The sequence below is a fragment of the Gymnoscopelus braueri genome (genome assembly GCF_963280865.1).
Source record: "Gymnoscopelus braueri genome assembly, chromosome: 3".
In the NCBI taxonomy this organism is placed as follows: Eukaryota; Metazoa; Chordata; class Actinopteri; order Myctophiformes; family Myctophidae; genus Gymnoscopelus; species Gymnoscopelus braueri.
This window is the reverse complement of record NC_137612.1, coordinates 33,707,674-33,779,762: the sequence shown is the minus strand read 5'-3', so window position 1 is coordinate 33,779,762 and position 72,089 is coordinate 33,707,674. Positions and strand designations below refer to the sequence as shown.

At 40.8% G+C, this 72,089-nt stretch overlaps 2 protein-coding genes across 3 annotated transcripts; one reads left to right on the top strand and one right to left on the bottom strand.

Moving 5' to 3' along the window:
- Positions 1-21,802: 21,802 nt before the first annotated feature.
- LOC308081898 (GTPase IMAP family member 4-like) lies at positions 21,803-23,235 on the bottom strand (the record flags this gene model as incomplete). The annotated part of the gene is made up of 2 exons (XM_080423514.1): positions 21,803-21,873; positions 22,500-23,235. The coding sequence occupies 2 exons, from the start codon at positions 23,233-23,235 to the stop codon at positions 21,803-21,805; spliced, it is 807 nt and encodes a 268-aa protein (XP_080279640.1).
- Positions 23,236-34,003: 10,768 nt separating this feature from the next.
- Positions 34,004-67,557, top strand: LOC308081707 (CTTNBP2 N-terminal-like protein). 2 transcript variants are annotated; one of them, XM_080423312.1, is made up of 7 exons: positions 34,004-34,114; positions 40,181-40,285; positions 57,792-58,037; positions 60,444-60,551; positions 62,518-62,706; positions 63,384-63,554; positions 64,621-67,557. In XM_080423312.1, the coding sequence occupies exons 1-7, from the start codon at positions 34,076-34,078 to the stop codon at positions 65,890-65,892; spliced, it is 2,130 nt and encodes a 709-aa protein (XP_080279438.1). In that variant the 5' UTR covers positions 34,004-34,075; the 3' UTR covers positions 65,893-67,557. The 2 variants fall into 2 exon arrangements, with proteins under 2 accessions (XP_080279438.1, XP_080279437.1); XM_080423311.1 differs by having other exon boundaries at positions 34,015-34,114; positions 40,178-40,285.
- Positions 67,558-72,089: the final 4,532 nt, after the last annotated feature.

The following is a 72,089-nucleotide window of genomic DNA, read 5'->3' as shown; positions in this document are numbered from 1 at the left end:
GTGTGTGTGTGCGTGTGCGTGTGCGTGTGCGTGTGTGCGTGTGTGTGTGTCACGCACATACTTTTTTTTGTCCCCTCCTTTACCCCTCTTGTTACAGCTTCCAATAGGTGCAATCAAACACAAACAATTGGCTCAAAATGGAAGACCATAACACAGGGATGGACAACCCATTTTCTCAATCACATACCAACTCGGGAATCGATGAAACTCAACCAAATGAGCCTGGAGATGCAAGCCAAACTGAAAATAAAGGAGGGGGTGGGGAAACTAGCAACCCTCCCTAACTAAAACCTCTAAACTAAAATCTAACGAAAAAAAGGACTACCGGTCATCTCCAGGCCAAACTAAAAAACCAATTAAAATAAAACTGAGAAAGAAAACGGCTATAAGCATAAACAGACTGTGGGCTGTATAGCACTGGCTGGGGTTGTATCCTCTATAATAAAACAGGCAGGCTTTTAAAGCAGTTGTTAGGTGGGGCGGTAGAAATCGGAGATGTGCTGCAGGTGTGCCAGCCTGGTGAGAGAGGAGAGGTAATGGCCTCACGCAACACCTCTACACAATCTCTTCCCCGAAAATAGCCAATCTAAGCTTGGCTATTGTCATTGAATGTTCAGAATTTTGGGGGGAAATGTAAATACATTTTTCATTAATATTAAAAAAATGCTGATGCAGGAAGGCAAATACAATTAAAAAAATTAATACAAAAATGCTTTTTAATTTGTACTTTTTAATTCTTAAGTATTTTTAAAAGCAAGTACAGTTCTTTAACAAATTTGACAGAGCAGCTTTCACTTGTATTGGAGTAATACTGTATTTGACCAGGAGTATCTATACTTTGACTCAAGTACTGCATGGGGTTGAGTACTTTCTCCACCACTGCATTTCAGCTCTTCTACCACGTTTCCTATGGTGACAGGATCAATCCTGTGGGCTGGTGGTTGAACTCTGAAGAACGCACTTCTGTGTAATTTCTATATTCTTTGCATAAGGCAGTGACAGGAGACAGCTTTCAGATATTCATGGCGGGAGGATAGCTTACAGGAATAAGGAATTGAATGAGGGGAGGGAAAAAAAGCCAGGATAAAATGCCCTCGAACGAGGGAAGCTGTGGTATGTTTTGGAAGCAAGTAACTATAGCAACCATCATTCAAATGCAGTACATTTCAATGTAATGTGATTATGTTTATTGCAAACAGTCCATTTCCCTAAATCCTCAATGGTAATCCATCAGGGATTTTGACAGGACCGTGGCATTCGGTGGCAACTTTATCTCCACCGGTATTTGCTTTGGCATTAAAAGAATACCAAACATTTGGTAGTGTTCATCCATTCAAAATGCTCCAAATATTTTAGCGTGCTTTTTATTGAAAGTGCTTCATCTGCTGGTTTGGCAATGCTACTGAGGCACAGAAAAAAACTGTAAAAACTAGGATAAAATGCTAAGGTTTACATTATCAAGTACAGAATATGGAATGCATCTACAGAGACAGAACGATGAAGGCGAACAACATTGTGGGTGAGTGAATAGAGAGAGAGCACTCCATTGCCTCCTTGTTTGATTTGTTGCCGTCTGGGCGACGATACATCACCTCCTCTATTCACTAAAAATACATCCAAGTTTTCATTTGTTCTACAAGACATTAAGCACTTTTAGCGAGAATAGCAGATCTTGAAGATCGGATATTTGTCGTACGACTAAGTATGCACTAGCATACTTGTTGCTTAGATCATCTATTTTCACTATTTGTTTTATGACAAAATATATACCGTAAGTGTTTAAGTGGGCATAAGTTAAGAAATTGTCCCCTATGCATGTTGACCACTCCTTCCTGGGCACAAAGGAAGGAGTATGGGTATGTGTACAAATACAGTATGTCTACAAATACAGTATGTCTAGTGGTGACCTTTGTGATGTTGTGATGAAATGCCTTGTGATTGTGCTGCAAAGCAATTTCCCCACAGAGACAAATAAAGTGTCCATCTATCTCTGTGTGGGTAACTGCACTTACATTCGAATTTCACAGCTGTCTGATACTTATCATGTCACTCTCCTCTGATAAAGGAGCAAATAAAGAAGTTTGCTGTCACAAACCAGACTCTGTAAACACTTCAAGAAGCCATGTTGCCGTCTCAAACTAAAGCCGGGTATCGACTGTATAAGTGCACACCGTTTTCGTGAAGTATTTGAAAGTATGTGCAATCAAAGTCAGAAATCATTATATTCGGCCCCCCAAATTCCACCCACTCCTTCCATTCAGAACTTGACACCCGCAACCTGGGTGTAATTATTTACCCAGACATCTCATTCAACATCCAAGTTACAATAGTAGTCCAGTCTTGCTTTATTACCAGATTAGGAACATCGCCAAAATAAAATCATTTCCATCCACTGCAGACCTTGAAACTGTCATACATTTCATTTCATCTCGCTTGGACTACTGTAACTCCCTCTGCTCGGGCATTAACAAAAAAGACATATCCCGTCTCCAGATGGTGCAAAATTCTGCGGCAAGATTACTCATATTACATCATGGCTGCTCTACACTGGCTGCCTGTGAGCTACAGAATAGATTTTAAGATTTTATTGATCACTTTTAAAACCCTACATGGACTGGCTCCCAGTTACATTGTGGACTTGCTGAAACCCCATGAGCCAGTGCGCCAGCTTAGATCCTCGGATAGGGCCCTCCTGGATCCTCCCAAAACTCACTTTGTCACCCAGGGTGACCGGGCTTTTGCGGCCCGGGCACCGTTGCTCTGGAATGCCCTACCCATGGATCTTAGGCTAGCAGAGCCAGTGTACTCTTTTAAATTGCTTTTGAAAACACATGCTGTTTTAATTTTTTCTATTTTTCTCTTGCTGATGTTTGCTGTTTTTAACATGTATGTAAAGCACTTTGTAACTATGTTACAAAGGGCTATAAAATGGAAAAGCGCTATACAAATACAATTCATTCATTCATCAGCCATAGATTTTCAGATCAAGACAGGGTCTTATGACGGCATGGCGCCCATGTGATGTAGGCTGTCTTTGGCGTATCTATGACGTACAGTAAGACTACAAATTTGAGCAAGGTTATGTATCACCAACCATCATTCACTTCCACTATACAATTAAAACATATTATTTCAAAAAGATCTACACAATATGGGAAATGTGGCCTCCTTGGCCTACTGGAAGTGTGCACAGAAAATCTGGTGCTGATCAGTCTAACGGTTTATGAGATTAGCCCTGGACAACAGCACACACAGACACACACAGATCCATTTTAGTAATAATTAATTTCTTTCAAAGTTCATGTTTCAATCATTTGCCACACATTCAATTGTGCATTTGTACAGATATGTGCCAAGCAACAGGCAGGGATGTCGCGCAGTATTCATCACATTCAAAGCCTCTAGCTGGCCCGGACCTGTGGCTACTGTTGGACAGAAGAAAGACAACACTGCTGCCGGTATAATTAATTATTGACTCGTGGCCCAAGGACATTGAGTAAACATAAAAGAGAGCAATACCCACACTGCCTTCATAAACTTCAAATTATTTATAAGTGTTTGAAATATAATTTTCAATGCAACTTTTTCTATTACACAATTCATTCCTGTTAGTCATTATTTAAACATTATTCAAGGTAATCTTTTCAGAACCCTTTTCATCATTCACATCATGGTTCTTCTAATACACCAAAACCAAGAGAAAAATACACTCGGTCAACAGCCTGAAATGCTTTGTAGACTCAGAGTTGTAAAAAGCTGTGTGATTGATTAATTAATTCACAGTGAACTTTGCACTACCACTGTCAAAATGTTTGCAAACCCTTCCTGAAATATGCACACTGTAGCACAGCTTTCACTCCTGTCTCTATGCAGTCTAATAAAAAATATTTGTCCTTGACGACAGAAATTCCAGTAATTGTAACTGCAATCCCAATGAAGAATTAGTCAGATCAGATGTGCAAATGATAATATCATAATCTAACTCACATTTACTAGCATTCAAACCGTTTCATTGAATACTGCAAGCAGAACGGCATATTTGGTATTCAAATGCACCCCTGATACATTTGAATACCAATTTCAATAAGAAGAGGATTTAGAGAGGAATGCTTCAAATACAGTATCTCATTAGCAACCACTGCCTTATTCTCAGTCCTCGCTCAAAATGTAGAGACTCATCTTCTATCCAGGCCAAGGATTAGAATGTTTTTAATTCCAAAAGCTCACTAAATGTAATCAGTTGAAATCTAGGGACCGTCATTCACAAACACAGTTGTGAGGCCACTATGAGCAGTTAAAAAATGTGAAGCCAGGCGCTCGGGTGACGCAGTGGTAAAGTCACTGCCCACCACCACAGAGGTTGTGGGTTCGAATCCACCGTGGTGCGTCCGGCTTTGTCGAGCGTCTACACGAACACAATTGGCCCGTGTTCGGGGTAGGGGTTGGTCATTGCGCGTACTTCTACAGGCTGGGGCAGCACCTGTCAGCGGGGGAGTGTTGGGCGGGAGGAGTAGGACGAAGGCTCTATACGTCCTCCTGGTGGGGGCTCCTAGCTCACTGGCAGGTGAGTCAGTAGGAAACGCCAGTAAAAGATAATTGTCGACTCTTAATTAAAATAGTAATGATAATTAAAGCCACATTCATTTTCATAATACCATTGCGTTGGTGATGATTGCAAAATGTGAAGTGCCCTAGTTGTTTTGCTGCCAAGTTCCATTTGTCCATCAGCCATGTGCATGGACAGAGACAGGAGTAGTGTGGTTCTAATGCCCATCTCCGTATGGTAATAATCAACCTACACCCGTCAATCATCCCTCATGTATTTGTAAAACATGTGGTTATAATGTATGCCAACATACTGTATAGATTAACAATTGAAGTGGGCATGAAGGGAATGGCATGTTTTAACTAGTAGGAGATAATATTCATGGTTGTGATAAATGCAGCTTTTCCCATTATCAAATCTGCACAGACAGAGAGACAAACAGATAGGCAGACAGACAGACAGACAGACAGACAGACAGACAGACAGACAGACAGACAGACAGACAGACAGACAGACAGACAGACAGACAGACAGACAGACAGACAGACAGTGGAGTGGAGGAGCAGCAATGCTATTCAAGGAAAATAAGAATAGACAGTGGACCTTCAGACGGAATCTTTGAGATGCCAGAAAGGAAGGAGACAAAGGGGGCAGAATGCTGACAGACAGACAGACTGACAAACCAGAGGCTGGCTCGCGAGGCTAACAGACAGACAGTGACAGTGATAGCCCGATAAACTGACAAAACAAGGGCAACCTAGAGGTGTGCATAGTTGAACCAGGCTCATCGACAGATGACGTCAGTGTCCTTGACCTTTGACCATAATTCAATCAGAAACACTCACGTCAAAGTAGATTTAACCATTTATTGCAACAAATGGAATACAGTTAAGCTTGGCGTTAAAGCCTGCTAAGCATATATTCAGGGAATGCTAAGCAAATCCCCCCGTATTTAAAGGAACCCCTTGCTAATGCGTGAGCTGTGATTGGAGTATGAATGTGTGATGTAATGACCAGCAGCACTGTGAATGGGGAATAGAAAGCTGATGTTCAACATCAGCTGACTGACAGCTGATTACAGCTTTGGCGTGAAAGACTTCTGTGTCCTGCATGAACTAACGCTATGCTTCATTTGTACCATATGTCAGTTTTGAATTAGGGATGTAGTATATGACGTTTCTTATAGCTTTGTGTTGTGATGTGATGATGCAGTGTATTGTGTCTTTTGCATACGACAGACAGTCTCAGTAGTTTTATAATCGCTCTGAGACTAGTTCAACTCATTAAAGGACGACTTCACCGCTTTTCAACCTATCTTCATATAATTGGTCCTCACTAATACTCATGATAAAATGGTAAAAAAAAAATCTACTCGGCCTGTGTCTCAGAGGAGGGCTGTGGACAGTTCAGAGTCCCGTCTACCAGTGACATCATCAATGGGGAATCCAAGCTAATAGAAACTGCAGGCTTTCTATTCCTGGAAAGTTGCAATGCAATAAAATAAGCCATTGTTCTCGCGTTAATAAAAATCTAAATAAAAAATGTGAAATCTTGTTGGAAAGAAAAATCATGCCTAACGATGATGTCACTTGGTAGACGGGTTTCTGGACTGTCCACAGCCCTCCTATGAGACACAGACCAAGTAGAAAAAAATTGTACCATTTTATCATGAGTATTAGTGAGGACCAATTATATGAAGATAGGTTGAAAAGCGGTGAAGTCGTCCTTTAATGACAAGTAAACTCTTCACTTATTGTCCATTGTAACTCAGCGTAAATGTAATTCCACTGCTGTGTGGCGGTTTTGATTGCATATCACTCTTTGGTCACTCCTTGCTGTCCTTTGCGTTGCTCTTTCGGTTAAATACTGTATCAGCTACTGGTTGGCTGTCACTCAAATGAAAATTGCTTTGACTCTTGGCACCTCTTTAGCTTCAAGCTGTGAGGAGCAGAGCAAATACACACCAAACAACTCCTGTCCAACCACTTTCAAACTGGTGTCCCTATTGTGGGCACATTGTTATAGGCAAGATTCTTCTAAATGCTTAAATACTTTTAAAAAATATTTAAAAAAATATTAAATATTCATATTTAAAATAAATATACAACGTTTTCACAATAAATTAAGAAAGCAAATATAGCATATTTATTTATAATAGTGCTCATTGGGTTTAATGAATCTAGTGATGCCAGAAGGCCTATACATGGGCTCTGCCTATTTGTTCTTACTAGATTTCCAGGCCGCAACACAGCCTTCAAATCAATCCCTCAATCCCTATATTGCGCTGATCAGAGCAGTGGTCACCGAGTTATGGCCATTTGAAGTGTTAAACACTGTTGTAGTGGCCCATATGGTCGCAATTTAGTTTTTTGGGTGTGACTATTTTCATGGTACACCCCTGAACAGTGTTTGTGCTAAGTTTGGTGTGGTTTGGAGCAACATGGGGACCTGTGGCCCCCGGGGCCCCCAACATGGCCCCTGATATGACTATTCTAATAGCAGTCCCCTGAACAGTGTTTGTGCCAAGTTTGGTGCGGATAAGAAGTGCGCCTGTGGCACCCAGGGGCTCCTGGAGGCCACATGGGGCCCCTGGTGTGGCTTTTGTGATGGCAGGCCCCTGAACAGTGTTTGTGGCAAGTCTGGTGCGGATCGGAGCGACGGTGCGTATGTGGCCCCCAGGGGGCCCCTGGGGGCCACATGGGGCCCCTGGTGTGGCTATTCTGATGGCAGACCCCTGGCCAGTGTTTGCGCCAAGTTTGGTGCGGATCGGAGCAACAGTGTGCCTCGCAGGTCCGCATGTTACGTCTCCCCCCCACCGTCCGCCCGCCGTCGGTTGACCCTCTAAGGCAATTTTTGAGTGGTGCTAGCCACTCCAAGGAGTGACTTTGTCTGTGTGTCTGTCTGTGTGTCTGTGTGTCTGTGTGTCTGTGTGTCTGTGTGTATGAGCACGGCCTCTCTGTATGTTTGAGCACAGCCTCAACAGCTGCAACACAAAGATGCAACCAGTTACACTAATTATACACACACACACACACACACACACACACACACACACACTCACACACACACACTTTTGAGTAAAAATACTTAACATGAGTAAAAATACTTAAAATGAGTAAAAATACTTAAATATTAGTAAAGATACTTTAAAGTTCCTAAACTGAGTAAAAATACTTAAAATGAGTAAAAATACTTACAATGAGTAAAAATACTTAAAAAATGTTAAAATGAGTAAAAACACGTAAAAATCAGTAAAAACATTTTAAAGTACTTAAAATGAGTAAAAATACTTTGAAGTCATCAAAGTCTGTAAAAAGTAACAAACGAAATGAACTCATGAAAAGCACCACTCTCTTCACATTGGGTGTGATTTTTATATAAGATGGTGCTTGCGCACTGCAGAATTTTGGCTTTTTTAGAATCATTACATGTCACACATGTAATGCATGTGCGACATGGTAGGTAGAATCGTGGTAAAATCATGATTAGCCTAGCAGCTTATTATCCATTTTGCCAGACCGTGTGTTTAGAACATTTGGACACACCGACACAGTCTCTGCATGGCATGTTTTGGCAATTTTCCAAAGAGTGCTAATATCTACCGCCATTTTTCATGAAACTGTCCACACTGGCAGATAGCGATTGATTCCCTGTGATTTAACACATGAACCCCGTAAAATTACCACATAGATTTTTCCTGTAAAGGTAGCAGTTTTTGCTAACACAAACCATGACTATCCCTTTATTGTTGTTACCTGTTTGTAGCTGTTATATAACGGCCCACGTTGACAATCATTGTAGTGCACGTACATGTATTTTGGTGGGTAAAGGGTAGGCTATTTGAGATTTAATTTGCAGCCGTGTGTGTGACTTTTGCAACGCTTCAAGTTCAAAGACTCCATGTAGCATACATACTGTACTTGTCAAGCTAAAGTTTAGTTTGTCCGTGAAAATACCATCTAAATGTCAGCGCAATGTCACACCTGTGTGTTTCTTTGATTTTGCATGTCCATTGACCCACAGCAGATTGGAAGCCCTCTCTACAAAGAACTTGGCATGCTCTCCTCAAGCACGCACGCACGCACGCACGCACGCACGCACGCACGCACGCACGCACACACACACACACACACACACACACACACACACACACACACACTGTCGACAGGTGGGACACCTAAAGGTTGACAATATCTCTCCTGGCCAAGCAGATGAGAGCAGTAGACATTGTGGGAGACCTGGGTTCAAATAGCGGGACATTAAAATAAGGTCTGAATTGAAGCTTTAACAAAACTATTATAGTGGGTCTTTTTTTCATTTTTTTTATCACTGAGAGATTGTGGTCTTAAAATGTGTCCAACAAGTGTTTACAGTGTGGGTGTTGGGCAGACACTCTTATATCCTGAATGAATGCATTAATGGACTTGGCATAAATATTAAATGATAATCAATCAATTGATAGTGCAGGAATGCGTACGCCTCTGACTAGGGCAATGCAGATGAAATGTTTTTTTGTATCGTCGTTTTATTTTGAAACTTTTACAGGCATAAAATACGATGATTGTACTGTACTTTATTTAATTTTTTTTAATTTTTATCATTAAATGAGTAATCTACCCACCCTCCCACCCATCATAATATGGAGTGCACATACCTAGAGGAGTATATATGTCACAGGTAAATTGGCATTCCAGGTAAATTGGAAGTGGAGCGCTTGTTTTTAGGCGCGGGGCTGCGAGGCAGCAACAAGAAGATAGCAACCAGGAAATACAAGCACTGGCCTCAGTGGCGCACTTCGATAATCATTGGACCCTCCAACCACTATCATTGGGAGTCTGGGTTTGACTCCCGCTTGGGACATTACTTTTTCAAACAACCGCGGACTACTTTTCGCCGATAAAGTATAGTTTTGGACCATGACGGAGGCGTGCCGACTCAGTAGACCTTGAGGCCGCGACGACCGGCCGATGGTCTGCTAGTCGACGTAAGCGCCGTCCGAGTTATGTACCGATAGGCACAGAATCGTAAATGATGTTGTGGGGACTGCGTTTGCCCCAACTGCCACTCAGTGCACTAACATAGCCCGCCAGCACCGCCCCCTCGCTCCCTTGTGCTTCAACTGCAAGGAATAAGTGTGTGTGTGTGTGTGTGTGTGTGTGTGTGTGTGTGTGTGTGTGTGTGTGTGTGTGTGTGTGTGTGTGTGTGTGTGTGTGTGTGTGTGCGCGCGCGTGCACGCGTGTGCGTGTGTGCGTGCTCGTTTGTGCGCGTGTGCATGCGTGCGTGTGTGGTGTGGGGCTCATGTCTGGCTTGCATTGCCCTCTAGCGTTGATTCTACAGAATTGCCTGGGGACTGAAAACAAGCGCCACTTTTCCAATTTACCTGGAATGCCAATTTACCTGTAACATATATATTAAAATAAAATCACACCCAGTGTGAAGTGGGCGGTGTGGTCACAGTGGTCATCACAGTGATGGAAGTTCATCTTACTAACTTAAAGAAAACCATAAATGTGTTTTTTTTTAAAGTGCATAGTCCTATTTATAGGGCTATGCACAATTGTCATGTTTCCCTAGCCAATCACAGTCCTGAATAGACTGTGATTGGCCAATCACGGTGCAGGGTTAGGGGGGTACATTGGTGGCCAATCACAGCGCAGGATTTGGTGTGCAAATATCCAAACCTCACATATAGGGGTGGTTTCACCGCCCAAAAATGATAATGAGGTCACAGTTAGCCATGACATTATTGCATATAAGCTTCAGGACTGATGTTCAGCGTACTTCAGCCAGGTACCAAAGGTAAAGGTCCATGGCACTCGGCAGCAGCTGAGTGCCATGAGAGCTCTCCATCCGGGCGCCCCCAAGCAGACCGATCGAAGCAGGATGCCACAGCACCCGCATAGCTCGCACAGTCGCACACCACTCGCCTCGTAGAAGTAATGTCTGAAACCAAAGTGTCAGTCGGGATGCTGACACACAGGGATAGAAGGAAACATTATTATTTGCAGGGGAAACAACAATGCAACACCGCACTCACTGAATTGTAACTTTATCCTGGAGGTTCATGGCACTGGTACCGTTTAGTAATGCGTATATCAATACCTTCATGATGAGAAAGACCAGATTTATGATGCCCAATGACAATGCCACGTAGATCCATCCCTTGTATCAAGGTGGTGGCCTTTATGATGATGATGTAGAGTAGCAGATCTATTCCCAGACACAAGGCTAGCAGGGTGGCCACTTTCATCACAGGATAGTGGAGGCCAGGCCACACTGTCGACTAGCAAGGAAAGAAAAAAACATTTAAAAAAACAAAAAAACAATGGCCATGGCCATGATGCTGCTTTCTATGGAAAAGTATGCACTAGCTCCATCAAGAAAGCATGTGTCCTGAAATCAATTGGTGAGGTGTCGTATGACTTTGAGTTTCATGGCGGTGGTGAGGCCCTCGACATTGAGTTGAAGGTCAGGCCTTGGTTTTTGACGGTCGGGATTGCCGCCCATCCTATAGAGGACATTCTATGCCTTCTTGACTTTGGCTGGATTTCTTTTTTGAGAATTCTTCAAAGTCCCCAGCTTGGTGTCAATGTTAGGGACCCAAAATGAATCAACTCCAAATGACCTAAAACATGCTCCTAATTGGTTTTCAGCTCAGCTCAATGATTATGTGGCTATTATGTGGATAGTTTCACAAGATGGTCTTTCACCAGGTCTTGCTACTTGTGGGGAAGGCTCCATAGAGGCTGCTGTCTTCTTCCACAGTGATAGCAGAACCCCCAAACAGACTCCAGTCCCGCCACCCCTACAATAAGGCAGCACAAGAGATGCTTCGTTCTATCCCTGAGGACTTGCCTATATAAGCACACGGCTGGCGGCATCTTGGAAGTAGGAGTGGGCCAGGCCCTCACTTACTGGGGTTGGCCGCTTCAAATAAACTATGAAGAAGTGGGGCTTGGCAGACAACACAGCGCGTAAGTGCGACGAGTCTGAGCAGACTGCTGAACATACAGTATAATTTCCACCTACCCCCTATACAAACCACCTTCAGAAGCCTGACTCTTCGACGTAGGACTAGAGACGAGGACATGGCTACACCACACTGAGCTGGCCATCTAAAGAAACATGAAAGAAGAGGTGTCATGAAATGTGTAGCTGCATACAGACAGGGACAGTAGGTTCAGTGTCGTGTTTGAGAAGCGTCCCTGTCACTCTGGAGATGCAGAAACAGGGATAGAAGGGCTGACCTCAATGGTTCTACCCGTGGGTGGTGAACCCTCGAGAGCGTCCACAGAGTTTTTTCAGACATTGCCCGGCCGGGTTTCCGTGTCTAACTCGGCCACCAGGCGCTTAACTTTCTGGCCGGCCCTCCTTCTGGGCCCATTTTCAGAGGAGCACCCCAGGCTTCCTCTGGCTATGCTCAGGTTGTCCAGAGAGTCTTTTTGATTCTTTCAAGTCTTTTTAGATTGGCCCCTCAGTTTGCCATGGGACACTCTACTAGGAGCACCATGGGCTCCAGAGAGGAAGGGGGTGAGGGTGACCCCTTTCAACAGCCCCACCAGGATGTCAAACTCCTCTCTGTTGACATTCGGGCCGGGTCATGGGTCCTGTGGTAGGTCAGCTAGGTCCAACCTCATGCATCATCACTGCGAGGACAAAGAAAATAAAAACTGTCAAGAGAATGTGGATACAGACAGACAGGGTATGCAGATTGTGACATCAGGGGATCCATCAGCTACACATTTCGGGTAAGAACTGAGGTGCAGTCAATTGTGTTTTATAGTTGTCACAGAGTTATAGTGGTTCTGCAATAAAGCCAAAATATACAGTAAATGAGGAATTTTGAGCAATGAGCAATTGCTCCTACGCTGCATTGGAATAGACATCGCATGAGTCCAATTATTAATAGCTGTGCACTGAATTATAACCCAGCACACACTCACAACAACCAAGATAATGCAATTACAAAATGAACAGCACATTACATGTATTCAATAATAGTGTGAACAAGATGAAAGACACTGAGACTTCAACTATAGCACTTTAAACTGTTATTAAACATGCAGTTGGTTGCAATCTGGACATGGCACTGCCTGTCTTTCTTAATACTGTGTCTTAATGCTTAATGTTGTGTGTCAAGCACTTTGAATTGCCTTACATAGAGTACACATGTTAATTTACAAGCTGCATCAGTGAATGGATTGCTGCTTGTAGAGAAAATAAAAGAGACAAAATCATGACAAATATAACCGTTCTACACCAGTGCTTCAACAAACACTCCTGACAACAATCATCACTAAAGATGATAATCAACAGACACAGCCTAATGCTAAACAAATTAGTATAACGTGCAGTGGCTGACCAGTATCATGTCATTATTCCGACGTCCCGTTGGTCCAACTGGACCACATTATATCTAACCTTATCCCTAACCTCACACTAACCTAACATTTGTCTGACTTTTGGGACGACCCCGAATGACCATCAGTCCTATTGATCTGAATGTGAACTGCACACAACAACAGGAATATTCTGATTGGCTAAGCCTAAATTACAAATAAAAGTCAGGAGTGCTCTGATCCTGCTTTAATTAGTAATAAACTATCAATACAAAGGCCATTTTCACAATTGAATCAGGCTGAAATTGGAATTGAACACCCATTTACATCCACCTTAGTTTCTTTTAAGCCAAATCATTACTTCATCATTCTCTTTAGGCATTGAGAGAACAAAACTAAAACGGCACAGCCCGTTTACTTGCAGTAAAGTCGGCCGGTCATCTCTTATTTCCAAGAAAAATAATGGACGCCAAGAAAAAGAAAGAAGAAAAGAAAAGAAAAGAATCTCACTGTATTATGTACAGTTCTTGTATATCATATTAACCTCTTGAGCCCCAGCATCCAGATTATGGGGGGAACATTAGCCAAAACACAAGCTCACAACACGTCGTGGACACGTTGTGAGCTTGTAGATCGGAGAACAAACACTGGCCAATTATGTTTGTGTAGACGCTCAACAAAACCGAATGCACCACGGTGGATTCAAACCCACAACCTTCATGGTGGTGGGCAGTGACTCTACCACTGCGCCACCAGAGCGCCCTCTCTCCCTGCTTTTCTATTGAGACATTTAGATCCTGTGTCTAGGTTAGACACAACCTTTGACACGATCATGTGTCTGGTTTGACCTGAGGGTCAAATTTGTATTTCTCCCCAGAGCAAGCAGAGAGGCTCTATTAGCTCAGAGGTAAAATAAATCCAGCACTTGCACAGGAGAGCCGGGTTCAAATTATTGGGTAGAAAAGGAAAGTTACATATAGTGCAGCTGCACTTCTTGGACCCACTGATAATTGATTATTCTTCCAACATCCAGAGGCCAAACATTGATAGCTAGAAGTTTTAGAATTCTCTGTGTCAAAGGTGACCCCCTGATAGGGTGTAAATAATACAATTTACAAACTAAGACTCAAACACTGCTCTCTCAACACACACACACACACACACACACACACACACACACACACACACACACACACACACACACACACACACACACACACACACACACACACACACACACACACACACACACAGATAAGACACACAAATATTCAGGGGATAAGCTCTTTTTCTTGTTTGCTTCACATAGGGCTAAAATTATTTAGCATATCAAAATACAAATAATTTAATCGTTTGATGCATCACTTCATGTGGTCTTCTAAATGGTAAATGGTGCATTTATATAGCACCTTTATCCAAAGCGTTTTACAATGTGCTTTACATTCACCCATTCACACTTACATTCACACACCACCAACAGTTCAACATTAACTCAGGGGGAGCCAGGGATCGAACGGGTTTCCATGCGTCCACTCTACCTCCTGGCCACTGCCGCCCTACCCAGGCACGGGCACACATGGACATCAAAGGTGGACCAGAGCCCCTACCCTTTTACCCGTCAAAAAAAACCTGCCCTCTCCAGACCATGAATGAAGCATTTACTATGGTGAAAGAAATGCAAATGACCCCCTTGATCCATGCCATACCCGAAGGCAGCATTCAGGAGAACTGCCTTTTTCCAAACTCTCCTGAACTTGAACGCAACATTTTGGATTGAAAGAATTTGTCCTCTGGGTAGAAATCTATGTCGTACACCGCATCTTCAGTTGCTAAAGAGTGTGGGGTCGTGCCCCGAAAATAGCTGATCTACAAGCTCTCAACGTTGTGATCTTGTAGATCCGCTATTTTTGCCAAAAGTGCACTTTTACGGAATTTCAGCCCCTGCCTCTCTAACATTCTCTGCACGTCCCTGGCCCTACAACACAATACCTCAAACATACACCCGGTACATGCTACATGGGTACATATACATGTGTATCGATGTAATGGGGAGGCTTTGACAACTACACAAACGTGCTTGTGTGTGTGTTTTAATCTAGATCAGGGGTCTTCAACAGGGGGTCCGGGGGTTGGGGTCCTCAAAGTTACTACAAATCTTTGTGTGATAGGTACTTTAAAAAAATATATATTAACCACTTCAACCCTAGCATTCCTATTCTGAGGAGAACAACGCCTCGCAGTGCAAGGCATTGTGAGCTTGTAGATCGCCTATTTTCAGCAAAGAGGTTTGGTGTAGAGGGAAAAAAGAGCAGAACAAGTACAGAGCCAAATGTCAAGTTTACTAAGTATTGAGGGTTTAAGTGGTTAACTCACTCACTCACTCACTCACTCACTCACTCATCTCATGGTATTTTACCTCAGACTTGGTGGCTAATGCTAAAACTGACTGGATGATATCATTATATCCAATTCTCCTTGGCTATTATTATACCTCATTTATAAAAGCTCTGTCTATCTTTTTTTCTGGGGCTTTAATTTCTAACTCAATTAGATTAGAGAGAAGTATGACTGAGTATTTAAACCTTTTGCAGGAGGGGAAAGAGCGAGGTATTTAGACCACTTGTGCCACTCTGCTGTGGTAAACGATAAATACTATGTCCATTTGACATTGATAGTGATTTTTTAAAGATTACCTCTGTGTGGTGAGAGATTTTGTTTTAAATTTAACTAGTGAATCGCCTTTTTCTCACCTTTTTTTCAACAGCTTTTCTGTTCAAGATGTGCAGTAACACACCCGCCGACCGATTTGTGAAATGCTAGATTTGAGCACTTAATTTTTGGGTCTAAGCCATGGTGCGACCTATTTCCAAGACAGTGAATGACCATTTCAAAACTTAAGCCAGAGAAACAAATAAATAAACAAACAGCATGCAATCTATTTCAGCATTGAACCTACAAATCAATCTGTCTTCTGAGAGATAATGAGAAAGCGGAGAGGGAAACACAGCATTATATGGAAAGTCACACTTGGCTCCTCACACTGCAGAGCAGAAATAACTGACCTCTCGCATTATGCATCTACTACTACTATGTTATATGTTGTTTGCACAACCTTTGCTGTCACCCATGTATGTAGAGATCAAACTTAATGCCTGCTGCACACAAATACAACAGCCTGCATAGCCTGCCATTAACTGGATCCAAAATTAACATTAACTTTTGGACATGCTGGCATTCTCTCCCTCTCCCAGCAAGCGCAATGACGTCATGATGACGTTATAATGACGCCCGGTCATCACCCCGGTGACGTTCAGGACTAGGGCAGATCACAGCCCATATGGGGATGATCTTTACGTCATTTACAGGACGTCATCACCGGGACATCATATGGACATTTGGACAGCAATTTTGGGTGATGAGAAATGTGTTTAGATGACGTCCTGGAAGTGACGTTTTTGTGGTCAGGATTAATTTTGGTTGAAATCAGGTGATATTCTGGGCCAGATCTGACTTGTCTTGGTTTGACTTGATCTAGCCCCAATCGAGACGTCACTGATTGGTCCGGGTCCTGACTGTGCTTGCTGGGCTCTCCATAGCTACCCAAGTCCTTGTTAGCCTTCCTTTCTATCTTGTCTTCCAACCTTCTCTTTATCTGTCTCCAAGCCACCACTGAAATAACGTTAGTGTGCACCATACCTCAATTTCTTGGGGAGCCACATTCTGTTTTTGATTTCCTGACAGAAATACGACTTCTGAGAGAAATACATCTTCGAAACCCCTTCAAACAGATCTTTGATATAGAAGCAGGGGATATGCACTTTGAAAACTCTCATCATTTTGGGATCTGAGTCGGCAGTCAGTGCCCATGTGGCTTTCCCAAACATACCAGCTGAAAATAACCCTGCCATGTTCTGTCCTGTGGGATACATCATTGTGGTCAAAGAGGAGATTTACAATATCTTAAGAATATCTTAGCTCCTGGCAGGATTGGTGAGAAAGGCCTTGCAGAGAAAGGCCTTCCACTATAACTAAATGGAACCTGCAAAGAAAGTATGCTGCCGGAACAAAGAAGTTCATAATGGAGCTATACCTTTATTAATAGTGCTGTGTTTAGCTGGGAGTCTGGTTATAATATTGGATTTAATATTATGTTCTATATTTCATAAGTATTGCATCAATAAGACCAATAAGGTCAATGAATCACTAAATTGTGCACGCATAAAAAAAAATCACATGCACACACACATGCACTTTCAGGGTCTCAGGGTAAAGCAGACACACGCACGCACGCACACACACATGCACACACATGCACACGCACGCACGCACGCACGCACGCACGCACGCACGCACGCACGCACGCACACACACACACACACACACACACACACACACACACACACACACACACACACACACACACACACACACACACTTTCAGTGCTATTTTATATTCCTGACTGAATAGTACCATGTTATGAAGGTGTGAAATTGGCATTTCTCTGCAGACAGCTGCTAAATTGCTAAATAGCTCCACAGCACGGACAGCAGCGTTTTTAGTATGCTTTACACTTACAGTATAATATAGGTCTCTTTGCACCCATGAAACAGCAGGAATGACCAAATAGTTTGTGGGTTTATGGCAGTTGTAGTAAAATTATCTTTTTTATCATGCCATAACTCCCAATGGACCAATAATGAAAGTATGATTTACAAAATGACGCAAAAAGTAAAAGCATGACATTGGATGCTCCGTAGTTGTGCAGAGTTTGATGGAACACAGTGTGTCCGGGCGCAGTCGGAAGAGCATTTTCCTTTGGACCACAATATAACAATCAGAACGATACATTTTATGTATCATTTTATGTCTGTCTGATACATATACATATACATATACATATACATATACATATACATATACATTTACATTTACATTTACATATACACATATATATATATATATATATATATATATATATATATATATATATATATATATATATATATATATATATATATATATATATATATATATATATATATATATATATATATATGATCTCCAGGGAAGGTGCTTTCCCGTTTTTTAATGACAGCAGTCCATTACTTTAAGAGGTGAAAACACTAATAAGCTACCAGTCAGCAAGGTCTATCATATAAAAACATAATCCAGGGATGTATAGGAATTAAAAAAATCACAACTAGAAGTTTCCGACCCAAACGGTACCGATTTGTTAAATTTGGGGTCTTGGCCCATGGACTAATTTGGTTCAAAAGTATCATTAATTTAGCTGAGGACCACCTGGAACCCCCTCAAGGGCGCCTGGGGGGTCCCCACTGAGCTAAATAATGTTTTAGACTGCTTTCAGGATCAGATACAGGGTATCGGTGGTGATCCAACTGCAGAGAGGATGTCTTTTATTTTATGGTACTGCTTTGAAGTTCTGCACCATTTCTTAGAGTCACAGAGTTGGGTCAAGTGTTGAACTTAACTTGTGGAGACAAATAACTCGGTTCTGAGCTGTTTTTTAGGTGAAAAGTAATGATCCTTTTCGTCTCGGAGTCCGGCAGTCTCGGAGTCTACTCAATAAATCATATTTCAAGCTCAGCTTCTAAACCTATACTCTCTGGCTGAGAAGTATTTGATTTTAAGCTAGCAAACATTTCCCATTGGTGATGATTTTTCAATCAAATCCCACAGACCCACAGTACCCTCATGTCTCATTCAGAAAACCCACAACGGTGGTGTTTAGTTTACCAAGACAGTTCACCTTTGGAAAATCAGTGAAGCTAAAACCCAATCAGACTCACGGATGCCGTGTTGTGCTCCAGCATACTGAGAACACGGAGATCCTTACTTTTGCTTTGTGGCTTGGTACTCCCTATTATCAGTAACAAAAACAGGATAGCCAAGACAGCAAATATGTCAATATATATAGCAGGGGTGAAAATCATCTGCTGACGGCAACCTTTGAGTCCCGAACAGTGAAGATCTTACCAGTGCCATTATTATTAATAACGTTGTCTGTGACCCCGTGGCAGGCGCCTCAGAGGTACAGGCCCTGTACAGCAGTACTGATTCCACTGTAGCCGCGAGCAGCTGCCTCTTGAGGTCATCTCCCAAGTCAGATTTCCACACTTTCCTCATCCCAAGGAGTGCCCTCCGGACCTTCAGATCCTGCTCCGTCAAAGCAGTCCAGGCACCGAGATATTTGAAGTCCTCGAGCACCGTCTTGTTGACAGTGGCAATGGTTTTGCCCTCCGTTGGCATTTCTACTGCCAATGGTAGTTCTCTTGATTTCTCTGCTGTGTCCAAGACTATCGGACAATATCATCTGCATGGTCGAGGTCGGTAATCGTGATGGGATGTACTGCCTAGTCTTCCTACAGCGTGAACCCCAGCGTCTCCTCCCTACCGGATCGATCACTCAGTTCAAACTGATGGGGTCAGTTTACTTGTCAGGTGAAGGGAAAACATAGTTTTAAAAGTGTTTGGGAGAGCCACACGCCAGTTAAAATGTCACCCATGGAACCAGCAAATCACATCAAAGCACACCAGAGCCCTCATTTGTCTGTCTTCCTTTATTTATGTTTTTTAGTTATTTATGTTAGGTTTGTCTGTAAACCTGATTATTATTATTGTCTCCACCAGGCCGAAAGGCATGGCGAGAGATTACGTTTTTCCCCCTGTCCGTCCGTCCGTCCGTGTGCCCGTGTGTCCGTCCGTCCGTCTGTGACCAGCTAATCTCCGGCACCGTTGGCTTGATCGCAACGAAACTGTGCACACACGCTCCCTGGATGCCAATTCAGAACCTCTGCCCCAAAATGTTCTCATGGGCCTTTTATAGCACCACCAGGAGGCTGATTTGGGCCAAACATATTTTTTGACAGTACTCCTACAGATTTTGTCCAAAAATCACGCAAATTGGTACACAGTATCTCTATAGTCATTAAACGAAACTTGTCTTTCAGATTTTTCATATTCCATCCTGATTGGCTAAACATGTCTTCCAAAGTTTACAGGAGTGCTCTGTTTTGAACAAAATGCCTCAAATCATGAACACAGCATGCAATTTCCGTGACATTTTGCACGCACATTCCCATTAGGCTGAGGAAGAAATACCATTTGAAAATGTTCAAAACCGCCTCATGGTGGTGCTATAACAGGCCGATTCGTGTTTTTACCTATAACTGCACCGATCTGTGTAAAACTTTGTATGCACACTCCCTAGAGGTCAAAGAAAAACCTTTGCCCTGCATTTTTCACATCTGCCTTTTATAGCGCCACCAGGAGGCCGACTTAAGTAAAACTAATTATTTTATACTACTCCTTCCAATTTTATCCAGATTTCACGCAAATCGGTACACATGATCTCTATAGTCATGTGATCAAGACGGATATGTTTGATTTTTCATATTCTAATTTTGCAAAACAAATTTTTAATTAATTTTAACAAAATGCCTCAAATCATGAATGCAGTCAAGGTCCAATTGTCGTGCAAGGCCTAAGAACAAATGGCACCCTTTTCACATTGGCCTATTATAAAAAACATATTTGAGCCTTATAATTAAGGCAATGTGGGCTATTAAGTGTATATTAGCCAATCAGATATCAGATTTAATACAAATACATGCCACACACTTATAACACGACTCCCTTGTTTACAGTATAAAGAGTCTATTGCAGCCCATTTGATTACGTGATGAAAAACTGTTGCTATAGACTATGTTTTGAATATCATCTGTCTTCATATGCAGATCTGTTATAATGATACCAACCCTCTCTCTCTCTCTCCCTCTCTCTTACAGAGTAACAAAACGTAAAGAAAGACAGACATGACTTCAAAAGGTATATTCTTTCTCTCTCTCTCTCTCTCTCTCTCTCTCTCTCTCTCTCTCTCTCTCTCTCTCTCTCTCTCTCTCTCTCTGTGTCTGTGTGTATTTACAGTACAATGAGTCTAATACAGCCCATTTGATTACATGATGTCCAAAAACACACACCCACACACAAACACACACACACGCACGCACGCACACACACACACACACACACACACACACACACACACACACACACACACACACACACACACACACACACACACACACACACACACACACACACACACACACACACACACACACACACACACACAGATAATCAATCAATCAATCAATAAATGTGTGTGTGTGTTACAATGATACTCCCTGTTAGCGTGCTAGCTAGGTAGCCAACTGTTATTTTCTTGCTTGCGATTACATCACAGACTTAACGTTTGATGACGTTTTGATTGTTTCTTTTTTTTCTCTTTCTGGAAACAATCAAAAATGATGGAACTTGCACAAAAACAAATTTCACCCCAATTTTACACCTGTAAACCATGTGACAATAAAGATTCTGATTCTGAACAGTGTTGCAGAGGCCCAGCTACCGTTGGAAATGAATGACTGGCCACTTTGTTGCTTGTTGCCACTGTCAGTGAGGCGACCTGTGTGTTTCCCCTCACGTTTCAGTAGCGCGGGTGGGGGGCGGGGGCACGGAGAGAGCCTGGTGACAAATATAATTTATGAAAAGGCTACTACAGCGAAGTCGGACTGAATGACTGAAAAGTTTTGTTGGTGTTTTGTTGTATGTGGGGATTATCTGAAAGATAATTATTATTATGAAAGAGAAATTGTATCAAGAGTGAAACAGCTACAGTATATCCTAGTCCTTGGGCATCAATACATTTGAGTGGGAAAAACCTTACCTATACTAAATTGTTTAAAGGGTCAATATAAGTATATCATTATACTATAGCCTTTCCATAGGAGTAACGTTTTATATTTTTGGGACATTTTGTTATTTTCCTATATGAGCGTATTTCATTAGGTATTTCCAAAAATAACACAAACAGCATTTTGTTTGACAAGAAGCTCAGACCAGATCCTTGTATCTCTCGCTATGGGTCTGGCTCAGACTATACAAAGGATCCACGCCCCCCGCTACTGAAACGTGAGGGGAAACACACGTTTGCGTCAGGCAGAGAGCAGGGTGAGAGTGGACAAATTCACCCAAATGGACCCATACAGGTACGCTCTCAGAGTTAAATTAAGACTAATTAATCAATATTGATTTGAATATTGATATTATTTATATATTAATGAATATCTTTGTTTGTTTGTTTGTTTATATATTTATTTATTCATTCATTTATTATCCATTATTTTATTTTATTGTCATGCACAAAAAGTGCTCAAACCTTATGTATTTTCATACACGACACCAAGAACAGCTGTAGTGGTCAAACCTTTCTCATTTTATTACAACATTACAGGTTATTTCAAATACAGTCTTCTTCTTTCAAACAAATAAACAAATATACTACATTTGTTTTCTCTTCATGAATCATAACATGCAATTTTCCAAGTATGAACTCTATATAACATGTGGATTTCTTGACTTGGATATACAGTGGTTGGTATATCTCACTGAACCTTTGTCATTCATTGGATACTGCATTTTTTGTTTACAAACTTTTTGCCTGTATCTACAACAACATGCTCTGACATCTTCTTTGCTGATTCCACTACGGCCTCTATCTTGTTTGAAAGGAAGGAGTTATGTGTTTCACCCTCGTGTCTTTCTTTTTCATCTTGTTTTTTATTCAAATTTGTCTCTGCTGCATTCAGAGTCTCCAGTCCATGTCTTTTCTTCAGTTTTTGCATCTCTATTCTATTCTTCTCTTCATTCTCTTTACGAATCCTTTTTTGCTCTTCCTGTATTGCTATCTCTGCTTCTTGGAGCATCTCACTGGTGTAGTAGTTTCCTCCATTATCCTTCACCATCAACTTGATTTTCCTAAGCAGCTCAGTGACCTGAGAGGGATCCTCGGTGTTGTTGTTGCTGAAGACATGATAGCGACCGTCACATTTTTTGATCAGTTCTTGTAGTTTTGGACTCTTTTCCAACCAGTCTTTAACTGGTTCACCTTTAAGCAGGTCACCACCAGTGAAGAGAATCATGGTGTATTCGTTTGACCTTTCACCAAATACCTCCTGAATAATTTTCACCGATTTCTGCTCCTCGACTGTGAATTTTCCCAGTCTGATCACAACCAGGAACACATGGGGACCAGGAGCAGCAAAACATATACACTGTTTGATCTCCTTAATGACGTCGTCTTCATCATAATTGGTGTCAAAAATTCCTGGCGTGTCAATAACAGATACATCTCTACCATCCACTACACCTCTGACCTTCTTACAGTCTATTGTCACAGATACAGGCATGAATGAAGATTCAAATGCATTAAAACCCAGGATGGTGTTTCCAGCGGCGCTCTTTCCAGCTCCAGTCTTTCCAACCATCACCACCCGAATGTCTTCAATGATATGAAAGAAAAAGGATATGATTAATGATGATAAACATTCTTACAGTGTGTGTGTGTGTGTGTGTGTGTGTGTGTGTGTGTGTGTGTGTGTGTGTGTGTGTGTGTGTGTGTGTGTGTGTGTGTGTGTGTGTGTGTGTGTGTGTGTGTGTGTGTGTGTTTGAGGGAGTACGTACCACTTGAACTCATTTTTGTCTTGTGTCTTTATTACTCTGTAAGAGGAGGGGGGGTATCATTATAACAATATTCAGATATTCATATGAGACAGATGATGTTCTAAACTCAATCAGCAACAGTATTTCATCATTTATAGTCATTTATAAGAGTGGTACTTCTTAAAAGTTACAAATATTCCAAATAAAAACAAGATTAACAGATCGGCCTGTAGACCTTTTTCCGTAATAATAAATTGCGTTATTTAGCGAATTGGCAATTTTATTCATGTTAGCCTCGACAGACAATTATTGGAGGACATTTGACATGCATGATGAAGTAGGCAGCGTATACGTAACTTGACTGAGATTCCATCACTCACCTGAAGACTGGAAAATTACTAGACGGCCCTCCTGATCGTTGTGGTGGTTCTTTAACTGTGGGTTGAATGCAGGGAGAACCTATCAGTGGAAATAAGTGTAATAAGTAAGTTATTGAGTAGTAGTAACAACCCTCACATTTAGGCTTCATTAAGACAGCACCACTCGCTTGGTTTGTGTGGAAACAAATAGTATCTTGTGTTTAGAAAAGTTACTCTGTGTCTTAACCCTTGCATTGTGAAACCTGCTGACACTTTTGGTGTTAGCTGGTCAAATGTGACCCGCGATTTAACTCAGCCCAAAATATTATTATATATTTAAAACAAAAACATTTATGTTTTCCCCCACCTTATAGCTGACTTGTTATGCATTCATATCTTTTTTAAATATTATTTTGGGTTAGGGTTAGGGATTCATCACAATTGCACAGTTCCTTTTTTGTCAAAGTAGAGTCCCCCCAGTTTGACATTCTCATCATGAATACATGATACTTGATTAACTAACTGCAAAAAAACAGTGTCGGTCTAATCTTTAGTAGATGGAAAAGAAGGAAAATGTGGGTCAATTGAGTACCATGCATCTAGAATCTGCATCTATATATTTGTGATCTCGTCATGATTTCTATAAGACGGTGGGGTAAGTAAAATTTAACAATTTGTACCACACAGGTGATTCAACTTCAAAGGGGACACACACCCATGTCTGCATTTGTCCCCAGTCTGTAGGATGCTGATTTTTCGTGTCTATAAGTGACCAGTAAATGTGATACTTGAAAAAGTCTATATTCAATTATTTATAATGTGCTATGATTATTCTTATAAAACATTATGCATATTTATGAGTTCTCATACAGTGTTATAAGCAGATTATAATGCATTTTAAAGTATGTTTACTGTATAAGGTATTATAGACAGGATTCATAGGAAGTATCACCGGTTAGGTCAAACTTTCCCATCTACATGTCACTAAAAGAGGTCTCAGTGTCTTACCGGTTTCAATGTTGAAATCCTGATGAAGGTCTGGAGAGACAGAGGAAGTATAAAGACAGGCTATGAAGGTTCATCAACAAGGACCAGCTCACTGACACATCTCTGGTGTCTCCCTGTCATTTTATAAATTTTCAGTGTGCAATTCTTTCAATGGGGGAAGTCAGAGATCTATCTCTATTGTTTATATGAAGAGATTATAAATGCTGTGAAGGGATCATGTGACCTGATTAAGCAAAGTTACATTTGCATCACTGAGAGAAGGAAGACACCACAAAGCAGGAATGACACAATCAAGGATTGATTGATCCAATCAAGGTTCAGGAGTTAACTACTGTACCTTCATAGTTCCATTTATTTGGAATTAATATTTGTTTTATATATATATATAATTTTAAGATTCATGGTGAAATTCACCAGGAGTCAAATTCTGTTCCATTTGAGATCTCAACAAATATCCTATTGGACCTTCCTAAGGTCTCTTTGTCTCTCAGGTTCTTGTAGGATCTAAGAGCAAAATAACATAGATGACAGAATCAATAGGCCAACTTGTAGAATTCAAGCATAATCTGTTGTTGACAACTCAACATGGGTGTTAGGTGGGTCTCTGTCCATTTTGACACGTGCAGGAATTCATTTCTGATAATATTTTAGGTTAGAAAAGGGCCATGCAGTTGCTCTGTATTGAATCATTTCATATTTACAATGGCTACCGTAGTTTAAAAGTTTGTTATCAGAATTCAGGAGCTCCGTTACAGTAAAGTCTTTCGTTGAACACTGATGCTAGTAACCCTCAGGTACTAAACAAGCACTGAACCTTGATTATGTCAATCGTTGATTGTGTTATTAGTGTGGTTGCCCTAACAGGGCAACCAGACTATAGTAATCTTAACACTTTATTATTCTTCTAGATAAACAATACTTTGAACCGCATCTCCTCCCACAGTTTATTTTTCCCAATTTAGTGCCATATGTCAAAATGACCGGCTTCACCGGGAATCGTGCGCTTGTATTTTGCTAAGAGATTGGTTGCATAGTTTTATTGATATTGATTTATTAGTGCATTAAATTTCCCCATCCACTTTAATGGAAAAGTGAAAAAACTCAAATTCAATTATTTTTTTCTCAGAAACCGTAGGAGCTAGAGTTACCAGATTTGGAGGGGAGGTTCATAATTTAGTCCGAAATTATTTTTAAAATAATCACACCATTCAGCCTTATGGTGGCGCTATAACAGCCCACTTTACGTTTTGGCCTATAACTCTTGAACCGTAGGTCGTAGAATAAAAATCTCCCCATATAGGCCACGCCCATTTGCGTCAGGATAGATTTTCCGCCATTTTGAACTTTCTTCAAAACACACTTTTAGCTCCTCCTCCCACATATTTTCTCCAAATTTCAAAAAATCGGTACACATGATCTCTGGACCCATGCGATAATCTGGACCGAAACAGATTTTTGATAGTCCATACCGTTCGTCCGTAAATGGCTTCCAAAGTTAGCGGAAGGGGCCCGTTTTACAAAAAAGGCCACAAATCACGAACGAAACGTCCAGTCAATCCCAAATTTGAATCACATGTCAAGGGTGGTTTACTCAACAAAACCCCAAAAGCATTTCCACTTTGATCCATAGGGGGCACCACAAATGCTCAAAATGTAACCGTTTGATGCAAAAACCTTATGTTGATCAATCCTCTCAAAATGAAACGCAAGTGATCTCAGGAGTTATGTGACAATGTATTGGCGCGGCCTCCGACGGTATTCCTCCCAGCGTATTCCTCGAGTCCCGGCGGCAGCGACCCGCGACTCGTGTCGGCGCAACCACACTCTGCAATTTCCCTGAATTGCGACGCGTCTAGTTCTCTGTGTTATTCTCTGATACACTAAATAACACAATTCATTATTAAGGAAATATGTCTGCAGGCTGATTTTTTTAATTTTTATTTGGAGCATTGACAAGGTGTTGATAATTGTAACTTTTAAGAAGTGCCACTCCACGACTCCCCTGTTTACAGTATAAAGAGTCTAAGGCAGCCCATGTGATTACTTGATGGAAAAACTGTTGCTATAGACCAGGGGTCAGCAACCTTAAATGTCAAAAGAGCCATTTTGGACCAAATCATAAATACAAAAACTGTCTGGAGCCGCAAAACATATTTGAGCCTTATAATTAAGGCAATGTGGGCTATTAAGTGTATATTAGCCGATCAGATATCAGATTTAATACAAATACACACACACTTATAACACGACTCCCCTGTTTACAGTATAAAGAGTCTATTGCAGCCCATTTGATTACGTGATGAAAAACTGTTGCTATAGACTATGTTTTGAATATCATCTGTCTTCATATGCAGATCTGTTATAATGATACCAACCCTCTCTCTCTCTCTCTCTCCCTCTCTCTTACAGAGTAACACAATGTAAAGACAGACATGACTTCAAAAGGTATATTCTCTCTCTCTCTCTCTCTCTCTCTCTCTCTCTCTCTCTCTCTCTCTCTCTCTCTCTCTGTGTGTCTTACACACACTATTTACAGTACAAAGAGTCTAATACAGCCCATTTGATTACATGATGACCAAAAACACATGCACGCACGCACGCACGCCCGCGAGCACGCACGCACACACACACACACACACACACACACACACACACACACACACACACACACACAGCAATCAATCAATCAATCAATCAATCAATCAATCAATCAATCAATCAATCAATCAATCAATCAATGAGTGTGTGTGTTACAATGCTACTCCCTGTTAGCGTGCTAGCTAGGTAGCCAACTGTTCTTTTCTTGCTTGCGATTACGTCACAGACTTAACGTTTGATGACGTTTTGATTGTTGGCATGGCGAGAGAGTATGTTTTGCACCCCGTCCGTCCGTCCGTCTGTCTGTCTGTCTGTCTGTCCGTCTGTCCGTCTGTGGACAGCTAATCTCTGGCACCGTTGGCTTGATCGCAGTGAAACTGTGCACACACACTCCCTGGATGCCAATTCAGAACCTCTGCCCCAAATGTTTCACATGGGCCTGTTATAGCGCCACCAGGAGGCCGCTTTTTGCAAAACAATTTTTTTGACAGTACTCCTACAGATTTTGTCCAAACGTCACGCAAATCCATACACAGTATCTTTATAGTCATTAAAGTTTGCAGGAGTGCTCTGTTTTGAACAAAATGTTGCAAATCATGAACGCAGCATGCAATTTCTGTGACATTTTGCACGCATATTCTCACTAGGCCGAGGAAGAAATGCCACTTGAACATTTTCAAATCAGCCTCATGGTGGCGCTATAACAGGCCGATTCGTGTTTTTACCTATAACTGCACCAATCTGTGTCAAACTTTGTTTGCACACTCCCTAGAGGTCAAGGAAAAACCTTTGCCCTGCATTTTTCACATGCCTTTTATAGCGCCACGTACCAGGAGGCCAACTTATGTAAAACACATTATTTTATACTACTCCTTCCAATTCTATCCAAATTTCACGCAAATCGGTACACATGATCTCTATAGTCATGTGATCAAGACGGATGTGTTTGATTTTTCATATTCCATCCTGATTGGCTAAGATTGACATCTAAAGTTTGCATTATTGGCTTGTTTTGAACAAAATTCCACAAATCATGAACGCACTATCCGATTGCGGTCAAACTTTGCACGCACATTCACACTATGTTGAGGAACAAATGCCACCCTTTTAACATTGGCCTGTTATAGCGCCACCAGCAGGTCTAATTTAGCAAAACAAATGTTTTAACAAAATGCCTCAAATCATGAATGCAGTCAGTGTCCGATTGTCGTGCAAGGCCTAAGAAGAACTGGCACCCTTTTCACATTGGCCTATAATAGCGCCACCAGGAGGCCACAATAACCTACCTGACCTGGCGGAGACTTGTGCACTTTTTCTAGTTCCTTTTTTTTTTTTTTTTACAGATTTGAGAAGCATACATAGTGTTGTGTGATTGAAGACAGCATGCATGCATATCACAGTGATTGTGATTATATATATTTTAAAAATACTTTTTGCTTGGTTTTACTTTTGTTCGTTTTTGATTCCACAGGAATGTCTCTGAGCAGTAAATATAGGTTGAAAATAAATGAATGGAGAGGACCTCTTTGGTTATGTAATTTTACATATTTCACCAAACTCCCTCCACGTGATTAGGAAACAAGAAGGCCTACATTGTTAGCGGTGACACCATCTACCCCTTGAGGATATAGGGGCACACTGGAGATCTGTAAATGATTGATCTGTGCTGCTTCAAGGCCAGCCACTTAGAAAATGTAGCACATTGTGTATGTATGACCATTGCGGAGACAAATCAATTTCCTGCACCAGTCCTCACAGTGACAGCAGGTTCACTAAGATGAGCAAATGTCTGTATCTTGCTATACTGACTGACACAAAAAGATTACACCCTCCCACACTGTGGCATACTTTGTCTCCAATGTGAAACCAATAAAAACAAAAGGTGACAGACACACTGTAGAGCGCTAGCTGAATAACCAAAACCCCCAGAGATACCAGTGCCAGGCACTATGCTGATAACTGCCTCAGATTAGGCCCTAGATTGGTGTCAGCTCCCGCCAAGACTCCGAGGCTATATTTACAGCTCCATCCCCCGCCCCTCCCATGATGGTGTCTGCACCGCTGCGGTGTGTCATCACCACTTTAACTCTGGCAATGGCATCCACTATAGAGCACCAGGTGTGAAATGGAGATTAAATATTCATTTTGAGCTATAGAATGCAGTCTTTCCAATAGGAAGTGCAAAGTGAGACAGAGGTGAAGGAGATTGTGTTGCTCAGTGACACACTCAGAAGGAGCAAGGCTGGGTCGGGCCCACAAAATGTCTGGCCTTAGCCATACTTTAAAGGGTCTCCTGGTGTTATTATATTTTCATGGGCCCTGGAATTGCTGGAGGTGATCCTGCTGGCTATTGCCACAGCTTTACTGCAGTCCAGTCTGCCACCACAACTTTTAGAAGAAATAGATCTCCAGATCACCTCAGGAGGGTTATTTAGAAACAATTTTTTTTGCACTTTTCCTATCAGTGTCCAACTGTGCTGAGGTAAATGTCGATGTTCTGTTCAGAGTTCGATTTTGGACCTCGTGGAAGAAGGTCAAGGCTTATCAAAAACACCCCAGTCAGCATTTACGTCAGTGGGGGAGAGGGGATGAGAAAGACAGCACAATGGCGTAGCTTGTCTTTACAGCATAATTACAGTATGAGTGTGAAGCTACTGAAATCATATACCCAACCATGCTATAGTCATGGTAGAAGCATATGTCTTTATATATAAATAAAAATACATCTCAAGTTTGATGCAATAGAAAAAAAGCACAGACACATAGGCCTACCTTTCAATCTCTAAGACAAACAAAGATGAATTACAGATGGAAAATAAATGGTAATTAATCATCCCATGTCCAGGCAAGCGCCCTCTGGACCTAAAACAAACAGAGATAAATTACAGATGGAAAATAAATGGTAATTTATGTATTCAGCATGCAATAAGTTGTATTCAAGGGGATTGTCGAGAGAAGATTGTTGGTCATGTGTGCCTGGTACTAGTTCTGCTATAGTCTATATTCTATCATATTCTAGATGGTTTTATAGTTTACAATAAAAATGAAAGAAGCATTACAATATGTGCTGACACTTGAGAATGTGGAACTTTGGGTATGCACTCTGCACTATCCTGTGAACTTGTCTATCATACAATACTGTATGTACTGTACAATAATTATGTCATAAACTAAAAGGGAGAAGGGGGAAGTAAAATAGAATATTATTTTAATAGACAATGGTAACATTCAACGTGTCAATCTTGTTAAGAGGAAGTAAAGCCTTAAGTATCAATTCCATAACCTTTCCAACAAAATCCTAAACTTCCGTCTTTTTTTGTTTTCAGAATCAAACTAATGAGGACTGTGAGGGGGTTCCAGGAGGTCTCCAACAAAATGATTGTTTGTTAGGAGGAAGAACCGAATGGACACTTAAAGGTCTTTAACTCTGAGAGTGTATAAATGTAACCAAAGGGAACCTTGAGGGTCCCTTTGGTTACATTCATAAGTTATGGAGGTCAGTGGTCTAAATGCATACCAAACTGGGGGTGCTTGAAAAAAAAAAAAAAAGAAAAAAAAAGTTTGAGAACCGCTGTTCTAGGATATTTGGGAGAGGCAGGCGAGGACATGCAAAGGTTCTGAGGACAGATTCTCCACTGCAGCAGCCAGTCAGTGGGCAGGAAGACCCGCACACTTTAATTGAAGAGCCTGAAATAGAGACTCTCTATTAGCACTGAAGAGGCAGCCTATCATGAACTATAATTCTCTGGCTCTGCTCTCTCTCTCTCTCTCTCTCTCTCTCTCTCTCTCTCTCTCCTTCTCTCACCCACTCTTTCTTTCTGGCTGATCTCTTTATATCCTCAGGATACCAGGGGCAAAGGGACACAATTATCAAATGGAACAAAGATGCTGCAAACATAATAGATTGAATTGGAGTTCTGTGGAGAGAGACATTACCGGGTACATTCATCAACGACAAAAGGTCAACAGAGTAGTTCATGATGCTGATGTATTATTATTATTATTTATTTTTCTTTTTACAATAGCAGAACTATATAGCATACTCTACATTTAGAATTACAAATAGGCATTTAAATTGATGACCTGCAATGAATGCATCTCTATAATTAGCAACAAATAGTAGGTTATAATTTAACCTAGTGGTTCTCAAAACCCCCATCATTCCATGAAGGGGTTCTAAATGGACCCTTACGTGTCTGTAACTCTGAGAGTATACAAATGGAACAATTGGTTGACTCTTAGAACTATGGGGGTCCTTGAAATAAAAAAGAAAAGTTTGAGAACCACTAGGCTAAATAATAGGGTGAATGTCTCAAACAAGCTAGTATATAGTATATAGATAAACTATGATACTTATAGTTACTTATAGCAGTTATATCCAGCCATATATTTTTATAAATAGCATTTCTTGTGTACACTGGCAGGTAAAAGTAATGAAGAAACTAGTCATTTAAGGTAACGTGCATTGTATTGTGTGAGCATTGCTCTCTGCTGGCAGCAATGATATATTACAACATTGGCTCAGAAAAAAAGAAAAGACAGCTATGTCTTGTCTAGGTTTGCAGTGCTGTGAGCACAGTACTTTGAATACATAAAATGGTTTGGTCTGGGATGTAATTTTTTTTTTAACACAGTTACCTTGTGACTCACAATGAATACCAAGCAATGTAGGGGAGTTGAAGTAAAAGTATAAAAAAATGGAAATACTCCAGTAAAGTAAAAAGAAATACCTCAAAATTTTACTTATAAGTACAGCACGTGAGTACATGTACTTAGTTACTTTCCACCACTGTTTGTCAGTGATGCTTGGTTGTTTCAGAGGCTGCTGCAACCAGCACAACCCTCACACAGACAGCTGACTGAGTATGATGAAAGGTATTATATGAGCCATCTCTCTCTGTCTCTCTGAAGTTACATGGGAAAACAAAACACAGGGCAAGTCAATGCCTGCATGCATCTCATTTTACTCTGAGAACATACTTTGTGTGGCACTGCTGGCAAGAAAGAAGGGGTGATGACATTATATTTGGCAAACACCACAACTAGATACGCAATTATGACTATGTGTTAGCAGCATATCGAATAGTTAATCTATCGACTATTACAGTGGTGGAAAGTAACAGTACATGTAGTCAAGTACTTAGGTACAATGTTGTACTTTACTGGAGTAAACCTTTACTTCTACTCCACTACATCTCAGAGGCAAATATTGTTTTTACTCCACTACTACAACCATTTGAAAACTTTAGTTACTAGTTACTTTGTAGATTTGGATTATTATTACAAAACTACATTTACCACTTCAGCCCTATATATGCTTCGGCTATTTGAAAATAGCTGATCTGTTGTAGATCTGCTATTTTCAAAATATTTACATTTCATATGATACCTTGTGAAATGGGACATTCTGCATAATGGGTAGGCTACTTTTACTTTTGGTACTTTAATTTTGAAACTAACATTTTAATACTGGGCTTTTACTTACAGTATTTCCAGATAATGGTATTACTTTTACTTGAGTAAAAAATTTGAGTACTTCTTCCACCACTGGAGGCATTCCTAGTTGTTAGAACTTCTGAGCTAGCCTACTTGTGAATAGCCACCAGGTGGCAGACAATAATCTAAGTATGTAAAGAATGTGAGCGATACGCCAATAAAGGGTAAAAGTTAATACGGGGTAGAATCACACTTCTTAAATTGAAACTGTATAGTAAAAATCACATTCCAGCTGCCTTAGCAAAGGAAACTGTACAGATTACTTATATTAACATTCCTGTATCTGTCTGACAATGTTATTGAATTAACCCAAAGCCTACTGGTAATCCCTACATACCACTAAAACATTCCTTAGAAAGAAACTGGGGTTTAAAAAAAGAAAGAAAGAAAGAAACCAAACAAAGAAAGAAATCCATCCAAATCCATCCAGCTACGGGACAGTTCTGTCTCCGCCCATTTCTTGCAAGAAAGGTTTCGTATTGGTCGGCACTTCGGGGTTGGCTTCGCCTATTGGCCAGTTCATCTATCAATCACAGCATATTGCAGCCCTGTTGTGTTCAGCTGTAGCCCGATGTGTACACTTCTCCGCACGACGGTGTCGCTTGGCAAAAAAATAGCAGACCTAAAAGCTCACCACGCGTCACCTCGCTAGGAGTTGTGAGCTTGTAGGTCTACTATTTTTGCCGAGCGACACCGCCGTGCGACGGAGCATAAACGAGGCTTTGAGTAGGTTCTTCTGTCAGTGTTGCCATGTCTGCTTATTATAAGCGACTTTGGGCTTATTTTTCTGTAAAGTTGCTTGTAGTTGTTGCGGCGGGTTGAGGTTTTTTGGGCTTGTTTATAAAGTTTTTTGCTTATTTTGGGCTTGTTAACTAATGTTGTTCAAGTGTCTCAAGGAACCCCAAATTTATATATATATTTCTAGACCCAACCTTCTGAAAATACAAGATTTTGTGGATTTTAAAATATTCCTATATTTTCACCTTTTTCCACGATCTTTCTCTGAAAATAGTCAATTTATATAGGGTTAGAGTCATAGAGTTAAAAAAATAAAAATAAAGTTAGAGTGCTCATGTGGCTTCTTCTGGGCTTGTTTTCATAGACCTGGTTGCTTGTTTCTTTCGGAAAATCTGGCAACGCTGGGTTCTTCTGTCTGTGGACGCGAATCAAGTAGCGAAATCTTTGTGACTGAAAGAAAAAGTTCATGTTGGAGTTTCTAAAGGATTCAGACGGACTTATGAAGGTGAGTGAACGATAATAATATATTATATATATATGATGTATAAAAACGATGATGTCTGTGTTTGCAAAGGACAATACAATCCGCACAGATTTATCGGCTCTCATCCACTTTTTCTTTTTGGTCCCAACAAAAAAAAGGAGAGAGAGAAAAGATGTGAAGCAGTAGCAGTGATGGAAGAAGTACTCACATCTTTCTCACAAGTAAAAGTATCAATACTGCAGTGTAGAAATACTCTGTTACAAGTAAAATTTGCTTGAGTAAAAAGTACAAAAGTATTGGTATCAAATGTACTTAAAGTACCAAAAGTAGAAAGTACTCATTATGCAGAATGTCACTTTTCACAAGTTTTCAAATGTATCAACATCTTTTGAAAATAGCAGATCGGCTATTTTCAAATGGCCAAAATGTATAGGGGTTGAAGTGGGTAATGTATGTTTTGTAATAATAATCAAAATCTACAAAGTAACTGGTAATTAAAGTTTTAAAATAATTATAGTGGAGTAAAAGTATAATATTTGTCTCTGAGGTGTAGTGGAGTATAAGAAAAAAAGTATTGGAAATTGGAAATACTCCAGCAAAGTAATAATACCTCTATTACCTCAACATTGTACCTAAGTACTTGAGTACATGTACTTACTTTCCACCACTGGAAGCAGTAGACTAATGCTCTACTAGGCATGAACAACCTATTCATGTTATATTCATATCTCTTTAGAAGTGTTAAGTGACATTTAGATTATTAATGTTCCTTAAAGTAACAACAAATGTTTAAGACCGTTACTTGTACTGTGTTCCATCTTTTGTAGGATGGTCAGGACCTCTGAGTGACATGTATGCCATCCCTATAGGACGAGAGGTCATTGTGTAGCTTATTCTTTATATTTACGATAGCACATGCTATAGTATAATAAACGTATAAATAAATAAATAAATACATACACGCACTTATATATATATTTTTCTTCTTTTTTTCCTCTTATTTTAAAAATGCAATTTCTTAAAAATAAAAATGTATGTATTACATTTTTTAAATTTAAATAAATAAGTAAATAAATAAATATATACACGCACATAATACATACACGCTTAGCTCCTTCAACACGGTGTTTGAGTGACATATAGGCCTAGTAGTCTGATATTGTCATTGTCATTTCTGTCATTTCTGTCATTTGTCATTTCAATTTTCTTCCCCATTTTTTAAAATACCTATCACTATCTATTTTGCACCGTATTGATGTTTATTATTCACGTACTGTAGATGTTTTCCTCCTTTAAGATAACATGGAAAACACGAGCATAGGCTATAAATCCCTCTTCAGTGTCCACTGAGACATGATGCATCTGACCTGTCCTGACTCCTGTCCCGCCCCTTATGATTAACAGCAGGAAGGAAGCTCAGTTTGAGCTACTTGATCCCTCCGCTGACCGTGATAGTCTGCAGGCATATGTCATCATGTCAACATTATGTCATCCCAGGTCTGACTGAATGACATTTTTGCAGTCTGTGACTGTCACATATGTTTGACTGACTGAGCAAAATGTTGTTTCATCCGTTCCCCTATACAGCTTGAGGAACCGAATAGAACACGGTGCCACTTCTCCATTGAACTCAATGGACGCGGCCGCCCTGTTCTTTCCTGTCGCCCTATCACTTTGAATGGTGTCCTCGAGCTCGATTGTGAGAGTTTTGGGATATACTTTGTGAAAATTGGGATTGACAAGGATTGTAAACATTTATAACGCAGAAATGTCATTGAACTGGCTCATAATAATAACACTGTCAGTGGCAGCTTTGAAGAAAATAGTCAAGTAGATCAGGTCTTCTTGTACTATTTATTATGCAGGGTTTATAGTGACATCATTCTGAATGAATAATGCAAATTCTACTAATAAATCCTTGACCTATCAAATCATGGATGGCACAAGGACAACACAGCAGATGACACATTAAAGGAGTAGTTCAACCAAAAAATTACTTATTTTCTATCAATTACACACCCCATGAAGCCTTGAATTCATGGAGATTGTTTAGTTTTTGTCACATAATTTGATGTCCGGCGGAGACTCAATGGAGACTCTTTGAGTGTCCTACCAGAGACTCCGCCGGTCATCAAATTATGCGACAAAAACTAAACAATCTCCATGAATTCAAGGCTTTATGGGGTGTGAAATACTCCTTTAAGTACTCTTCCCACATTAAAGTACAGGCTATAATAATAATGCATATTTTATTGCTTATTATTATTCTATGATCCATTACTTAAGACTTTACCTTGAAACCTGATCTAGAGTACCTTCAGAGCATGTCCAATGAGATCTATAGGAGAAAAATTAGGCTAAACGAGTAGTTAAATTTACTGTTTTCAACATGATGGTACACATGTGTTGTACACAGACTGCAAGCAGCTTGCAGTCTGTGGTCTGCCATGGATGTATTTTAAGTCAAGGCCGTGCGGTGTGTTTAATGAGTTTACGGCATTGCAGTTCATGGCACATGGTTGACCAGGCTTAAATTGACCAGGCTTAAAACAAACACGGATCAGGGGATTATGGACGACGCACCGTTGTCGGAAGTGGAGCTAACGTGGGAATATTTGGATTTCCATCTCTATGGTTCTGTCTTTGACTTGCTCCCAAGCTTAGGGTCTATAACTCAGAGATGAGGTGAAACTATAATACGGACACGATAGACTTGTTAACCCATTAAGACCGGTAACACATCTGTGTAGCCACTTTAACCATTATTTGTATACTTTGGCTATTCAAAAATAGCAGATATGCGAGCTTGCAGATCTGCTATTTTTGAAAAATCGTGAAAATGAGTGCAAATCTTTGAATATATATATTTTTTAAAGGGAACATTTTTTAACTCAAATCTTCGCTCCTTTGAGATGGGGGTCCGTGGCCAAATACATATCATTTTGGGGGTCCTTGACATGAAAAAGTTTTGTTCCAGGGACTCCCAGAAGCAAAGATTTGAGTTGCAAATGTAGTAAAAAAAAAATATATATATATTCAAAGATTTTGCAACATTTTTCACGATAAAAATAAATAAATAGCAGATCTACGAGTGCCGCGCTATGAGCTTGTAGATCTGCTATTGTTCAATAGCCAAAGAAATCTAAAAATGACACAGATGCGTTCCCGGTCTCAATAGGTTAACAAGAGTGATGTTGGCCCGCTGTAGATGCTGAGCTGAACATGCACTAGTTAATAACACAACACAACACCCTAACAGTGATTATGGTGGCCGGTTGAAATTAGCAAGGTTGTAAACTCAAACCAAGGGAGGTGTGTATGCTGTAATTTAATTTGCATTCTGCGCATGTGGTTAAGCCACAGACCATGAACAGTGGTAAAGAAGGCACAGTTAAAACCGTTCGCCTTCACTCTGAGTGGAGGCTGCTGTAGGGGATTGGTTCTCAAAGTGGGGTCCGGGGACCCTCCAGGGGTCCTTGGAGGGGTACCAGGGGGTACCCCAGCAAAAGCTGTTAAAAAAATAGCAGATCTACAAGGTCATAGCGCGGCACAGAGTGCCGTGCTATGAGCTTGTAGATCTGCTATTTTTGACAAATCCTGAAAATCTTTGAATATATATATTTTTTAAAGCAAACATTTGTAACTCAAATCTATGCTTCCGGGGGGCCCCTGGAACAAAATATTTTGAGAAAGGGGTCCGCGGCCAAATATATATTTTACATTTTGGGGGTCCTTGACATGAAAAAGTTTGAGGGGATTGGGCTAGGTGGGTAAAGGCTTAGTTGTAATGAAGGACCAAATAACCAATTACCATGAATGTCACGGTTTGAGGACAAAGTTTAGGCCCAAAATTTGGTGTTAGAGGGGACGTTTTGGAGGAAGGAAGCAGTTTTACATAACCATACCCTACTATGCTTCTCGCTTATTCATACTAGCCTATGTAGTTCCAAACATCACTACAAGTTGTAGTCCACTTTGGCAATGACAGTCATCATCGAGCTGCTCAGATTCATGGTTCTCGTTCGTTGGAGTTGTCGAAGCTGTCTGGGAAAAATGTTTTTCGGTACAGTAGCTCCTAGCTCAGATATGAAAGGCCCATAGCTGCCGTCTCTCATTATGCAACCAGTTCTCCAGGAGTGCGGTCCACCCCCCCCCCCCCCCCTCCCCTCCCCACCTCCACCCCCCTGATGACTTCATGATGTGGAAACTTGCGGCGACCACAGGGAGCTTAGAGCGGAGCGCTGTTGAACGACTGGTAGTTCATGCATGGATCACAAACCGAGGAACTGAAATGAAGGGGAGATGAAGTTATAAGGACATTATAGAACATACAGTATGAGATGCTTAGGCAAAAATTGCTCTTCGTTTTCGACCGCAGACGCCCCTTACAGCTGGCTTTATAGGCGTATGTGATGAGTGCTGACCGACCACGGTCCAAAAACCCAGTGGAGGTTCCCATAGCTCCGACTGCGACGTACAGTGGATGATGGATCTTTCTCCACAACGGATGCTCAGTGCAATAGGATCAACAGCTCTGATCTTATTTCAAAGAGAGGGGGGCCTGCATATGTTCATTGGTCAGAACGTGGTTGCATGCTTGAGGTGCGGACGCCGCAGACCTTGTCAGCAGACCCAACACAGCTGTGAGATTAGGGTGCAGGGATACTACAAAGAAACCACAGCGCATTTCAAACATTTCTTTCATAAGGCAAAAATCACCATCTCCCAGAAGGGCCTCGTGAGTTCGAGTATACACACACTAGAAAAACATAATAGAGAGTGAAAACGCTTTGAAGTGTGAGGCTGTATGAACTTGAGGATGGAGTTTTAAAAAACCTGCATTATCACCCCCGGAACTTAATATCTTATACGGAGGATTATGAACACTTTGAATGCTGGAAGCTGAACCATCTGTTATATCTGATCAATAATCTGTCTGGTCACCACATGTCAGCCTGTGTTGTTGCCAGGCTTCGAAACGCCTCATCGAGCGGAAATATCCAAAAGCTACTCACACCAAAACCCAAACCATTTTAATGGAAAGTCCAGGACTCACTTCTCAAGTTTACTTTATTAATGTTCATGTAGGACTCAGCAGTGCCACTGCCTTATGATGCCTGGTAAAGCATTTACTTCTTCTTTAGTTATTCTGACTTGAGAAAAATAGTCATTTTGCCTGTGAAAGACTGTAGGCCCAGCGCCCTTTCCTAGATTAGTACTGATTTACAGTAGAACTAATAATAACTTCCTCAAAAATACCCAAAAGGTTGATTAGGCTATTTATGGGATGCATGAGTGGCTTGGTTTCTGACAACATCTACACTTTGATAGAGCCTAGATACATCTCCTGAATAGATTTTGTTTTTGTTGTCATGACAACAAGGGCCATTTCTTTGCAAACTAATTTGCACAACGGCTCTTTTAATTTATGCATGATGAGTAATGACTCCTGTCCTAAGATAGTAACTAAATACTCATAAACGCATTCCCAACATGGTTCCAATAGACTAACCCATTAAGGCCGGGAAAGCTTCTCTGTCATTTTATATTTCTTTGGCTATTGAAAAATAGCATATATATATACTGTAAGCTCATATGAGCTTGAAGATATGCCATTTTTGAAAAATCGTGAAAATGTGTGCAATTTGGCCGATTCTACAAATGTCCTTTAAATCCTAACAGTTTTTTGAAAAAAACGTATGTTGCTATATCAGTGGTTCTCAAACGTTTTCATGTCAAGGACCCCCAAAATGATATGTATTTGTCCGCCGACCCCCATCTCAAAATATTTTGTGCCAGGGACCCCCAGAAGCAAAGATTTGAGTCAAAAATTTGTACAAATTTTCACGATAAAAAAAAAAAAAAAAATAGCAGATCTACAAGCTCGTAGCGCGGCACTCGCTATTTTTGAATAGCTAAAGTATAAAATAATGGTTATAGCTCAAATCTAAAATGACACAGATGCCTTCCTGGATTGAATGGGTTAAACAAACACACACATGGAAATAGAATACCCCCCACCCACCCCGCCTTAATGAAGCGATTTCCTTAATGTGTTTATGCTTTATTTGTCTCTTGCCATAGCAGTCCACGCTGAACATGGAGAGTCTAAGCAAGCCAGAGTTGCTGATGCTCTTCAGCATCCTGGAGGGGGAGCTGGAGGCCCGAGACCTGGTCATCGACGCCCTCAAGGTAGGGATCAATGATGCTATTGATAAGTAGTAATAGTAATATTTAAAGGAGTACTTCACCCCCATTTTTTTTAAATGTTCTATCAATTACACACCCCATGAAGCATTGAATTTATGGAGATGTTTTTGCTTTTGTCGCAGTCCTAAGCCAATAATTTGATGACCGACGGAAAGATGCTAGGAGACTCAAAGAGTCTCCATAGAGACTCCGCCGGTCATCCAGTTATTAGGCTTAGGAATGCCACAAATACAAAACAATCGAGTAATTGATAGAAAATAAGTACTTTTTTGAGTGAACTACTCCTTTAAGCAAGTATGCGTTCAGGGTAAGTATCACGTTGGGTAATGAATGAACTGGTGCCCCCTGGATCTGTTTATCGATAAGCTCTATATGTTATTGCTTGCTGTTGGGTGGAAACCTCATACATGTATGTCCAAAACTGGTACTTTTCAGGATAAAAGATCTACAGTACCAGCTCAAAACGCGTCACATCGCAACACGTTTTGAGCTTGTAGATCTGCAATTTTTGTTACTTTTGTGTGACACTGTAGTATCACGGAGTTTAATTTACTGGAAAAAAACGGTGGTCCAGGCACCCTAGGCTGCAATGCCAGCCTGACAGCGTGTCGCGGGTTTGACTCCCGATATCGACGACCTTTGCTGCGTGTCACCACCCCATCTCTCTCCCCATTTCCTGTCAGCCTACTGTAATCTATCAATGAAGGCAAAATAAAATAAAATGGAGATACGATATATAGCAATATAGCTTTGGACTTCCTGGTCACTCAGCAGACTAATGCCTGAATTATATTTGGCTTTGTGCCCGTGTCGCTCACTGACAATAGCAGATCTGCAAGCTCACAATGCGTCATGCTGTGATGCGTTGTGAGCTTGTAGATCTGCTGTTTTTCCGGTGTGCGACACTGGCGCGCAACTAGTTATAAATCAAGCCTCAGGTCCCTCATGATGGATGACCAATGTTGTGGGTTCTCAAAATGCCGCGTCATCATTTGCGTCAATGTAAACTTAAAAAGACATCTTAGCCCTATATTATACAGTATTATATACACACAATATATTCAGGATTCTGACAGGGTCTGTCAGCTATAGGACGCTGGTCAGGGCACACAGTTGTAGAAGCTAAAATGACAGGTCATAAATGTACTGTAGGTTATACCCTAGAGTAGTTTTTCTTAACCCATTAAGGCCTGAGGCCGATTCTACAAATGTCTTCTAAATCCCAAAAGTTTTCTGAAAAACGTATGTTTCTACATCAGTGGTGCTAAAACTTTTTCATGTCAAGAATATAAAATATTTGTATTTGGCGGCGGACCCCCATCTCAAAATATGTCGTTCCAGGGACCCCCAGAAGCAAATATTTGAGTTACAAATGTTCGCTTTAAAAATATATATATTCAAAGATTTGCACACATTTTCACATATTTTTCAAAAATAGCAGATCTACAAGCTCATAGCGCGGCACTCGGTGCCGCGCTATGAGCTTGTATATCTGCTATTTTTGAATAGCCAAAGTGTAAAATAAATAATGCTTTTTAGCTCAAATAAAAAAATTACACAGATGCGTTCCAGGTCTTAATGGGTTAAAAAGTTTCAAGTTCAGAATCTAAATGGCATATTTATGGTCCTCACAAGCTCTGTAAATACAAGAGCCGCCTTTTCATGTAAGAACTATCTGGGACCGCGGCCCATTTGGGGCCCCTGACTTATAGTTTAAGGGAACACCGCCTTCAAGGTACAGACAGTACATAGTAATAGATCTTCCTTGGGTTGACTGAAAGCCTGTGATACCTTCAGGCTTTGCTACTTACAGGATTTTTTAACCCGTTAAGGCCTGAGGTTCCGATTCTACTAAATGTCTCTTCTAAATCCTAACAGTTTTTTGAAAAAAAGACGTGTGTTGCTATATCAGTGGTTCTCAAACTTTTTCATGTCAAGGACCCCCAAAATGTATATGTATTTGGCCAAGGACCCCCCATCTCAAAATATTTTGTTCCAGGGACCCCCCAGAAGCAAAGATTTGAGTTTAAAAAAATGTTCGCTTTAAAATGATATGTATTCAAAGATTTGCACACATTTTCTTGATTTTTCAAAAATAGCAGATCTACAAGCTCATAGCGCGGCACTCGGTGCCGCGCTATGAGCTTGTATATCTGCTATTTTTTAATAGCCAAACTGTAAAATACGGTAATGCTTTTTTTTTTAGCTCAAAATAAAAAACTTACACAGATGCGTTCCAGGTCTCAATGGGTTAAACTTGGTCATACTGTGTGTACATTACCTTACTTTAGGTATTATGTTACGATCTCAAATGTATATATCTCGGCCGTGGCCATACAGTAGGTGCAATGAAAAATAGAGTCTGCACACTGGGTTTATGCTCCAAAAGACTCCATTTTTATTTCCACCTCGTAGCGTGACGTGTCGAATTGATGCTTGCTTCTGCCCTGCATCTGGCGTTTTAAAATGTGAATGAGCGTGCTTTTCTACTTGATTCATACAGTAGGTGCACCCGCGTGTTGGAAAGAATAGAAACTGTAATAAATATATACCCAAGAGGAGTCAGTAGGGACTAGTACTGCGAAAGTTCACTTTCTGGGATACGAATTCTCATGGCTTTGCAAGGTATACTATGACTAGTCTATTAAAAGGTGCTGCCCCTAATTGTTGTTTACAGCCGTTTAAGTTAAACCTTAGCCCGTAGTTATGACGACCATGCAGACTTACCGTGGTCATTTGTTCTCGTGTTTTTTGTTTTTCTTGACCACAATGTTAAAACTTAAATAGCAGGTTATTTAGACAGATGCTAGGTTCATTGTTGACCTGGTATTCTATAGTGTCAATGTACAGATCATTATTTTGATAGTAATTGTTGTTCTTGGTTTACTCGCGATCCTAGTTTACTGAGACATTACACGTCTCTCTGGTTAAGAGGCGAGCGTCTGCTAAATCCCTAAATTGTAAACTATTATTTATTATCATTATCATTTTATTGCAAAATGTGCAAAATATCATTTTCACACACAGCAGTTTACACAGCACTCGTAGATCACGTAAACTATTTCCTTAGTTGCTTTGAGGCACAAAGTTTTCAGCATTGTAATGTGGTGGCTGCCTCGCAGGTACATTTATGGAAAGAACTGCCTTCCTAAATGTACCAGCATCTCAGAATATCTGCTGGAGCATACTTTAACTTTTCATTCAGCAAAGTTAAGTTCAATTTCACGTGAGAGAGAGGACATTGATTTCGTCATTGTTGTCTGAAAAGAAACCATTTCGCTGAATCGATTGCAAATTTACATACTTTTCTGCATACTTTTCTCCAAATGGCTTGTATACCTCACAATATATTTTTTACAATGTTGTTTGGCCTTGTTATACATCAAAATGTTTTCATTTGAGAGTTTGATTAATTTGAGACCAGTCGGTTACAAATAATAGTTTAATCGTCAGTGAAATTAGTCACTGCGCACATCCCTTGCCCACATCCCTAGTATACCCACATAACTGGGTCAACACTGTATTCATGGTTGGTACCAGCACCTACAGCTTTCCAAAATTCAGAATATCCTCCTTGTGCTTAAGTAAAGGAAGTGACAAGAAAGATTTGACACAATAAGTTTAGTAGGCTGTTGAGATTTATCCTGTATAACCCTGGTGATAGAAGCCATAGAAGCAAGCTCACATACAGTATTCATGGAGGGTGAACATTCCACACGACCAAGCGCTGAATATGAAATAGCCACAATGTGGATAACCAACATAAGCTAGCTACATACTTACTAATGTCTAAAAGTGGTGAATGTCTCACACTGGAGGGATTAGTTCCCTTATTTCACTTCCTTATTCCAGCTTATTTTTCCCCACACAGCTTAATCATGCTACTGGCCTACGTGTATGTCATACTGGTAGCCATGCTTTGTGTTACTGTTTGTGTGGTTGTCAGGATGTCAGGATGTAATGTCATTTAAAAGGAACATCTTCTGACTATGCGTACAACAGCACCGTCCGTCATAGCACCAACCACAGAAGAGCGTTAAAAGTGCAGTAAATGTGTCAATATGCTTTGAGCCGTTTTGAAGGTTCAACATAAATAAACATTTAGCCTAGTCATACTGCACACAGAATGTTACATTCACCATATAACATCTAATGACCCAAGCTTAATAGCAGCTTCAGTTTATGGAAAGATATTCTGTTTCCTGATATAAAATGCACCATTGAAAGGACAAACTGGAGAGGTAGTGAAGCCAGCCATCCATCCGACCAACAACCATCTAGCTTAAAGTCCCTGCTGCTGTGTTGTGTCTGTCTAGACCGCATTCCTTACACCTCTCCTGGGATCTGGCCATCTAAGGCAAGAGGAGTTACAGCATGCTGGGCGCCTGATGACTCAATGTAAGGGAGACGAGAAGTGAGCAAATAAACATGGGCCTTAACTGTGGGGCGCTGGGGGAGTATAGCCATGCTGCTTTCATGACTCTATACCAGCACACACACTGTTAACCCATTCACCACTGGCTATGGCTTTCAATGGCAACAGTGTTGTTTAACAATTTCAACGCTGTCGATGTTGCGTACAGTTACAATACCCTGCCCTGTTGGAGAAATCCTCCTCCATTCCTTGTTGGAGAGACCGAGGTAGATTTGTTTACGTCACCCCATAGACCAGTTAAAGCAGTGGTTCTCAAAGGTTTTCATGTCAAGGACCCCCAAATTGACACTTATTAGCCCGCGGACCCCCATTTGAAAAGATATGCCAAGGACCCCCGTAAGAGAAGAGTGTTACGACTCTAGCAGTGATTCTCAAGCATTTGAATTTCAAGGACCCCCAGTTTGATATGCATTAGGCTACGGACCCCCATTTAGTGGCATTTCTATCTCTGGGACCCCAATTTATATTGTAAAATTTATATTGTAAAAGTATTGAGTTAATTTAACTCTGAGAGTGTACAAATGGAACCAAATGGACCCTAACGGGTCCATTTGGTTCCATTTGTACACTATAGAGTTACAGACCCGAAAGGGTCCGTTTGGTTCCTAACTATCCATCATTTAGCTGGGGACCCCCTGGAACTCCCTCAAGGACCCCAATTTGAGAACCAACGAGTTCTCAAAGAGAACGATGAAACGGCCAGCGTAGGTAGGCGAGCCAAGTTACCGATCGTGTTAGAGCTTGAAATACACAAAAACCTGTCGTACCTTTTTACCTCATCGCCTATTAACATGTACATCATACGTCTACTTTTACAAACCAGCATTTCCAAAGTTAGCGAGGCAAAAGTACCCAGTGCAATCCTTAGTTAAATCACAGTTAAAGGGATAGTTCACCCTAAGAATTACTTTTTTCCTATCGATTACCCCATGGAGACTTGAATTCATGGATATTTTTTTTGTTTTGTTGCATTCCTACAGTAAGCCAATAATTTGACAATAATTTGATGACACAAAGGAGACTCTTTGTGTCTCCTACCAGAACCACTGCCGGTCATCAAATTATTGGCTTAGGAATGCGACATTTTTTTTTCCTCCCAATAATTCAAGTCTCCATGGGGTGACTAATCGATAGGAAAAAAAGTCATTTTGGGGGTGAACTATCCCTTTAAATGAACACTCAGGATTTTACTGCGTTTACTACACAGTAAAAATGCTGCTTACAGCAACACAGTCATGCTGCTTAAGCTATTATGTCATGGAGGCATTGGTTATCTGGAATCTGGGGTCTTGCCCTCACATGAAAGTAGAGCATTATCAGTGGAGCGTCTCGTCTTCCCACAACTCTTTTTTTCTCCCCTTCTTTCCCAGCTGCAATCAGATTGCCTGTAAAGACACACTAATTAGAAAAAAAGAGGCCCAGTCATGTTGCTCAAGGCAGTCACACTAATTATGTGTCAGCACCACTACACTGTGTCATGTGAGAAATGTCCTGCTGAGCCGCCCGGCGGCATCGTCATTTGGGATAAAAGCCACAGAATGGATGTGCAGTGGTGTAAGGTAACTAAGTGCATTTACTCAAGTACATGTACTTAAGTACACTTTTGAGGTACTTTTACTTTACTGGAGTATTTCCAATTTTCAATACTTTTACTTCTACTCCACTACATCTCAGAGGCAAATGTTGGACTTTTACTCCACTACAATTATTTGAAAACTTTAGTTACTTTGTAAAACATACATTAACCACTTAAGCCCTATATACTTTGGCTATTTGAAAATAGCCGATCTACAAGCTCACAACGCGTCGCTTTGCGACGCGTTGTGAGCTTGTAGATCTGCTATTTTCAAAGGATTTTTATACATTTTATACATATGAAAACGTGTGACATGGGACCTTCTGCATAATGAGTACATTTACTTTTGGTACTTGAAGTACATTTTGATGCCAATACCTTTGTACTTCTACTCAAGTCAATTTTGAATTCCGGACTTTTACTTGTAACAGAGTATTTCTGTATTGCAGTATTGATACTTTTACTTAAGTAAAAAAAATTCAGTACTTTTCCCACCCCTGTGGATGTGTTAGCCGTATTTCCTGACTTCGCCTTTTAATCCACAACCTTTTTTAGTGCCTAATGTTATTCTAATCAATCTGTATGGTATGTTAATGTTAATACAGTACATTATAATAACACAGCTGCAGTGATTTGAGGAGGTCTTCCTGCTCTTCTACTGAGACACTTTAGATCCCGTGGTCGGATAGGGCCCACTACTGGTTGACAAGTGATATTGCATGAAACTCAAATGTGCTATACGTTATAGCTCCATAGTAAAAAAAAAAAGAAGAGAAATGTACTACCCAGGTAGTATATAAAAGTTACGGACTGCATCTTTAACCCCCAGATTATGTTATAGGTGCGTGCCGGTGTGCGGAAAATAACTAGCTACAAGCTCATAAAACGCATACTTTGGCTATTTGTTGTACAACAAAGTACATAGGGCTTAAGTGGTTATAAGATCAAGTGCAGGCTATAAGGTTAATGATGTGGTTTTCTCTATGATCTGGTTATAGTCAATCACGCAGAGAACCATCATTGGCATTCTAACCATTCCGCTGCATCTTTCCCCCCCCCTTGTGACTCACTCACTCACAGCTGCTCTCGTCTCCTCAAAACTGTGGCCTTTCAAAAGGAAGTGAGTATCTGGCAGTGCGCACGTTTGGCACATAAAGACATGCACACAGCCTGTCCGTCCTCGGGGCTTTTTAGAATGGGGGAAGAGATGTGTTCAAAGAGGAGCGACAAAATGTGAAAACAAGCCTTTAATTAATGTGTCGACTGTACGCGACGTGGGCTGCCAGAACTGAAACAGTTTGACTTTGTTGGTCCATTTGGCACCGACTGAGGCCTTGAATGAGGAACCTCTTTTGCCTTAAATGATAACAATGGGAGAAAAACAAAAGTTGTGGTCGTCCTTTCAGCCTTTATAGATGAAAGGTCTACTTTAACCCATTAAGACCGTGAACGCATCTGTGTCATTTTTAGATATATTTGGCTATTTCTTTTTTATCTTGAAATGTTTTGCAAATATTTGTCATTTTTAAAGCGAACATTTGTAACTCAAAACTTTGCTTCTGGGGGTCCCTGGAACACTTATTATTATTATTATTATTTATTTATTTTTACAAATATTGGCTTTAAAAAATATTAAAGGACGACTTCACCGGTTTTCAACCTATCTTCATATAATTGGTCCTCACTAATACTCATGATAAAATGGTCCCGTAAAATGGTCCCGTCTACCAGTGACATCATCAATGGGGAATCCAAGCTAATAGAAACTGCAGGCTTTTTATTCCTGGAAAGTTGCAATGCAATAAAAGAAGCCATTGTTCTCGTGTTAATAAAAATCTAAATAAGAAATGTGAAATCTTGTTGGGAAAAAAAATCATGCCTAACGATCTGGACTGTCCACAGCCCTCCTATGAGACACAGACCAAGTAGAAAAAAATGGTACCATTTTATCATGAGTATTAGTGAGGACCAATTATATGAAGATAGGTTGAAAATCGGTGAAGTCGTCCTTTAAGTGCCGCACTATGAGCTTGTATATCTGCTATTTTTGACTAGCCAAAGAAAATCTTAAAATGACACGACAATGCGTTCCCGGTCTTAATGGGTTAAACAGTTTCTGAATTTGTTGTGCGTTTTGGATCTCTTGAGCCTTATTTTGAAAAGGGGGAAAAAAAAGAAAGATAAACATATAAATAAATCTCACCCCAAATAACCTTCATTTAATCCGGTGCCGGTTTGTTTACCAGCACAGTGTGTGTTGTTGTGTGATCCTGATCCCCTAAGCTCATTAAAAGGTGATGTGTGTTTCTCCCCTCTCTGTAGTCAGCCCTCTGTTTCTCCACACACTGTATAGACTGTGTTCAATAAAGCAGGGTGCATGTCTAGGACAACACCACCACTCCACAGCACCTCCTTTTTTTTATATTGCTGCAATTAATCGCTAATTAATGGTTGACGATATAAGCCATTCATTTTATTAACCCATTAAGACCTGAGGCTGATTTTTTTCTTTTTTTACTTCTAAATCCTGAAAAAAACCTATGTTGGTACAGTGGTGTGTACGTGTGTTCAAAACCTTTTCATGTCAAGGACCCACAAAAGTATATGTATTTGGCCGCGGACCCCCATTTCAAAAATATTGTGTTCCAGGGACCCCCGAGAAGCAAAGATTTGAGTTAAAAATGTTCGCTTTAAAAAATATATATATTCAAAGATTTACACACATTTTCACGACTTTTCAAAAAAATAGTAGATCTACAAGCTCTGTAGATCTGCTATTTTTGAATAGCCAAAGTATAAAATAAAGGTTAATGTGGTCAAAATCTAAAAAAAAAAGTCTTTACAGGCACTGAAACCAGACAACAATGGTGAGAGCAATGAAAACGGCTCACTGGCCTAGAGCTTCACTAGAGTTCCAAAAAAAAGCTGACCGCTGAACTGGTCAACTTTGAATAGAGTTGGAACAGTTTCCACCATTCAGGAGTCATCACTATGCCGCTAATGACACAACAAACGCACAAGCCCTGCGGGAATTGAATCATTTCGTGATGCATTTACTTTACTACACACCTACGGGAATACTTCCTATAGTGGGAAAATAAATGAATTGGATTTGTTTTGTGAATTCCTAAATGAAGGAAGCCCCCCCCGTCCCCGTCCCGTCCCCCTCCCTCTCTTACCTACAGTAACCCTTATCCTTAACCCATTAAGACCGGTAAAGTATCTGTGTCATTTTAAGATTTCTTTGGCTATTCAAAAATAGCAGATATACAAGCTCATAGTGCTTGTATATCTGCTATTTTTGGAAAAATCTTGAACATTTGTGCCAATCTTGGAATATATATATTTTTAAAGTGAACATTTTTAACTCAAATCTTTGCTTCTGAAGGATTCTACAAATGTCTACGTTTTTTTTCCTTTTTTTAAACGTATGTTGCTATTTATATATATCAGTGATTCTCAAACTTTTTCATGTCAAGCACCCCCAAAATTATATGTATTAGGCCGCGGACCCCCATATGATTAAATATTTTGTTCCACGGACCCCCAGAAGCAAAGATTTGCGTTAAAAATGTATTTATACATTCAAAGATTTGCATACATTTTCACAACTTTTCCCCCCCAAAAATAGCAGATCTACAAGCTCATAGCGTGCTATGAGCTTGTAGATCTGCTATTTTTGAATAGCCAAAGACATCTTGAAATGACACAGATGCGTTCCCTTCCCGGTCTTAATGGGTTAACCAAACCCCTAACCAGGAAAATAGTCCTCTCACAATGTCTATTTTACAAATTCTACTATACTTGTATATTGTTGTTGCTATATCATTGCTGTTGGGCAGTAACCTGGTATCTCCATATTTCAATTTTTTAATGTTTTGATGATGCCCTACTTCATCATACAAGAGTGTCACACAAATCTTTTATTATTATCTTAAAAATATTTATAAATTGATCTACAAGCTCACAATGCGTCGCATCCACTGAATCACTGAAAACAACTATTATTATGTTCATTCTGGCGAAAACCGGGACAATTTCGTAATGAATGTTGAAAACCGGGACATTTTAGAGATATTTAGGGAGTTTTAGAGATATTTGTGGGAACCTGGGACACCCAGATTGAAACCGGGACCATCCCGGCCAAACTGTGACGTCTGTGGTCACCCTAGTGTAAGTTCAGGTCCATGTGAGCGTGTACATGTATGGGAGTATAGGCAGTGGGGCTGGCTGTTAAACATTAGTCACATCAGGAATGTGCTTCCTGTCATCTCTCTTTTCACTCCCTCCACCTTCCTACACCGCTGGAGGATGATGGAGCAGGGTAAACAGCCTCCCTTTGTCCTGTGTGTGTGTGTGTGTGTGTGTGTGTGTGTGTGTGTGTGTGTGTGTGTGTGTGTGTGTGTGTGTGTGTGTGTGTGGGGGGGGGGGGGGGGGGGGGGTGAGATGGCCCCCATGAATTCTTAAAAACCTGGAAAGTGTAGGCCTACATGCTATTTTTCTAGTCATGAAACATGCAAAAGAAATCAAAATCAAAACATCAATATTTGGGAAGTTTTCCATTTTTTTTTTTAACATTCCTACAAGCCGATTCCTCTCTAGGACCAGCGAGTCCTAGTGATCCACCCCTGTGTAAAATACTTGTAATAATCAGATTGTGTTTCTTGAACTGGTGCTGCATGTATGTACGTCCAGCCAGTAAGGAGTTTGATACTACAGCTCAAAGCTGCAGGTGTCTTAATCCATTAAGACCGGCGGGAACGCATCTGTGTCATTTTAGATTTCTTTGGCTATTCAAAAATAGCAGATATATAAGCTCATAGCGCGGCACTCGGCTTATAGATGTGCTATTATATTTTTTTACTCAAATCTTTGCTTCTAGGGATTCTACAAATGTCTTCTAAATCCTACAAAAAAAATCATCTTTTTTACTTATGTTGCTATAATATCAGTGGTTCTCAAAAAAATGTCATGTCAAGGACCACCCAAAATGATTATGTATTAGGCTGCGGACCCCCATCTCAAAATATTTTATTCCAGGGACCCCAAGCAGCAAAGATTTGAGTAAAAAAATTATATATATATATTCAAAGATTTGCACACATTTTCACGATTTTTCAAAAAATAGCAGATCTACAAACTCAGTGCCACGCTATGGGCTTGACTATTTTTGAATAGCCAAAGAATCATGACACAGATGCGTTCCCGGTCTTAATGGGTTAACACCTTAGGCAAAATACCTCCTGTATATATGTGAAAAAGTTGCCTAACCTCTGCTTTAGATACTGACAGTATGAAATCAGTACAAATAATGGTAATGATTAGTGGTAAGGAATACTTCCTGTCAGTCCTGGCTGATTATGACTTGAATTTACTTTAATTGGCTTGACTGAAACAACATCCAAATCCAAGACTTGAAGACAATGATGAAGTCTTACAACCGCAGAGAAGTCTTAAAATGTTAAGTCCATAGACGTGGTACAGTCCAGATTCAGAAACATTGTGCACTGGAATCGTGCGAACAAGGGATTATGTCATGTTCAAAGGTCCACACGTGGGATCTCAGTGGAGGTGCTGACTGGTTTGTCAGGCTCCATGCTGTGCCCATGTTTGGGAGGCGTTTCTTAATTCTCTTGAGAACTTCTGCCTTTTCTTTTTGCTTGCTTTCTTCATCCCAGCATCCTGTTGATCCATCTCCCCCGTGGGTTACATCCAGAGCAGGGCTTCAGAGCCTCCTTATATCCACTTAAACCAATGTTTTTCAACCCTTTCCATATCAAGGTCCATTATTTATTCTGCATTTGAGACACATGCAGACTACCATTTAATGAGATTTAGACTCTCAGATCCAAGACTTAGACTATTTTGTTATCATTGGATAAGATTTTGTCCGCTATTTTGCAGAATGTTCGCCTATTATTATGACATGCCCAGGAAAGGGACTCTATAGGGGTTCATGTGGTTCTTGAGACAGATGAACTCATACTCTTTGATGACGTTCAGAAAGCCACTGATCTGTATTGTAATGTATGATTTATAAACGGCCATCCATTACAACTACTGATGTCTCTTGAAGGAGAGAAATGGGGTTCAGTTCGGATCCATTAAATCAGTGTCTAATTTCGATGAGTGGGTCTTGTTCAGTATGTGGTGTCATTACATCTCAATATCCTCTTAGTTTTTTCCCCCCTTGCATCATTTCATCCAGTTAAATGAGTCTTTGGTGTTTTAGCTGTCAGTCTTGTCAAAATCAACAGGCTTCATCTCAGGCTACATCTCAGAGGCAAATATTGTACTTTTACTCCACTACAATTATTTGTAAACTTTAGTTACTAGTTAGCCTACTTTGCAGATATAAATGACTTATAAAACATACATTAACCACTTCAGCCCTATTTTATACATAGCCTATTTGAAAATAGCCGTTCCACAAGCTCACAACGCGATGCATCGCGACACGTTGTGAGCTTATAGATCGGCTATTTTCAAACATTAATACTTTTACTTGTGGTACTTTAAGTTATATTTTGATGTCAATACTTTTGTACTTTTACTCAAGTAACATTTTGAACACAGGCCTTTTACTTGTCACAGAGTATTTTTATATTGTGGTATTGCTACTTTTACTTAAGTAAAATATCTGAGTACTTCTTTCACCACTGCCATACAGTATATCTGCATCCTGGACACCAACATTCATGCTCCAGTGATCCTGCAGGTATCAGTCACCGGGAGTGCAAGTTGTTATCCTGCCAGAGAGAGAGAGGATATACCGGCACCGTCTAATCTGTTGATCCGCTTTTGTTGAAACCAAGGCAAAGACACATTGCCAGCAGCTCCCCTCAGCACAGCCCTCTGAAAGCAGAGCCTTTTTGCATGGCAGGCACCAGGCAGGCCCCAAAGGCATCTGCTGAACGACCGTGATGTGGCCTTGCTGCCATTATCCCTCCATTGTAGTGAGTTTAACAGAGAACAGGTCTGTCTTTGGCACCAGAAACCAGGCCCCCAGCAGCTGCCAGACACCATCTGTTGCTTCTTCCTTCTGCCAAGCAACCTTTTTTTTCATCTGTGACTGTCCTAGCTAACTTCCTATTTTCTGTCCGTTCTGTCCTTTCTCTCTACCTTTCCTCCTCCTTCGCTACCCTGGTGTTGTTGCCTTTGGCGTGTGGAGCTCTGGTACTACTGTGTGTGATTTCCTGTTTAGATGGGGTTGTTGACAGCAGCCCGAAGGAGCAGAGAAAACATGACGGCCTGGCATGATAGTTATCAGCTGAGACAGACTCAACACTTCACACGTCAGCAGCAGGGAAACCAAATCTTTGATTTGTGATACCAAATTAGGAAATCTCTCTCTTTTCTGAGTTTGAAGACTCTTTCTTTTCTGTTCCGATGAAGCTTCCTGTGAAGCATAAATCTTACCAGGATAATTGCACCAGTGAGGATTTCAACCATTAACCCATTAAGACCGGGAACGCATCTGTGTCATTTTTAAATTTGAGACAAAAAGCATTATTTTACACGTTGGCTATTCAAAAATAGCTCGTATAGCAGACGTATAAGACCAAGCTTATAGATTTGTATTGAATTTTTTTTATTGAAAATGTGTGCAAATCTTTGAATATATATTATTTTAAAGTGAACATTTTTAACTCAAATAAAAAAGAGATGGGGGTCCGCGGCTAAATACATATCATTTTGGGGGTCCTTGACACAGAAACGTAGAAGCACCACATTACGTTTTTCAGAAAACTGTTTAGAAGACATTGGTAGAATCGGCCTCGGGTCTAAATGGGTTAAGTGTGATTTTACACTAGGTTGTGCGGCATGTTGCGCAACCCAAAATTGCGATGTGATAAGTTGCAAGCTTGTAGATCTGCTATTCTGGTGTGCACAACACTGGCGATCAAACCTGACATACCTGCGACAACAGAAACATAGTATATGTTGTACATATGACATGACATTAAACTTGCTGCTTATTAAACATGTTTGGGGTCATTTTAACATCTCATTTTGTGAGCACCCCAGCCAGATATTTTTAGATATTTGGATATTTAGACACCACAGGTGCGAAGGCCAGCATTCTGGGAAACAGACGTTCAGACGTTTCTGGAGAAAGATTGGTAGCTTAACTTCAGAATGCCCAAGGATTCCTTCTATGTCCTATGTGACATACTGCGCCCATATGTTGACCCCCAAACTACTGCTATGGTGGATCCAGAAGATGTCACAGGCTGTACTGGTTCCAATTCCAAACAGGTTGGCAACATCATGGAACTCAAGATTACCGGCAAGCTTGTACACCGTAACAGCAACCCTCTTCTCTAATGGCACTGGAGCCTCCATAGCTGATGTTAAGGGGTTGACATAGGGGCGCAGCATGTCACACAGGTCATAGAAGGCGTCCTCGGGCATTCGGAAGTTTTGGTACCATTCGTTCTCCCGAAATCTCTGAAGAACGTCAGTTTCCCAGAAGGCCGGCCCTCGCACCTGTGGTGTTCTCTCAATGTACCATTCTTTTGCTAAAACAGAAGGAAGGCAAACAGTTAACAGTGTATATGCACATTTATAAGGTACTTGGTACTTGCAAATAGGTGCTTTAAAATAGCAACAGCAATGAGTCATGCAAATCAATTAAATAATTCAGGGGTTATGCCTTATTAGCATAGATCGTGTCCAGGAATTGTGATCTAAACGTTATTTAAAAGCTACATCTGTATTAAACAAAAGCACGTGGTTGTGAGTATATTTTGTGCCGATTTATCTTATGTTCTTTTGTCTAATATTAATTGGCATGTGTTATAAAAAATTGTAAGTACTGGATATGAACAGTGTCATATCAACCTAAATGATGTTCAGATGACGATGAGCCATCAGTCATGGCCAATGATATTTCCCAACATGTACACCCTATTAGTGCACACTCTAGCTTTGAATGGTCATACAGTTATTTGGATAGAATGTAATACAGGTACATTACGAATGATCCTCTATAAATAAAAGAGCCAAGATTTTAAAAAATAACGGTTTTCATTTATATGCATGCTATTCAGAGTCACCAGTGGGGGGCAGGGTTGGATCTAGCTCTGGTCCATAGCGTTAGAAGGAGTTCATCTTAACCCTGGTCCCTTTGGGACTTTCGATCCTTTGCGCAGCCTCTCGTCTTTAGTAAAAAATAACATTTTTACACTTTTGCTATTCACCAAAACAAAGATGGTTTTATGGAGTTGAAAGCCTACTCTACTTAGTGGGGACACTGGGAGCCCCCCACCTCACGTCTAAAATACACTTTTTGGCCAGAAAAGAAAATATTTCACCGGAAGGAACAAATGTTTTGGTTACTCCACTGCGCCTCCTACAGATCTGGTCAATGGAATTTTTCTATTGTTTAGATTTTTCCTTCAGGTGAAATATTACATGTTCTGGCCAAAACGTGTATTTTAGACGTGAGGTGGGGGGCTCAGAGTGTTCCCACAAAAGTAGAGTAGGCTTTCAACTCCGTCTTTGTTTTGGTGAGTAGCGACAGTGGTGGTACTACAGACGAGAGGCTGAGCAGCCTTTGGTGCTCAAAGCTCCCATGGCATTAAGGAGAACTCCTAGCCCTATGGACCAGAGCTAGATTTGGATCAGGGAAAGGTAGACTGATGTGGCTATGATGCAACATTCTACTTATTGTTTTATAGCGGAGGGAGAGGTTCGTAATGGGGCTAAGGAATCCCCTGACTTCTCTGTGCAGCAGTCATATTGATTGGAAAGTGTCTATTATCGTCCGTAGCTTTATTATTAACTCATTGGCCGCCATTATCGCATTAACGCGATCTAATAAATAGCGCGCTTGGCCGCCAGGATCGCGTTAATGCGATCTATGGTCTTTATTGATCTTTATGCTCTGATCACGCTATTCTGTTATGAATCAGGCTAAGTTTCGGGTTCCACTTACTTCAACCACCACTGCATCCGGTTCCATGACTTGGGTTCCGTTTTCGGTTTTACATTTTTCCCCCCAGTCATTTTCGACCATAATAGGGAAACAAACTGTTTTTCACACGCTATGAAAAACGATCGGAGACCTCCCCTCCTATAATCTATGGTCTGGGTGACGAACAGTCATCCCCGTTGTGTATCACAAAGTAATTTTCGCCGATAACAGAATCTGAGACATTTCACTTCCGGTTCATGTGTTTCACTGTGTGAGTGGGTCTGGGAGGGGGCGAGTGTGATCGAGAGGCGATCAAGCTTGGTATGTACTGCTCTCTAGTGGTGGAACGATCAAAACGATTCAAGTGTCAAGGTAGACTTTCTATATGTGAATTAAATAACAAAATAACGAAACAAAAAAACACGAAAATCGCTGGCAAGGGCTGCTATGAACGAGGTTTTAACTCTGGCAGTCAATGAGTTAATAGACAGAGCTAAATTTGCATTTCTGCTGATAGACAAATGTTCCTTACCGCATGCTGCTATGCAAATTACACCTCTCAACTTTCGCGACTTCGCTCTTCTCCTGCTCCTGGTGTTGTTCACTCTGCCCGCGGGTGTCAATGCCGACGCCGTGTAGGCAGATGAGCCTGAACTTGAGCCTGAACCCAAAATGCTGTCTAAACATTCAAAGAACAGATCCGAAGCAGCCGCCATTGTTCACGACCGGAAAAGAGTGGGAAAATGCGCGGTGAAAAAAAGAACTTTGTTTAGAAAAAGGTAAAAAAAAAAAAAAAATGAAAAACGAGGTCAATTACACCCCAAATTACAGAGATGTCGATTCGCACTGGACTAAAATTATCATAGGACCACTGTGTTTGCTGAAATATGGTAGGTAATTTGGCCTGTAATAATTACTTTACAAATCACCGACATGGTCGATTCGCACGGGATTAAAAAACAGACGTCCCCCCGTAACTATTACAAATCACCTGAGGTCCCTAGATAATACTAATCCCGTGCGAATAGGGCTTAAGTATAAAATCAGGCATTAGCCTATAGACCGCCGAAGTCTGACGTCATTTACACATCCTTTGTTTGTCTACCTGGTTCGCAGTTTTCCACCCCCGTTCTCAATCCCATAGACGTATTTAATATCGCGTCAAATAAGAACTGTGTTCCAAAAATAAACAAATGACCACGGCGGGTTGACTCTTATGGATATGAAGCATCAACTGACGGTGAGAAAACGCTAATGTTACTTCCGCCAAATTAGTTACATTTTCGCCAGAAACAGACTGTATCAAATATAAGTGACTGACTATCATAAACTATACAGAACCTCCTCCCTGACAATAACGCCGACACGCGGTGTTTATTTTTGGACCACAATTCTTATATGAGACGATTCTAAGATGACCCAATGTTATTCTCCATAGAGAAATTACTTCCGCAAACCTGGGGATGAACGAGTGACGTCAGGACTTCGGTGCTCTATAGTGCTAATGTAGGAAACTACGGTGACTGTAATAACACTCTCCATGTGTTGTCTCACCCAGGCTCAGCGTAAAGACCTGTACATCCAGGAGCGCTACGGACGGTACAACCTCAGCGACCCCTTCCTCGCCCTGCAGAGGGACGGCGAGGCGGTCGGGGGTCAGAGCAAAGAGACGGCGGGGTGTTCATCGTCCTCCTCCACCTCCTCCAACCCTCTGGTGGTCCTCAAGCTGGTGGTGAGCCACTGCAGGAGGATGCAGGAGAAGATGCTGGCCCAGCTGGCTGCAGCCGAGAGCAGGCACAGGAGGGTAGGTGTCCAAAAAAAAGAAATGGTTAATGGTAGAATTATCGATACCGATACCAGTGTCGGAAAAGCTGCCGATACTGCCTAAATGCTGGTATCCATATCGGCGAGTATGCCAGTCAGTGGTGGAAGAAGTACTCACATTTATTACTTAAGTAAAAGTATCAATACTGCAATGTAGACATACCCTGTTATAAGTAAAAGTCCGGTAATCAAAATTTACTTGAGTAAAAGTACAAAAGTATAGGCATCAAAGGATACTTGAAGTACCCAAAGTAAAAGTACTCATTATGCAGAATGTCCCATTTCAAGTTTTCAAATGTATGCAAATCTTTTGAAAATAGCTGATCTACAAGCTCACAAGCTAGTAGATCGGCTATTTTCAAATGGCTGAAATATATATAGGGCTGAAGTTGTTATTTTATGTTTTGTAATAATAATCAAAATCTACAAAGTAATTAGTAACTAAAGTTACTAAAGTTCAAATAATTATAGTGCAGCAAAAGTACAATATTTGCCTTTGAGATGTAGTGGAGTAGAAGTAAAAGTACAGACATTTTTTGATATTCCTGTAAATAAAAAATACCTCAAAACTGTACTTGAGTACAGTACTTGAGTAAATGTACTAAGTTACTTTACACCACTGGAGTTGTTACCGATACCGATACCAGTGTCGGAAAAGCTGCCAATGCTGCCTAAAACGCTGGTATTCGTATCGGCGAGTGTGCCGGTCTATGATGTTTAATTTACAGTAATATTTTGAATGCTTCAGTTGACTGTTTTATACTCTTACTGTACTACATTATTATTTTACTAACTTGTAGCTGCACTTGAACAATTATTAATGGAATTTTTTATGTATTCCTAGATCAGTGGTTCTCAAACTCTTTTTTTATTTCAAGGACCCCCATAGCTCTGAGAGTGTACAAAATGGTACGGGTCCATTTCTTGTTCCATTTGTACACTCTCAGAGATACAGACCTGCGAGGGTCCATTTGGTAACCCCCCCCCCCAAGGAACCCTGAGGGTCCATGGACCCCACTTTGAGAACCACTGTCCTAGATTTGTTTAAATTATACACTGTTATCGGATATCGGACCCATAAGCAAGTTATAGATAGGGATCGGAATGAAAAATCTCCTGTAAATGGTGCATTTATATAGCGTCTTTCTCCAAAGCGCTTCACAATGTGCATTACATTCACCCATTCACACACGACACACCGATGGCAGAGGAAACCATGCAAGGCACCAACAGGCTCTTCGGGAGCATGTTATACGAAGATAAGATACGAAGATACAGTGGTGGAAATTAACTAAGTACATTTACTTAAGTACTGTACTTAAGTACAATTTTGAGGTATTTGTACTTTACTTGAGTATTTCCAATTTCCAATACTTTTACTTCTACTCCACTGAGAGGCAAATATTGTACTTTTACTCCACTACAATTATTTGAAAACCTTAGTTACTGGTTACTTTTCAAATATAAATTATGATATTATGAAACATACTGTACATTAACCACTTTAGCCCTATTTTATACCTAGGCTATTTGAAAATAGCAGATCTACAAGCTCACAACGCGTCGAGATGTGACGCGTTGTGAGCTTGTAGATCTGCTATTTTCAAACACTTTTACTGAAGTAAATTTTGAATTCCGGACTTTTACTTGTAACGGAGTACTGTACTTCCACATTGCAGTATTGATACTTTTACTTAAGTAAAACATTTGAGTACTTTTTACACCACTGGTCGCTTTGTATCTGTGTTGCTCAACACGGTCGGTGACGTCATCAAGAGCTGCATCATCGGAGCTACAGTTGTAGTTTTGCATCTTTGTCTTTGCCTTTGAGTGGTTGCCTCCTCTAGTTTTAGTTTAGCCTACTTCAGATTGAAATTCACTGTGAAGATGCGTTTTGAGTGCTAGTATAATCATTTTGTTTGATAGTTCAGACCTTCCTTTAACCCTTATGAATGAGGTTCAGTGGAATGAACTATGTAGTATATTAATTAACTGTTGAATTAATTGAATTATGCAGTAATTCAGTGGACTGAAAATAATGACAATATCATTTATAATCGTATTATTTTAATATATATAATAATAATTTCCATTTGATTTCGAGGAACTGATACAAATATTATTCTTGCTATGTTCAGTAAAATAGTCAGAATACAAAGAATATAGGCCATGTTACTTGTTTTTGTTTTTGTTTTGGAACGTGGTATTCATCATTTAGCTGAACTTAAACGGTTGTTTAACTAAATTGCTGTCACAATCTTTGTTTACCGCTCAGTAATTATGTTGCTTCAAAGAAACCATAATTGACTATAATGCCAAACAGACCATGCTGCTGGGTTGACTCTTACATTCATGTCCCTCCGTCTCCCCCCTGTGTTCGTACCAGGTCATTGCAGATCTGGAGGAGGAGAAGAGGAGGCACGCTGAGGACACAGCGGAGGGGGACGATGTGACTTACATCCTGGAGAAGGAGAGGGAGCGCTTACAGCAACAGGTGCCCTAGCATAATAATATCTATAATCCCCATATACTGTATGGAGTATCTTGAAGCAGTGTTCATTTTGATGTAGTCATAGTCTTTTGAATAAAATTCAATTTAGTTTGTCATATTTTAGTCATCAGAAATGTTTTAGTTTTAGTCTAGTTTTGACTAAATATAATTAGATTTTTGTCACATTTTTATTTTGGCGGGCCTTGATGGTGTCGTAATGCCTGATTTACACTTAACTGCGTGCTGAAGATAGCTGATCTACAAGTGTGAGCCTATTTTCGTAGAGCAACACCCACACACAGCCAAGCATAAAATAACGTATCTTAGTACTGGATCTCTTCTCCACTAGTCCCTCCCTAACATTTTAGTATAGTTTTTATTTGTTGACGAAATTGTCATCATAGTTTTTATGTTTTTTTTTAGTCTGTGAAAAAAAGGTAGTCGACGAACATTTCTCGTCATAGTTCTAGTCGACGAAATTAGCACTGCCCTGAAGTACTGTCTCAATTGACTCAACAAAACCAGTGATGAGTCAGTAAGTACTTCAGGTACTACAGTATATACCGACTTCCCGAACGTAACCCATTTAGACCTGTTACACCTACCTTTCAATCCAGGACAGCATCTGTCACAAGTTGTTACTTTTTTAATGTTTGAATAAAAATTATATATATATTTTTTTTATCTCACGATTTTGTAACCCTTTTTCACCCGGTGCCAAAAATGATACGTTTTTTCAGAAAACCTAGGTTAGGATTTAGAAGTGGTTTTTTGAATCTGCCTCAGGTCTGAATGGGTTAAACAGAATGCTCAACGAAGCAGTGTAATACGCTGACATATGTGTTCACACACGTTTTGTTATTCAGATGAGTTTTTCTTGACCACAAATGCCAAGAATGTGATTCGATAGATAGCATGTTATTTAGACAGATGCTAGGTTTGATTGGGGTCCCAGATAAAAGAAAAGGAAAACATTGTATCAAATGAGGGACTGTGGCCTAATCCAACCTTTTCAGGCCGCGACCCCCCAAAATAATTTGAACTGGGGACCGCCCACCCTGTCAAGCTCTTCATGGTATGGAGTTGAGGCATTACATTTAGTTCGACTCGGTTCCACAGATATTGTTCTTATATTATTTGACAATTTGGCCAATGTTTGACCAGCTTTTATAGTAACGCTTGTTGATTACTTTTGATGCAGTAATGGTCTTTTTTTTCTCCTTTTTTTAAGTATTAAAAAGGTCTCAAAAGTCCTTCAATTGTCACTTAACTGTCATCTGGGGACCCCCCCCCCCAATCATGAGGGGACCCCCCCGGGGGTCCCGACCCACAGGTTGAGAACTGTGCATATACTGTACATATCAAACTGGGATCTTTAAAATGAAAAGGGTTGAATATCACTGCATTACAGTGTTGATTTCGTCGACTAAAACGATGACGAAAAATGTTCGTCGACTACCTTTTTTCACTGACGAAAACTAAATGAAAATGAAATAAAAACTAAGCTATGATGACTAAAACTAAGACTACTAACAATTTCGTCAACAAATAAAAACTAGACTAAATTGTTGACATTCAGTAGAGCTAAAAGACGAGTCATTAAATGTTTGGTTGCGCTTGGGCGTTGCACTCTGAAAATAGCTGATCTACAAGCTCACAACGCGTCGCACTGCGACACGTTGTGAGCTTGTAGATCGGCTATTTTCAGAATGCAACCAAGTGTAAAAATCTGCCATTACGACGGCATCAAGGCACCGCCGACATAACTTTTTGTCGACAAAAACAACTGTAGATTTAGTCGACTAAAATCTTATGATATTTCGTCAACTAAAACTAGACTAAAACTAAACCTTTTCAGACGCCAAAAATATGACTAAACCGAATCGCATTGAAAAGACCATGACAAAAACTCTATCAAAATTTGCTGTCAAAATCAACACCGCTGCATTAACATGTCACGTCTCTGCAGCTGGAGTTTGAGAGGAGCCAGGTGCGGCGCTTGGAGAAGGAGCAGCGGAGAGTAGCGGAGCAGCTAGAGGAGGAGCGCGCCCAGCACAAGCAGCTGTCCTGTGCCCTGGCCAAGGAGTGTAAGTGGGCCAGCACCAGGGCCCTGGAGGAAGGACACCGCGTCACCGAGCTGAACCGGAAGCTCGACAAGGTTGGGATGCTTATTAAAGATATAACAAAGCATCATTTATTCTGTCTGTGACCTTTAAACATGTGTGAAATTGCTGCCTGTGCCAATTGAAATCAATTAGACGGTTCCTCCTTTTTGTACCTGGATATAGAGTCCAATCAGACAATGTATACTCTGCTTTTGATATCCCCCCTTCTGGTCATTTATTATCGCTGGTGACTCATCACTGATTTTGTTGAGTCAGTTAAAAGGGGACTAAAAACCTTTCTTTTTAACAAGGCATTTGCCTAGATGGACTCAATGATGCCATGTGTGTTTTGTTTAACTCTTTTAACTTTTTATTAGCTGTGTTTAGCTGACCTTTGATCAGAATTGTATTCATTTCACTGTTTTATTATTATTATTATTATTATTATTATTATTATTATTATTATTATTATTATTATTATTATTATTATTTTGTTTTGTTTTAATATGTAGTACTTTGGGATTTGGTTCAAATATAAAGTGCGTTACAAATAAATTATTTTAATCATTTTAATTTGAATCTTTCAAATGGAAAAAATATATAATTTTCCTTATTTGTCGCACGACAAAGTATATAGAGCTAAGAAAATGTCCCCCCATTGTTTGTTGTTTTTTGAACCCTGTGTAATTCTTTCTGGTATAACTGAACTCAGTGTGGTTTTGATATCCAGGAAAAGGAGGCGTCCCAGGCCCTGAGAAAGGAGCTGGAGGAGGAGAGGAGGAGAGCCCTGCGGATGGAGGCCAGGGTGGAGGAGCAGCTGGCCGAGTTCGACACCGAGCGGGAGCAGCTCCGCTCGCGGCTAAAGAAGGAGGAGGCTCACTGCTGCCAGCTCCAGCAGCAGGTATGATGAATACATGGCTGGTTGTTGACAGCACTGTGACCAGTCACTTTACACCATTAACTCATTCAATCCAGGAACGCATACTGTGTCATTTTAGATTTGTCTTATAGCTATAACTATTGTTTTATACTTTGGGCTATTTAAAAAAAATAGCAGATCTACAAGCTCATAGCGCTGCATCGAGTGCTGAGCTATGAGCTTGTAGATCAACTGAACATTTTTAACTCAAATCTTTGCTTCTGGGGATTCTACAAATCTTCTAAATCCTAACATTTTTTTTTACTCGTGTTGCTATAATATCGGTGGTTCTCAAACAGTTTTCCGACGCCCAAAATGATATATATTTGTCCACGGACCCCCATCTCAAAATCTATCTTGTTCCAGGGACCCGCACCAGAAGCAAAGATTTGAGTTAAAAATGTTCGCTTTAAACCATATATATTTTCAAAGATTTGCACACATTTTCACGATTATTCAAAAATAGCAGATCAACAAGCTCGTAGCGTGGCACTCGCTATGAGCTTGTAGATCTGCTATTTTTGTCACCTGACACCTTCGCTGGAGTTCTGTCTTGGTGCATTGACGGCGCAGCGCACTGGTGTAGGAGCCTCATTATTGCACCGTGATTGCTATAGACCTGGAAATGGGATAAAATACTTTGGAAAAGTTACAGGAGGAAAGTTTTGGAAATTCATTGTTGAAAATGTGAGGGAACCCAGTATTACTACAACACTGCTTCTCTGCACCATGTAGCTGCACTAATAATTTAGATAGGCCTGGCAGAGACTATGTTTTCGAGACTATGTTTTTATTTTGACCAAAGTTTGCAGTATTTTAACCCATTAAGACCTGAGGTTCAGATTCTACAAAATGTCTTCTAAATCCTAACAGTTTTTTTTGAAAAAACTTATGTTACTATGTTTAGTTTTTCAAACTAAATTAAATGGATGGAGAAACATTCTCGCCAACGTTTGATTTGTGTAAATGTTTCACAATGACCACCACATTTTCCTCTTTGGAGATACGTAGATAGCTAACGTAGGCGTCGTCTCCTTCTCCCATCCAGGTAGAGGAGCTGAGGAGAAAGCTGGAGGCGGCGAACACAGCGGGAGGAGGAGTAAGGCAGGAGCAGAAGGTCAGTGGTCAGTGGTCAGTGGAGCCAGGGAGAAAGGAGGAGGCGCTGACCAGGAGAGTGCCACTGGCCAAGACCAGAGCGGACACCATTCAAGTGGACGACATCGAGGAGGAAGAAGGAGGCCTCCTGCCCGTCTGGCCCAGTGTGAACGGTCACCGCTGTCCCACGGAGACCAACGGGCACCACCACCCCGATAATAGCGTCCTCTCAGAGAAGCTGTGTGTGGAGAACAGGGACGACACTGTCGCTCCTCCTGTCCCCCCTCCTCACACCCAGACCTCGCTCCTCTCCCCCAGCGGTACGGACACCTCTTCTCTCTCCCCCTCCCCCTGCGCCTCTCCCGTCCCGGGCAACCAGTCACCAGGCGGCACCAGCCCCGTCCCCGGAGGCTACCAGTCCTCCTACCAGGCCGGCATCAACCAGCGCTTCCACGCCGCTCGTCACAAGTTCCAGGGCACGGCGGACCCCGAGTCGCCCCAGCCTCAGCCTCAGCCTCAGCCGCAGCCTCAGCCTCAGCCTCAGCCTCAGCCTCAGCCTCAGCCTCAGCCTCAGTCTCAGCCTCAGCCTCAGCCTCAGCCTCAGCCTCAGCCTCAGCCTCAGCCTCAGTCTCAGTCTCAGTCTCAGCCCCAGCCTCAGCCTCAGCCTCAGTCTCAGTCTCAGTCTCAGTCTCAGCCTCAGCCTCAGTCTCAGCCTCAGTCTCAGTCCCTTCAGGCCAGCCAGCCTGCATCGTCTCCCCAGTCCTCAAAGGAGCCCTCCCCCTCCCCCTCGCCCAGCCCCTCGCCCCCGGAGGCCAGCCCGGTGAAGCAGCTGGCCCGCAGCACCGTCACCCAGGTCCTGTCTCGTTTCACCACGGTACAGCAGAGCGTGGCGGCCAAACTCACTCCCACGCCCAACAACTCCCCCTTCGGCACGGACTACCGCAACCTGGCGGCCCCTTTGTCTCCGGTGATCGGGAGGGCCGCCTCCGGAGGAGTTCTCCCCCCCCAGGGCGTCCGGTCGCCCATCATCCCCAGGGCGGACAGGGGCAACCCTCCGCCCATTCCCCCCAAAAAGCCCGGCCTGGCCCAGGCTCCGGCCTCGCCCGCCCCGGTGCCCAGGTCGGCCGGTCACTTCTCCGACAGCCCCCCCCTGTCGGCCAGCTGTGGCCTCACCTCCAGCCAGGAGGGAGTCAAGGAACTGGACATGGTGGTCTCCTCTAATTAAGTTTGACCAGTCGATTGACTGATAGGTCAGTTAATTAGCCAACTGCTGCTCTGCTTGTGAAATATGATGCAATCTATATCAGTGATTCTCAACCTTTTTTCTTTTCAAGGACCCCCAGTTTGATAGGCATCAGACCAGTGGTTCTCTACATTTTCAGGCCGCAACCCCCCAAAACAATCATATTTGAACTGGGGACCCCCCCCCCCCCCCCCCACCCTGACAAGCACTTGGAATGCAAGAGGCATTACATTTAGTTTGACTCGGTGCCACAGATAAATATTGTGAAAATAGCAGATCTTGTAGATCAGCTATTTTCACAATTTTTGCCACTGTCTTATATTATTTGACAATTTGGCCAATGTTTGACCAGATTTTATAGAAGTTTGTTGATTATTTTTGATGCAGTAATGGTGTTTTTCATGTCTTTCTAAAAAAATATATTTTAAAGATATTTTTAAATATATTTCCGTATACGGAAATGACGAACAGATGACACTGACAGTTTGGGAGACTGTGGAACAACAGTCTGGCTACGCGAGACTAACACAATCCCCATGTATCTCTGGGACACCAATCTACACTGTAAAAATCCTCAGTGTTTATTTAACTCAGACCCATATACAGACCCATAAGGGTCCATTTAGACCCCTGGTACTTGCACCCTATGTTGAGAAACAGTGATCTACTGTATCTCATCATTTTGATTAAGGTACTGTGTTATCTTTATGCTTGTTATGAGCAGAACTTCCCTTCAACACTGTCCGGTTATTTTGTATTCATATTTATTTGTTTGTTTTTGTATGCAGTATTGAAGTAATTTGTGCTGAGCTGGTACTGTTAAGAAATCGTTTTAGCCTTACGTCATGGAATGGTTTTTGAATGTGCCATTCTTCATATAAAAAATATATATATATATATTATTTGTGTTAAATATGAAACGATGTTGTATAAAGCAGGTACGGCTAATCATTTATTTGATGGTGTCATGTATTCCAAAGAATAGAAGACAAACCAAATCTATGGCCCTTTACCTACTTTATCGCCAAGTATTACTCCTATTACACCAAATAGCCTTTGGACCAATGTATATTGTTACAAATGAGTGTGCACTCATAGCTGTCTTTCATAAGAATGTATAGTTTATTTTTTACAACTTTTTTCAGTGATTCATGTATAATAGTTTGTACAGAGGCATTCATTATTTTGTACTGCGCTTCATGTATCATTAATGCATTAGTAGTCGAGCTGGAGAGGTGAGACCTACTTAACCCATTAAGACCGGGAAAGCATCTGTCGTTTTAGATTTGAACCATTTGAACCATTATTTTATGCTTTGGCTATTTTTGGAAAAATCTTAAAATTTGTGCAAATCTTTGAATTTTTCAAAGCGAACATTTGTAAAATATTTTGTTCCAGTGACCCCCAGAAGAAAAGATTTGAGTAAAAAATAAATAAATAATATATGTATTCAAAGATTTTGCACAAATGTTCAAGATTTTAATAGCCCAAAGTATAAAATAATAGTTATAGCTATAAAAAATCTAAAATGAATAAATAAATGATATGAAACTATGATGAAGTATTTTAGTGACTTGTCATACCAAAACACTATGTTTGTTATCTTATCCTTTTACAATGTTATATACATGCTGGAAAGTGGCTCAATCAATAAATTGATCACCCTAATTATTTGGCTTGTATTTATTTATTTACTTACCGGTATGTATTATATTGCAGGAACATGGTGCTGGCACTAGGTGGCAATATGGGATCTGAGTTGTAGTTTTACCACAGTTAAAGTTACTTTAAATCCAGGATGGTATTCCTTATAACATAAGGAATATTAAAATAAAACAATAGCGTGCTATTATGTTGTTATGTTATGATATATTGTATGTACAGGTAGGCATGTGTTATTACCTTAATTAATTACGACATAATTACTATGTTAACCAGCATGTATTCATATTTCTAGCCTCTTGGACGCATGTAAGCAGACAGATTAAAGAATATGTGTGTTAGAATTTCTTGTATAGTAGATCCAGTTAAGTATTATTATATTGAGTTATGATAACTCAAAATACTACATCTATTCTAGGTGGAAGGAGTGGAACACTGCTGTGTCTTTTTTTTGTTCCTCTTAGTTTTATCTGTGTGCTTGTGTGTGTGTACGTGCGCGCATGTGTGTGCGTGCGTGCATGTGTGTGTGCACGCATGTGTGTGTGCACGCGTACGCGTGTCTGGGAGGCTAATGGGACAGCGGTAAGCGAAATAATACTTCAACTCCTGCTAAGTCACTTGTGCAAGTGCAACACGGTTATGAAATCCATATACGGGAATGAACAGAAATAGAAATAATGGATGTTATTCTGCACCTCATTTGGGGGTATAAAACATCATGCATTGATGACATTCTTGGGGTGGGTCTTTAAATGATCCCATCTGACAAAATGAGAGAGCTGGGGACGGTGTGGGAAGTTGTGAAACTACAAACAAAGCAAACTGCATTTTTCACACACACAAAATATTCACAAAATGTGAAAGATATTTGGGGATTGATTTCCTTGGCCTGCATAGTGTACACGATAAATTTGGCGCCGATCGGTGTAGTGGTTCTCAAAACCTTTTAATTTCAAGGATCTCCAGTTTGGTATGCATAGCATATCAGGCCATGGACCCCATAACCCTGAGAGCTGGTTCCATTTGTACACTCATACACTCTCATTTACAGACCTGTAAGGGTCCATTTGGTTCCAAGCTCTCAATCATTTAGCTGGGGAGCGGGGACCCCCTTATGGACCCCCAAATGGACCCTTATGGTTCCATTTGTTCACTCTCAGAGTTACAGACCTGTAAGGGTCCATTTGGTTCCTAACTATGAATAATTTAGCTGGGGACCCCCTGGAACCCCCTCAAGGACCCCTGGGGGTCCCCGGACCCCACTTTGAGAACCACTGGTGCAATTGTTTGCAAGATTAGCCATGGAAAGACACACATTTACACACAGACACACACAAACGTTTGGGGGACATTCCGTACATACTGTATGGATGAAGGCTCTTTTAGACCCTAACCCTATAAACCTAACCCCATTTAGGCACTACACCGTAAACATTAAAGCGGAAGTGTGAGGTAGCATAAAGGCGGTTTGTAGTGATACGCTGTGCTCAGGGGGAAAAAAACATCTTGGAGGACACGGCCATTATTCACAAGCATGTTTTAAAGACTAACATCTAAAAGAACACATCAAAAGCTATAGGAGACAACTGTTTAGTGTGAAATGTGGTGGTGATCTAGTGCTTAGCCTCTGAATGCAAAGGTTCCTTTTTTGAATCCCAAGCCTTCCACCACTTAAACCCTCTTAGACTTATTTCTATGTACGATCTACAAGCTCACAATGCGTTGATCTGCCATTTTTGCAGAATATTTACCTGTTTTTTGCCAAATGTTTACCTATTATTTATGATGACATGCCTGGAGTGGTTTGAAGGCTAACACATCACAGAGCACTTCATTTGTTGCGTGTGACGTTGTTGTGGTCCAGTGGTCTAGTACTGTCTCTCTATGCAGAGGTTCCTGGTTCGAGTCCCTGGCATCCTGTGGATAAAGGCTACTTTGACATTTTGAAGTATTCATATAAGCTTCATAGCACTAGTTGACAGCAACGGCAAGCAGCTGTTTTGTTGAGTGATGTTCAAATATCTCGTTTGTCTTCTGCATCTGAAATGTAAGCAAGATAAGGTTTTTCTAGGCATAAATTCCAACCTTTAACTCAGGAAACAGGGAGAGAGACACAATCCCTCCCGATGGACCTCCGTTACAGCCTACCTTGGTGGCGTGGGAATCGAACCTGCCAGCCATAATAATAATAATAATGGATTTTATTTATAATGCACTTTACATTTGTGTAAATCTCAAAGTGCTGAAGCAGATCTAAGCAGATCTACAGTGATGCACCATACCATGCTATTTCAGGCACCTTTGGGCCCTCAAGAGGTGCCTGCTTTTGAGTCTCTACCTCTATTGTTCTGGAAGCTTTGCTTACCATAAATCATAAGACTGGTGAGGATCACTTAGACTCTTTCTTTTTAAAGACAGCGGCACCTCTTATTGCAGAGCACATACTGTAGCTCATATTTTTTGATTATATTTCTATTTCATTAAATAGTTTCCCTCATATTTGGAAACTTGCGCACGTCCTTCCACTTCACAAAGGTGGTGATAGACAAGAGCTAAATAATTACAGATATACTGTGTCGCTGACTCAGCTCATCTTGCCACCAGGAAGCTGCAGCTTGCTTTTAATGCTCTCCAGGTTGCCCTGGTTCTAAATGCAAGTCAAACTAAATTCATGCTGTTCACTAGGTTAAAACCACCAACCTTATATAGTCATAACCTCTTCAAGTGATGCTACAATAGAAAGGGTCTCGGAATACAATCACCTGGGCATCTGGCTAGATGAGAAATTGTGTTTTAAATTTCACATTGATAACCTTGTCTTGAGACAGAAAAAAAGGGTTTCTCTATAGAAATAAATCATGCTTTCCTGCATCCAGTAGGAAAACAATTATTGAAGCCACTTTTCTCTCGGTTTTAGACTATGGAGACATTATTTATAGAACTGCTGCTCCATCAATTTTAAAGCGCCTCGACACAGTGTACCATTCTGCCCTAAGATGGGTCACTGGTGACACCTATATGGTACCCATCACTGTACACTCTATGGGAACGCAGGCTTATCCTCTCTATCTGAGAGGCGTGATAAGCACTGGTATCTATTTATTTTTAAAGCCATATCAGGAATGCTCCCCCCCTTATATTTGTTTTATGTTGGTTCAGAACCCTATTACATACCAGACCCGCTCGAGTGACCTCCTGACGCTCAAGGTTCCTTTTGCGCAGACTGAGTTAGGCAAGACAGCATTTTCTGTCAGTGCTCCATCTGCCTGGAATGAGCTCCAGAGGTCCTTGAAAATCAAATCACTTCCATCATTAGGTAATTTCAGGGAAATGATTTCCAACATTTTTGTCCAGGATTGTAATTGCTTTATTTAATTTTGGTATATCTGTTCTAGTTCTTTCTTTTAGTTTTTTGAGTTCTTTCTGTATTCTGATTCATGTATTTTTATGTTGCTGTATGTGAATGTCTATTCCTGTTGATTACTGTGTTCTGTATCTCGGCTATATTGAAAATGAGGGCCTGCCCCTCGACTGTAGTCCGAGCTGAAATTCTGATGATTTGGGTTTCAGCCTAATCTGACCTCCATTGACTTCCATTATAAAATTCCACTTTTGAAAAGTTAAACATTTCAAAAAGCATAAAATATACAGTATGTGAAAGGGAGTTACTTCCTTGGTAAACTGGCAGTGTGCACAACACATTTGGTGTTGATCGGTCCAGCGTGGTCTGCAAGATTCACTCTGGACACACACATGCCACCAAAATGTGGAATACCCTACCAACAGTAATAAAAAAAGTGTGAATCTTTACTCTCCTTCAAAACTTTACTTTAACTTTACTCTCCTTCTTACAGGTGGCTGCAATTCAGAGGACCCCATGGAAACAAGCCATAGTGCTTTCTTGGGTTTAATCCTTTTAGCATCCTTTTGTATAGAACTGTATTTTCTTGACTGTGCTTTTTTGCAAACTGTTAATTAATAAAGTATTCAATCAATCAATCAATCAATCAATCAGACCTGGCTGCTTGTTTCTCTCGCAAAACCTGGCGACGCTGTCCACATGGAGTATCTTACGAGGCGGATGAACAAGTGGACCAAGTGTGTGTCTCGGCCGCTGTCTGTCTGTCTGTCTGTCTGTCTGTCTGTCTGTCTGTCTGTCTGTCTGTCTGTCTGTCTGTCTGTCTGTCCATAGCCGTGGGAAGTGAGGGTGCTGAGGGGGCTGCAGCACCCCCTGAAAATAAAGTATAAAAAAATAAAAAATTATATTAAAAATATATATATAATGTGCCTGTTGTTGTTGGTCGTTATTTGGGGGGATTTAGTGCAATGAGTGTTCTGGAACCGAATTAACCGAATTAAATTAACAAAATAACCCCAGAAACCACAAATTTCCACACGTGCATGCATGCGCATACAGCACCCGTAACCTATAACGTCTTCCCACGGCCCTGCCCACATACAGCTCAAGTGGAGTTAGGAGGTTTTTGCCAGACCCAGGGGGTCGGCCTACATGAGGC

Bases quoted from the DNA above. Each gene is read 5' to 3' on its own strand.
- LOC308081707 (XM_080423311.1), top strand. From the start codon at position 34,076: ATGTTGGAGTTTCTAAAGGATTCAGACGGACTTATGAAG. The intron at 40,286-57,791 runs GTAGGGATCAAT...TGTCTCACCCAG, and splicing joins TGGTCATCGACGCCCTCAAG to GCTCAGCGTAAAGACCTGTA. The intron at 58,038-60,443 runs GTAGGTGTCCAA...TGTTCGTACCAG, and splicing joins CCGAGAGCAGGCACAGGAGG to GTCATTGCAGATCTGGAGGA.